At 45.8% G+C, this 68,642-nt stretch overlaps 1 protein-coding gene and 1 pseudogene across 2 annotated transcripts; one reads left to right on the top strand and one right to left on the bottom strand.

The window, feature by feature from the left end:
- Window positions 1-17,816: 17,816 nt before the first annotated feature.
- Window positions 17,817-30,153, bottom strand: LOC122733941 (annotated as a pseudogene).
- A 222-nt stretch (window positions 30,154-30,375) lies between these two features.
- ZDHHC9 (zinc finger DHHC-type palmitoyltransferase 9) lies at window positions 30,376-67,309 on the top strand. 2 transcript variants are annotated; one of them, XM_043974295.1, is made up of 10 exons: window positions 30,376-30,598; window positions 32,615-32,926; window positions 54,878-55,038; window positions 56,972-57,154; window positions 59,459-59,596; window positions 60,457-60,505; window positions 60,894-60,996; window positions 62,307-62,410; window positions 64,484-64,580; window positions 65,762-67,309. In XM_043974295.1, the coding sequence occupies exons 2-10, from the start codon at window positions 32,760-32,762 to the stop codon at window positions 65,900-65,902; spliced, it is 1,143 nt and encodes a 380-aa protein (XP_043830230.1). In that variant the 5' UTR covers window positions 30,376-30,598; window positions 32,615-32,759; the 3' UTR covers window positions 65,903-67,309. The 2 variants fall into 2 exon arrangements, with proteins under 2 accessions (XP_043830230.1, XP_043830231.1); XM_043974296.1 differs by having other exon boundaries at window positions 30,380-30,598; window positions 56,996-57,154.
- Window positions 67,310-68,642: the final 1,333 nt, after the last annotated feature.

Below are 68,642 nucleotides of genomic sequence, written 5' to 3'. Positions count from 1 at the left end.
AACAAGTTTGAATTATCATATCTGTATTTTACAGCAAGGGCCTGGCTAACTTTTCTTGTAGATTTTATTTTTTTATGTCATTTGTTTTCATATCAAATTTATTATTGAATATATCCTTCCTCTTCTGATACCCAGTGAGCCTTCCTTGGTACCAAGTTTTTTTTTAAAGTTTAGCAAAATCATCATATTGATTGTATTTGATAGCGTATTCAACCAACATTTTAGTGTGCCATAATAAACTGTAAGATCATTAAAACAACAGATATTTTTTCTTTTTTAGATATTTATTTTTCTCCAATGGCATGTAAAAACAATTTTTAGCATTCATTTTATTTTCTTTTAAATTTTGAGCTCCAAATTCTTGCCTTCCCTTCCTCCCTCCCCCAGGCAGTAAGCAATTTGATATAGCTTACCTATGTGGAATCATGCAAAACACATTCCCATATTTGTCATGTTGTGAAAGAAAACAAAGACCAAAAAAAACCCCATAAAAATTAAAATGAAAAATAGTATTCTTTGATCTGCATTCAGATTCTGTCACTTTGATCTGCATTCAGATTCTGTCACTTCTTTCTCTGGAGATGGATAGCATATTTCATCACGAGTCCTTTTGAACTGTCTTGGATCATTGTATGCTGAGAATAGCTAAGTAATGACACAGTTGATCATCATACCATATTGCTGTAACTTTGTACAATGTTCTCTTGCTTCTACTCACTTCACTTTGCTTCAGTTCAAGTAAGTCTTTCCAGGTCTTTCCATACTTTTTTTTTCTGAAACCATAATGCTTGTCATTTCTTTTTTAATTTTTTATTTTTATGAGGCAATGGAGGTTAAGTGACTTGCCCAAGGTCACACAGCTAGTAAGTGTCAAGTGTCTGAGGCCAGCTTTGAACTCAGTTCCTCCTGAATCCAAGGCCAGTGCTTTATCCACTGCGCCACCTAGCTGCCCCTTGCTTGTCATTTCTTATAGCACAATAGCATTCCATTAAAACTGTGGTGGCAGAGGCATTACTGTTTGAGTGTGTGGTTCATGATGTTTGGACGTTAGACCAGCTGCATCTGACAGAAGTTTGTGTTGTACCAGCACATGCCTTAGAAAGACTAAGTAATGCAAAAAAAATCCTGTACCACAGCTTGTTTAGCCATTCCCCAATCGATGGGCATCCAATTCTTTGCCACCAAAAAAAAAAAAAAAGAGCTGCCATAAATATTTTTGTACAAATAGGTCCTTTCCCCTTTAAAAAAAAATCTCTTTGGGATATGGACCTAATAGTGATATTGCAGGGTCAAAAGGTATGCACAGGTTTTTTTTGTTTGTTTGTTTGTTTTAGTGAGGCAGTTGGGGTTAAGTGACTTGCCCAGGGTCACACAGCTAGTTAAGTGTTAAGTGTCTGAGGCCTGATTTGAACTCAGGTACTCCTGACTTCAGGGCCGGTGCTCTATCCACTGTGCCACCTAGCTGTCCCTATGCACAGTTTTATAGCCCTTTGGGCATAGTTCCAGATTGTTCTCCAGAATGGTTGGATCAGTTCACACCTCTACCAACAGTGTATGTGTCCCAATTTTCCCACATACCCTCCAACATTTATCATTTTCTTTTTTTGTCATATTAGCCAATATGATAGGTGTGAGGTGGTACCTCAGAATTGTTTTAATTTGCATTCCTCTAATCAATAGTGATTTGGGGGGCAGCTAGGTGGTGCAGTGGATAAAGCATTGGCCCTGGATTCAGGAGGACCTGAGTTCAAATTAGGCCTCAGACACTTAACACTTACTTACTAGCTGTGTGACCCTGGGCAAGTCACTTAACCCCATTTGCCTCACCAAAAAAAAATAGTGATTTGGACCATTTTTTCATATGACTATAGATAGTTTTGATTTCTTTTCTTTTTTTTCTAGTGAGGCAATTGGGGTTAAATGACTTGCCCAGGGTCACACAGCTAGTAAGTAAGTGTTAAGTGTCTGAAGCCCAATTTGAACTCAGGTCCTCCTGAATCCAGGGCCGGTGCTCTATCCACTGCGCCATCTAGCTGCCCCTAGCTTTGATTTCTTTATCTCAAAACTGCCTGGTTTTTGACCATTTATCAATTGGGGAATGACTTGTATTCTTTTTTTTTTTTTTTGATGAATTTTTTTTTATGTTTTTTTTTGTTTTGTTTTGTTTTTTAGTGAGGCAATTGGGGTTAAGTGACTTGCCCAGGGTCACACAGCTAGTAAGTGTTAAGTGTCTGAGGCCGGACTTGAACTCAGGTACTCCTGACTCCAGGGCCACTGCTCCATCCACTGCACCACCCAGCCGCCCCATGACTTGTATTCTTATACATTTAACTCAGTTCTCTATATATTTGAGAAATGAGGCCTTTATCAGAGACATCTGCTGTAAAATTTTCCTCTAGCTTTCTGTTTTCCTTCTAATCTTGGCTGCATTGGTTTTGTTTGTGAAAAACTTTTAAAATTTAATGCAATCAAAATTATCCATTTTACATCTTATGTTCTCTATCTCTAGTTTGGTCATAAATTCTTCCCTTATTCATAGATCTGACAGGTAAACTATTCCATGCTCCCCAAATTTGCCTATGTTATCACCCTTTATTTCTAATTCATGCATCCATTTTGTTAGCATTTCTAGTACAATATTGAATAATGGGTATCCTTATTTCCACCCGATCTTATTGGAAAGACTTCTAGTTTATCCCTGTTACAGATTGCTTTGCTGATCATTTTAAATAGATGCTACTCATCATTTTACAGAAAGTTCCATTTATTTCTATATTTTCTAGTGTTTTTAATAGGAATTGGTGTTGTGTATTGTCAAAAGCTTTTTCTGCATCTATTGAAATAATCATGGCTTCTGTTGGTTTTGTTATTGGTATAGTCAATTATGATAATATTTTATCCTAATATTGAACCAGCTATGCATTACTGGTATAAATCCCACCTGGTTATAGTGTATGATAGAGTTCATCCCATTCACATTCACAGTTATTTATCACTGACTGTGTATTTCCCTCCATTCTATTTTTCCCATTTTTCCTTTTCTCTATGTCTCTGTCTCTCTACCCTATCCCTCCTCACAGGTGTTTTGTTTCTAACACCTCCTCCAATCCACCCTCCCTTCTATCAGTCCCCCACCCCACTTCTCTTATCTCTTCCTCCTACTTCCCTATAGGGTAAGATAGATTTCTATAGCCAACTGAGTGTGTATATTATTCCCTCTTTGAGCCAGTTCCAATGAGAGTAAAGTTCAAGTGTTGTCCATCACACCCCGCCCATCTTCCCTTCCACTGTAATAGCTCTTTCGTGTCTCTTTTATGTGAGATAGTTTACCCCATTTCTACCTCTCCCTCCCCTCTTCTCCTAGTGCATCACCTTCTCACCCCTTAATTTTATTGCTGTTTTTTTTAATATCATCCCCTCATGGTCAACTCAGACCCACGCCTTCTGTCTATTTACTCCTTCTAACAGTCCTAATAGTGATAAAGTTGTTAAGAGTTACAAGTATCGGGGGCAGCTAGGTGGCACAGTAGATAGAGGACCAGCCCTGGATTCAGGAGTACCTGAGTTCAAATCTGGCCTCAGACACTTGACACTTACTAGCTGTGTGACCCTGGGCAAGTCACTTAACCCCCATTGCCCCGCAAAAACAAAAAAATACTCAAAAAGCACATAAAGCTTCTATATCTCTGCAGTGTTATACAGATTGGCATAAAAAGCCATAAACCCTGTTTAGAGCAAGCCTCCAGTCGAAAGTAGTGTTTGTTGTAGAGTGAAAAAGAGCACAGGGCTTAACATCCAAACGTTCAGGTTTGAGTCCTAACTTTGATACTTACTAGTTGTGTGACCCCAGACCAGTTACTTACCTTTCTCTGAATCTCTTTTCTTATCTGTGAGAGACAAAAAATTCACACTGTCATCATAAATGATGTGAGGAAAGTACCTTGTCAACATTAAAATGCTATAGAAGTGGGGCAGCTAGGTGGCGCAGTGGATAGAGCACCAGCCCTGGTGTCAGGAGTACCTGAGTTCAAATCTGGCCTCAGACACTTACTAGCTGTGTGACCCTGGGCAAGTCACTTAACCCCAATTGCCTCACTAAAAAAAAATGCTATAGAAGCAGAGATTGTTAAGGTATAACAGTGCCAAAGAAAGTGTTTATAATTTGCAATGTCAATGACTTTTATTAAGTTGACAGCTTCATTTGGAGGAATGCAAGACACAATGGAGAGGCTCAGTTTTATGTGTTTCTGGTTAGAGTTGCTGCTTTGTGAAAACCTGAATCCAAAGATAGCATTGATGTAGGCTGAGATAGGCATATAGTAAATGTATGTATCAGCAAGCACTAACAAGAAGCAGCTAGGTGCACAGTGGCTAGAGTGCTGGACTTGGAGTGAGGAAGACCTGAGTCCAAGACCAGCCTTAGACACTTCCTAGCTTTGTGACCCTGGACAAGTCACTTAGTCTCTGTCTGCCTCAGTTTCCTCAACTGAAAAATAGGAATAACGATAACATCTTCCTCACAAGATTATTGTGAGGATCAGATGAGATAACATGTTAAAAAACATTAACCCAATATGTCATAGAAATGAAAACTATGTTGAAAGGAAGAATTTCTGAGAAACATGGGAAGACTTGTATGAACTGATGCAAAGTAACATGAGCAGAACCAGGAGAACAATTCATACGTTGACAAAAATATGTTAATGACAAACAACTTTGAAAGACTAAAGAACTCTGACCAACTCAATTACCAACCATGATTGCAGAGTATGATGAACTAAACTACTCATCTCCTGATATAGAGGTGTCACAGCAGTGATGAAATCAGACTGTAGAATTTGAACATACATTTTTGGGACATGGACAGTGTGGGAATTTGTTTTATTTGACTATGCATATTTTTTATGAGTTTCATTTTTCTTTTTAAATTGGGGAGAGGTGGGAGGGAGATACAATAGATTTTTGTTAACTGAAAAAATAAATTTAAACTATGACTTTGTAACAGCATATGTTAATCCCACTATGCTGTCCCATGGGAAATATTCTTCTTTAAACTTAAAAAAATTAATCTTAATAACTATCAACAAAATAATCAAATGGCCATAGAAAATAAGGACTAAAATCTTACATAAAATCCTTAGCATTTAAAAAGATAGAAACAAATAAACCAACAACCAACAAGCAGAAAAAATGCTTTTGTTCTGTAGCCCCTTCCAGGCCTATCTACAGTTCTGCTATCTCTGGCTTTCTGGCTTTTCCTTCCTTCCTTCCTTCCTTCCTTCCTTCCTTCCTTCCTTCCTTCCTTCCTTCCTTCCTTCCTTCCTTCCTTCCTTCCTTCCTTCCTTCCTTCCTTCCTTCCTTCCTTCCTTCCTTCCTTCCTTCCTTCCTTTCCTTCCTTCTTCCCTCCCTTACTTCCTCCCTCCCTTTCCTTCCTTCCTCCCTCCTCCCTCCCTCCCTTCCTTCCTGTCTCTCCATCTTTTTGTCTCTGTCTCTGTCTCTGTCTCTTTGTGTCTTTGTTTCTTAGTTCCCTCCTTCCTTTTTTTCTTCTCTGTTTGTAGTCAATGCATATAAAGTTCTGGTTCTGCTGATCTTATTCTGCAACATTTCATCTTCCTTTTACTTATATGCTTCATATTTATCTTTTTTATATCGCAACAATATTCTATCATATATCTATCCATAATTTATTTAGCCCTTCTCTGATTGTTGGACATAAAGGTTATTTCTAATGCTTTGCTACTATAAGTAGAGCTATCATGAACAATTTTGTATAGATATGTCATTTTCCTCCTTTTATGTTTTTTGGGGGCTAGAGTGCCACCAATGGAATTGTTAGGTCAAAGGGATGATTGATATTGTGGACTTTATTGCATATAGCCATATTGTTGTCTAAAATACTTATGCCAGTCTACAGACCCACCAATAATGTATCAGAGGGCTTGTTTCCCCACAGTCAAAAGTTTTCAACATTGAATTTTGCCTTTATTTTTGGCTTTTTAGTAAAATATCATTCTGATGAGGATAAGGTGATATATTAAGGTTGCTTGATGTGTATTTCTTTGCTCACTGGAGAATTTGAGCATCTTTGAATGTAGTTCATTACAGTTTGTATTTCCCCTTTCCAAAATTGTCCATTGGTATCTTTTGACTATTGCTCCATAGGACAATATACAATATTGTTCTTCTAGATGTCCATCAGTTCCATATAGATTTTGGATGTCAGACTTTTATCTGAAATTTTATTGAAGATGTTTTTCCGCTCTATTTTTTGTTTTTAATTTTTAGAGATCTTACTTTTTGTTGTGCAAAACCTTTTTAATCTAATGATCAGAGAAATCAAGTCAAGACAGCCTTAGGATATATCACCTTCTACTCTCTAACTAGTAAAAATAGACCAAAAAATAAAAAGATAAAACTCAACAGAATTTGGACAGTTGGACAACAAGCTTTCTGAAACTTTGCTGTTGATCTAGTGAAGACATTTTTTTACAGCAGCATGGCACTAACGGTCCCAAAATCATCAGACTTTTTTTTTTTGTGGTGCAATTGGGGTTAAGTGACTTGTCCAGGGTCATACAGCTGGTAAGTGTTAAGTGGCTGATGTCGGATTTGAACTCAGATCGTCCTGAATCCAGGGCTGGTGCTCTATCCACTGTGCCCTCTAGCTGCCCCATCATCAGACTTTTTGATCCAGTGATTCTGTTTCTAGGACTTTCTCACAGAAACATCATTTAAAAAAAGGAAAAAGGGATTTTTTCAATTATTTCCTCTATGGTTTTTATTTTTGATATCTAGATCAATGTCTTGTTTGTAGTAATGCAGAGGAAGTTTTGTGGCAGTAGGCTGCTTTGCGTTTGTTCACTTTATCTCACAGATGGAGCTAATTTAATTTAGTTTTATAGGTATGGAATTCCTTTTTAAACGCTAAACCAAAATTATCGATACCTTTCATTTAGACACAACAGACACTTCCCAACAAATACAAGAACAAAACTTCCCACAAAGTAGATTCCTAAAACTAGTGAGTTTATTGATAGTTAACATAAAGGCTGTTAACGGAGGTCATTTGAACAGATGTTATGTTTGTGAAGAAACCAAATTCGGGACACTCCTTTCTAACAGAAGCAATAAAAGCCCATGGGGACTGGTATTGCTCCACTAACCTTAGCATTCAGGAGTCCTTCCTGAAATTGTTTTTTTTTTCTTAAGTGCCCAGGATATAAACACATGGTACTATCAAAAGCCAAGCAATATTTTAGAACTTGCATGAAAATCGAGGCTTGAGCTCTGTTTCAGTAGAAATAGAAGGCGCGTGTTGTGTGAATTAAGCCGCCTTAGTAGGTTTGGACAATTATTGATTTCCTTTTTGCAATCTTCAATATGTTTTCCACTGCATTTGAGGACCAATAAAAGACTCTCCGTCTTCCTTTAGAGCTACAAATTACCTAAGGATAATAAACTAACCCACTCTGTCACCTAGTGGTTAAAATGATTACGATACATCCTTAAGCAAAAGGCGGGGGTGGGGGACAGGGGACGGTGTGTGTGTGGGGGCAAAGCCTCTGATTATTCTATGTAGGAATGAATGGAGGAGGCAGAGAATCTCAGAGCCTGAAAAGATCTTAGAGGTCATCTAGTTCACCCCCCCCCTTTTACAGATGAGGAAAATGAGATCCCAGAGGTGAATGAACTCGCCCAAGGTCACACAGGTACTAAATGGCCAAACCAAGGTCTTCCAACTTCCAATTCAGGGCTTCATGTACTGCACCATGCCGGCCTCTCCCTGGGAAAGTATGTGTTGGGAGAGAAGTAGCTCTAGGTGTGATTAGCCTATAACTAATGTCTACATTTTGATCGATGGGGCTATTAGCTCCATTGGCTGTAAGGTGGGCCCCTGGCCCAGCCCCCTATTATCCCCCCCACGTCTTGCCCTACATCTGTCCACAACCCCCTACCAGCAGCCTCTCTCTCCATGTGAATTGGCTTTATTCTCTCCACGGCTTGTGAATGGTGATATGTTCAAACTATAGTATTCCAATGTTTCCATAGTAACTAATGCACATCGATGGGGGGAAAGACAGAAGCTTGAAAGAGAATAACATTCCTAGAACATAAGTGAGGGTGAAGGTGCTTTAGAAATGTTATTACCTCTTGTTTAGGAATATGAAGATATGAATCGCCTTAATAATAGGGTTGCAAGAAGTTGCAAGAGGAAAAGCTGCTGGTGGCCATTTCCGTCCTGTCTTTTCTATATAATTATGGCTATCCAAAGCCTTTTAGTGCTCGGCTACCCTGAGCTGTTGCAGGGAGTGAATTAAGTGGACATGGACATGGTGGTTGTTCTCCTCTGAGCCTACAATCAGGGCTGGAGACTCGAGGCCGCTCGCTGTTCATCTTCCTGATGGCTGGCCTTTCAGAGGCGTCCGGACCTTGAAGGTGATCTGGTGTGTCGTGCGAAATAGAGATCTGCTTTGGACCACGACACTCACAGGACCCGCAGGTTGGGTCGTGGCGTTGCTTTCCTGAGCCAGGGAGCTACTGGAGCTGGGCCAGGCTCCTCTTTGTCCTTCTTCCCATTCCCTCTCTCCTCTCAACTTTCGCAGACTCCCAGGATTCAGACAATCGCATCGGATTGTCCAGCTGCTTCATTTTTCTGAGGAAGGAGAGCCTAAAGTCACGTGGCGAGTAGCACTGCAGGTTTGGGGGCTCCAAATCCACCATATCCTGTCGTGTATTCTGATTTCTTCCCCCTCCTTCTCCAAACACATCCTTTCCTTCCTCCAACCACCTCTTTTCCCCAATCCAAATTACAGAATCATAGACAAGTCAGACCTGGAAGGACCTTAGAGGTCATCCGGGCCTCCTTCTTCATTCTACAGAGCAGGACATTGCAGCCCTGAGAATTAACCAACAATCCATCAGTACATGTGTCAGGCAGTGTCTGAGAAAGGCAGCCACCGCCTTCAAGGAGCTGACATTGGAACGGGGAGATGTACCATGTTGGTGGATCTGAAAATACAGAAAAGATGATAAATGCACAAGGCTGGGGAGGGGGTCACAAAGGCCCTTCGAAGCGGGCAGCCTGTGAGCTGAGCCTTGAAGAGAGCTGAGGCGCCAAGAGGCAGAGGCGAGTGAGGAGGGAGAACATTCTGGAAATAGGGGACAGTTTGTGAAAAGGCATGAGCACAAGTGAGACATGGAATGGCACTTACCGAGATCATCATGTGGACCAATTTGGCTGGAGTAGATAATGACTGCTTTGTCTACTGGGCTTCTCAGACCCCATGCAACTTCCTTCCATATGGGCTGCTTTGAACTGTCTGGAACTGAATAGCTCTTGTTAGAAGATAGAGGGAAACTGCTCACTCGTACCTCTGCTTAACAAAATAATTGTTTACTTGTACCTTCAGGCTCCAAGGCATCCATTGTGTCAGATAAAGAACCCCCCCTCCTGGGACAGTGAGTAATGTGTACTAAGCCTGGAAAGATAACCTGGAGCCAAATTGTGAAGGGCTTAAAGTGCCAAACAGAAGACTTTGTATTACAGACTGGAATCAGCAGGGAACCACGGCAGCTTCTTGAGCAGAGGAGTGACAGTCAGAGCTGCGTTTTGGGACTATCAATCACAGCTGTAGGAAGGATGAATTGGACAGGGAAGAGACCATTAAAGATGCTACTGCCGTAGTCACTAGACAAAGAGTGGTGTAGGCCTGACCTAGGGGAGTGGTTGTGTCATTGGAGAGGAGGATGGATGTGAGAGATGCTGTAGATGTGTAGTGGACAAGACTTGGCCACTGATGGGGGGGTTGAGAGAGAAGGAAGAATGACAGAAAAATGATGGGGCATGGGACAGCTAGGTGACTGTTGCAGTGTATAGAGCAGCGGCCCTGGAGTCAGGAGGACCTGAGTTCAAATCCAGCCTGAGATACTTAGTAGCTTTGTGATCTTAGGCAAGTCACTTAACCCTGATTGCCTCAAAAAACAAAACAAAACAGAATGATGGGGCAGTTAGGAGAAAAGGTGGATTTAATGGATGAGCTTTGTTTTGAACTTGAGTTTGAAATCTTCACCCTTCCCTTCTTCCTCACTTCCTTATTAACAGCTAGGGAACCACCATGCTTCTTCCAGTCACCCAGGCTAGGTGTCACTCTCCCATCCAATCAATTGACAAGTCTTATGTTTTCTACCTTCATAATGTCTCTCCTATATGCCCCCTTTTCTTCCTACTCAATCCTCCTATTCCATTCTGACACCACCAGTACCCTGGTGTGAGTTCTCATCACCTCACACCTGGACTGCTGCACTAGCTCACTGGTCGGTCTCCCTGCCTCAGCTCTCTCATTTCTTCCAGTCTATCCTCCACTCATCTATCAAAGTAATCTTTCCAGAGCACAGGGCTGACCATGGCACTCTCCTATTCAATAAAGCCTCCAGGATCAAACAGGATATTCTCTTTGGCTTTCAGAGGCCTTCCTAACCTGGCCCCCTCCTACCTTTCCAGTTTTCTTGCACCCTATTCCCCTGATAGACTTTATTATCTATTGATTCTGGACTCCTTGTTGGTCCTCACTCAGGACACTCACTCTCCCTACTCCATTTTCTTTTCTTTTGTTTGTTTGGGGTTTTTTTTTGGTAAGGCAATTAGGGTTAAGTGACTTGCCCAGGGTCACACAGCTAGTAAGTGTTAAGTGTCTGAGGCCGGATGTTCAAGTACTCCTGAATCCAGGGTTGGTGCTCTATCCACTGTACTACCTAACTGCCCCCCAACCTTCCTTAATATTATTTTTCCCCCTTTAAAATTTGCTTGTGCATAGGTGTTTGAATGTTGTCTCCCCATTAGACTTACTTAGCTCAGTGCTGGGTAAATAGTAGATATTTGGTAAATGTGTGTTGACTTGACTTGAACATCCAGTTGGAGATGTCTAAAAGTCAGTTGGAGTTGCAGGCCTGACGCTTAGGAGAACACTGAGAGCAGTCATCTTCATAGGGATGATAGTTGAATCCCTGGGAGCTGTTAAGGTCACCAAGAGAGACTATATATATAGAGAGAGAGACCAGGGAAGAGGAACTCTATGGTGATCCACACATGGGGGAAGCCAAAGAGGAGTAGAATGAAGAGAAAGCAGTGTCAGGTGAGCCCAGGAAGTGCCGGGGTGTGTGTGTGTGTGTGTGTGTGTGTGTGTGTGTGTGTGGAAATACTGCAGAAAGCTTGGGATCATGGGAGAGATTTGCCCAAGCTAGTTGGTGGCTAAGCATGGACTACAGGCTGGGTCTTCTTGCTTCTTCCAAGCCTATTGTGGTTTCCATAACCTGCTCATCTCTCCTTCTGGTTCATTCTGAAAAAGCCTCTGTGTGTGTGTGTGTATACACCCACTGTGTATACATAGATAGATGTGGGCATACATGCTAATTTATTAAAATATGAAAAGGGCTATTTTTAGTGTTAAGCCAACACATGCTCACCCAACTAGCTAATCTGCTGCCAAAGATGAATAGATTTTATGGTGGTTACTCATGAGTCTAGAAGAGCTGACATTTTTCTTGAGAATTAAGCTGATGCCATCTCTACAAATGTGTATAGTAAAAAGCAGGTACCTTGTCATCCCAGAAGCAGAAATTAAGGGGGGGGGCATGGAAGGCGATAAAAGGGACGTGAATATCTTCAGGTAGCATTGGCCGGGATCCAGCCTAGCCTGAATGCCTCAGCAGGCAGAGAGGGGAGCCACAGCCCTTATTTACATGTGGCCACATCACCTTTGAGAAATTTTCCTTGAGCTTAACTTCAGTACTAATGAATTAATGAATTCAGAAAGCAGCAACAAGTTGTGTTGAGAGAAGGAGGGACGGAGGGAGAGGGAGAGAGAGAGAAAGAAGAGAGAGGGGAGGTGGGGAGAGAGGGGAGAGAGGGGAGAGAGGGGGGATAGAAAGGGAGAGAGTGAGAGAGACAGAGACAGAGACTCTCCTGGAGATCAAGGTTCAGTGATAGGAATGCAAGGTTTCCTAGAGGGTCAAGGATCACACAGCTAGAGGAACATCTTACTTCTGGCTGAGAGGGATAAGAGGGTCTCCAGCTGCAGGAACCCTCCAAATCAAGATGGCCTTCAAGAACAGATGTAGACAGAGTGTGTCTTCATATTAGAGAATCTGTTTGGGTGTTGTATTTTTCTTCATATATGTGGTATTTAGTGTGGAAAGAGCATCGGACTCAGAGTCAGGTAAGACTTGGGGTCAGTTCCTGACTCTGACACTTACTAGCCCTGTCTATGACTCTGGGCAAGTCATTTAACTTTTCTGAGCCTCGATTTCCCAATCTATAAAATGGGGACAGTATTCCTTACACTCCCTGTGTCACAGGGTTGTGAGGGTACTGCTTTGGAAACCTTAATGTGCTAAGAAATGGGAGCTAGTCTTAGGATACCCCGAGGGGAAGGTAAGATTTACGGCATAGTTTGACTCAGTCAAGCATTCTTTGACTCCACACGAGCTCAAGAGAATTGAGTCTATTGAATGTGACACATAAAAATAAGGCAGAAGACTCTTCTGCAGTGGGGAAGTCTTGTGCGTCATCACCCCTGGCTCCCCTGAGTCTTGAAATCTCCTGTTCAGTCAGTAACACAGTAGAACTTATACTAGGACCATCTTCCCTGCCACCCAGGCTCACGAGCTGGGGGTCAACCTCACGTTCCCACTCTTTTCATCCTCCGGATCCAATGTGTTGTCAAATCTTGGCTTTTCTACCTTCACAGTATTTCTCATATACGCTCACCACCTCGGACAGGCCTTCCTTCCTCACCTCATGCCTGGACTACTGAAATAGCCTTCTGGTTGGCTTCCTTGATCCAGGGCTCTTTTCACTTTAGTCCACCCTTTACTCACTCAGCTGCAAAGCGATCTTCCTAAAGCTCAGGTCTGGCCAAATCACCCCCCCCATCCCAATTCACTAAACCCCAGTGGCTCCCTAGTATCTCCACCATCAAATAGGACTTTCTTGGTTTGGCATTTGAAGTCCTTCACAACTTGTCTCCTTGCTTCTTCAGGCTTCTTACACTTTGCGCCCTTCCACAATTAGAGTTGGGGAAGGCTGCTTTTTTCTTTTCTTTCCCTTTCCCTGTTCTTTTCTTCCTTCCTTCCTTCCTTCCTTCCTTCCTTCCTTCCTTCCTTCCTTCCTTCCTTCCTTCCTTCCTTCCTTCCTTCCTTCCTTCCTTCCTTCCTTCCTTCCTTCCTCTTCTTCTTGTCCTCCTCTTCCTTGTCCTCCCGGTCCTCGTTGTTATCCTCCTCCTCCTTCTCTGACCACATGTGGTCCCTCTCTCCACTTGGGGTGTCATACCTTTACATGTGGATGAAACATAGCAATGACCTAGGACGCAGTGGGTGACCTTGGCCTTTTTTTTTCCAGTTGTAATAGCATTTGGGGTTTTTCTTTTCCAGTTACATGTAAAGATAGTTTTCAGCATTTGTTTTTGTAAGATTTTTAGTTCCAACTTTTTCTCCCTCCTTCCCTTGCCTCCCCCCTCCCCAAGTGATATAGGTTACATATGTACAATCATGTTAAACATATTTCTTTTTTTTCTGGGGCAATGAGGGATAAGTGACTTGCCCAGGGTCACACAACTAGTAAGTGTCAAGTGTCTGAGTTCAACATATTTCCACATTAGTCATGTTGTGAAAGAAGAAGAAGAACAAAAGGGAAAAACCTCAAGAAAGAAAAAGTGAAATAGTATTGACCTTGACCTTTTAAAATTAAGGTCTTTCCCAGGTCTCAGTTTGTCTGAGGTAACACCCATTCAGTGATTAAAGGCTAGGTTCGAATTGAGACAAAAGATGGCCTCGTTTGCCTTCCCCTACAAAAAATCAATCCAGGAGGGGAAGACCCTTGGAGTTTCTGGCCAGAACAGAAAACAATTGTGATTTGCACTCACTCTAAGCCCAAACACTGGGCAACAGAGGGTTGGGCCGGGCCCTATTCTTTTGCTACTGGACTCCAATGACTCGGGGGGAGAGAGGGAGGCTGATGGCTTTGCCCAGCACTGCCTCACTTAATCCCAATTCATGCATAAATTAAACCATGATTCTCATGATGTCGTTGGTCCTCTTGGGGAATGAAGGCGCAACAACAACACACCTGCTCTTTGATCCAGTGCCACTGGCCTCCTGATTCTGACCCAGGACGTTCTGTCTCCAGGCTCTTGCATCTTTCCTTGGCCGTCCCCCATACCTGGAATGTTCTCCCTCCCTCCTCACCTCTTCCTACCGGCTGCTTCCTTCAAGACTCAGCTCAAAGCTCACCTTCTTTCTGCAGGAGGCTTTTACATCCATCCCTCTGCTCTCTTAAGTGTCTTCCCTCTCTGATTAGCTTCCATTTATTCTGTGTTGGGTATGTGCCTAATTTTTTACAAGGGCCGCTAGGTGGCGCAGTAGATAGACTACCTGGCCTGGAGTAAGGAAGGCTTATGTTCCTGAGTTCAAATCTGAGTTTAAACCCTTACTAATTGTGTGACCCAGGGCAAATCACTTCACCCTGTTGGCCTCAGTTTCCTTCCCTGTAAAAATGAGCTGGAGAAGGAAATGGCAAACCACTCCAGCATCTTTGCCAAGAAAACCCCCAATGGAGTCCCGAAGAGTTGGACGTGACTGAAACAACAGAAACAACAGCAATTATTTACATGTTACTCCTCCTCCTCCCCCATTGGAATGTGAGCTCTTTGAGGGCAGGCACCCTGTTTTGCTTTCCTTTGTATCCCCAGTACTTAATGCAGTGACTGGCACAAAAGAAAAATCACTTAATAAATGCTTCTTGACTGACTCCATTTATTTTTGGTGTGTCTGGGGAACCCCTAAATGCCTCCCTTTCCCTTTGTATTTTTTGAGGTCAATTGCATTCATCTGTTCCATCATAAGACAAAGCTAGTTATAATTATATATTTCATTCATACTGGGACCCTTAGTGAGAAAACCTTCTCTTTGCAAACATGCAACTATTCTGCAATTTGTGTTAGAGGAGCTTGTGACACTAAGAAATTTAAGTGACTTGCTTGCCCAGGGTCACAGAGCCCTTGTGTCAGAGATCAGACTTGAACCCCAGTCCTCCTAAGTCTGATGCCAACTTTCTAGCTCCTGTGTAAGGCTCAAGATTACTATGACATTATTGCTCACGATGTCTTTTTTTTGGGGGGGGAGGGAATTGGGATTAAGTGACTTGCCCAGGGTCACACAGCTAGTAAGTGTCTGAGGTCGAATTTGAGCTCAGGTCTTCCTGACTCCAAGGCCAGTGCTCTATCCACTGTGCCATCTAGTTGCCCTCATCTTTTTTTTTTTTTTTTTAGTGAGGCAATTGGGGTTAAGTGACTTGCCCAAGGTCACACAGCTAGTAAGTGTTAAGTGTCTGAGGCCGGATTTGAACTCAGGTACTCCTGACTGGAGGGCCGGTGCTCTATCCACTGCGCCACCTAGCCGCCCCTGCCCTCATCTTTTACAACAATGAGACATGAAAGAGCAAGTCCTGCTCTGGATTCCGGTTTCCTCTGATGTAAAATGAAGATTGGATCAGATGAGTTCTAAGGTCCCTTCCATAGCTAACATTCTCTGTGTTTGATATTCTCCTGAAAATGGCTACTTTCATGAGACATATAAGCACTGTAGGTTAAAACATTTTTTTCCAGGGGCAGCTAGGTGGCACAGTGGATAGAGCACCGGCCCTCGAGTCAGGAGTACCTGAGTTCAAATCCGGCCTCAGACACTTAACACTTACTAGCTGTGTGATCCTGGGCAAGTCACTTAACCCCAATTGCCTCACTTAAAAAAAAAAACAAAACCAAAAAACCCACAATTTTTCCTCCTTTACCTCAATGCAATTTAGAATAAATCATATCAACTGAGAGCAATATCACTAGAGAAATGGATTTCCCTTTACTCGAATGTTTGGTTCATATTTGGGATCTATTTGGGTTCATATTTGAAGTCGAGCAGGTTGCTAGTGTATCCTTCACACTTAATAAGAGCTACGTTAAAGCTGGGCCTATTTAGAGCTAGGTAGAGGGTTGTCTTGAGGGCCAGATGCTGTAATTTTAGACAGTACAGGATGTTCAGGCAGATCTGCTCCACTAAGGAGCAGATTGACCTTAGGTGTTAGCTGTTGGCTTAATTAATTCATTCGTTTACTCGGCCTTTTGCAGCTCCGCTGGTCTTTTGGGCAGACCCATAGGAAAGGGATTGCTGGCGCTGGCTCTGCTTTTCCCCAAACTCCACTCCCCTGTAGGCAGGGCACCGGGTATTTGTCCAGAGCCTGAAGGGGTAGGCTAATCCATTTATAACCGAAGTAAGACAGCATAGCACTGGCAGGGTGAACTAAGCAAACAGTGAACAGGCACAGTGATTGAATAAGTAAGTATTTACTCTGCTGCCAAGTGAAGAGGGAGGTGCAGTTTGGTGAAAACCAGGGCTGTGTTTACTTAGGGTGGGATCAGTGGGCGTTTGTTCACTCTCCCAATTTAGGAACCGCTGGATGGAGGATGGAGCTTCCCAAGGCTCTGCACTGGGTGATTGATGGAAGGGAGACACTGGTTCCCTAACCCCGGGAAGGCTTGCTGCTGGCATGAAGTGTTGGAGTCTGAAGTGGGATAGAAAAAGGGGGCATTGAATGGGTCTCCCAGGAGAGAGTGAAGGGCCCAGCCTGACTATGGCAGTGGAGAAGTGTGGGGGGTGGGGTTGGACGATCAGGGGACAGAAAGTTACGAGAAATCTCAGAGACTCTGTAGTGCTGGGACATTCTTAAACTGGAGTCCATGGTAATTTGAACACATAATTGGTTTTCCTTGTAATTCCACGTATATTAGTTTCTATATTTAAAAACATTCTTCTGAGAAGGGGTCTACAGTCTCCAGATTGTCATGTAGGTTCATGACACAAAAAAGTAAAGAACCCCTGATTTTACCCCCATAAAGAACCCCTCATTTTAGGTAATAGAACCAGAAAAATGACTTGTCCAAGATCACACAGGGACTAATTAGCAGAGGTCAGACTCAAACCTGGGTCTTTTCAAATTAAGTCAATAAGCATTTAAGTGCTTAATATGTACCAGGCATTCAACCACACACTGAGGATACAAAGAAAGGCAAAAACACACGCAGACAACTAGTTAAGAAAAGGCTATACAGAGAATAAACTGTAAATAAGCTCAGGGGGAAGGCAGGAGAATTAATGGGAATTGGAGAAAGGCTTCTTGAAGAAGATAGGGTTTTAGCTGAGCAGGAAGTAAGCCACGAGATGGAGCTGAGGAAAGGGAGAATTCTAGACTCAGGGGAGAGCCAGTGAAAATGCATGGAGTTTTTAATGGGATGAACAAGCAGGACACAAGACTTCAAATCCTCCTGGTTACCAATGCTGAGTCAAATTAAACCGAAGGCCCCAGTCCTGGTGGATGATGCAGAAATAGCTTTAGAATTGGACACACACACACACACACACACACACACACACACACACACACACACTTTCACCCTTTGCTAGGAATCAATGTTGGTCCAGGAAACACAGCATTTCTATTTTGTTGTTCCTAGTATGTATAACACCTCACTTGGCACAGCTGTATCAGGTAAACCTTCCAGGGGAAGGTGAGGCATGGCCTCATAGGAGGCAGTCAAATAGAAATCCCCTATCTTTTTTTTTTTGCAGGGCAATGAGGGTTAAGTGACTTGCCCAGGGTCACACAGCTAGTAAGTGTCAAGTGTCTGAAGTCAGATTTGAACTCAGGTCCTCCTGAATCCAGGGCTGGTACTTTATCCACTTTGCCACCTAGCTGTACCCGAAATCCCCTATCTTTATTTGTAGAAGTTATCCCATAATTTCACTAATTCCACAGCATACTTCTTTGTCCATTGCTGAGTTAGTCTATATTATATGTTTCTCTATTTGGGTTGTATATAGATCTATGTGATCTCAGGCACTGAAAGATCATCTGGGTTGGGATCACACTACACAGGAAACATAGACAGAAGTACTTCTGAAATCCTTAGGGCTAGAGACCATGGTAATTTTAGGATATCAAGACAAATGTGGCCATCACTGTTAACACTGGAATGGTAAGTTCTTGTTGGAAATGCAACCTCAGGTGGTTTTGTTTTGTTGTTGTTGTTGGTTTTTTTGCAGGGCAATGAGGGTTAAGTGACTTGCCTAGGGTCACACAGCTAGTAAGTGTCAAGTGTCTGAAGCCAGATTTGAACTCAGGTCTTCCCGAATCCAGGGCCGGTGCTTTATCTATTGTGCCACCTAGCTGCCCCTCCTCAGGTGGTTTGAAGGGATGATCCATTGGGAAATGGAGTATCAAAAAATGTCCCTCCCCCAGATAAGGACTGTCATCTGGCCCCATTATTGTAGCTTGCCAATGGAACACATCATCTCTAAGAGGACCTGAGGAACAATGTCCATGGGTTGGGGGAGACTGGTGTGTGTGTGTGTGTGGGGGGGGAGGGGTCTTATGGCCCAGGTCATCAAGTCCTTGTGAATGCAGCTGGTGGCTCAGTAGATAGAACACTGGGCCTAAAGTCAGGAAGACCTGAGTTCAAATGTGGCCTCAAATACTTACTAGTTGTGTGACCCCACACAGTCACTTAACCTCTCTTTGCCTCAGTTTTCCCAACTGTGAAATGTGGATTATAGTCACACCTACCTCGGAGGGTTGTTGTGAGGATCAAATGAGATCATCCTGACAAATAGTAGGTGCTGTATAAATACTTATTACCCCCCCAATTATCTTTCCACTATACCTGGCTATATTATGGGACAACTCAATAAATGATCTTGGAGCAAAGCATTATGATCAAGTTCCTTACATGTGATGTGAAGCTATTATTTCAGGATTCCTCAGTCTACAAATGTGGATTGAGCCTCTCCTAATACCCAGCATTATAGTCAGCACTACTGTGTTGAGTCAGAGCCACGGTCAGTCCAGATCAGTAATTTGTCTCTGATCCAGTCACCAAAGAGCATCTTATGGGAAATTGAGGTCAGTTCCCTACATGGAACTGTCCCCTTCGAGGTTCTAAGTGTCATCTAAGTACCAGGAACCTTTGTTATGGACCCATCAGGTCATAGTGGAGAGAGCCCAGGACTTGGAGTCAGGAAGACACAGGTTCCAAACTTGGCCTAGTCACTCAGTCAGCTGAGTGACCCTGGGCAAGTCATTTCACTTTCCTAAACTACTGGTTGCTCCTTTGTGAATCGGAGATAAATACCTGTAATACTTTCCTCTTTGGGTTGTTGTGAAAGGCAAATGAGATGTAAAGATGACATATAAAGAGCTTAGCAAATTTTAAAGGGCTATAGAAAAATGCCAGCTTCTTATTATCACAACCTAGTGGTCGCAAAGTGCTTAATAAATCCTAAAGTGCTACATTAAACTTCCTTATAATAATCACTTCAGTGGTGTCTTTGGAACTGAAGGCAGTGGGGTAGCAGGCGACCACTTCTCAGGGAATGATGTAAGCCCTCTGTAGTGGGAAGCACAAACCTTCTACTTCTTTTCATTTGTTTGTGTTTTTTTTTTGGTGAGGCAGTTGGGGTTAAGCGACTTGCCCAGGGTCACACAGCTAGTGTCAAGTGTCTAAGGTCGGATTTGAACTCAGGTCCTCCTGAATCTAGGGCTGGTGCTCTATCTACTGCAGAGGTTCCTAGCTGCCTAGCAGATTGATGCTTCTAGAATAGGAAAGCAGCCCCTGTCTCCTCCCTCCTCATGCCTGTTAGGGGAGTTGTGGCAAGCCTCCTCTCTCCGCACAGCCTCCCTGCCCTAGGTCCTTCTATGTTTGTTTATTTGTCTGGCTTTTTTGTTTTTAAAATTTATTTTATTCTAGGGGCAGCTAGGTGGTACAGTGGCTAAAGCACCTGGATTCAGGAGGACCTGAGTTCAAATCCAGTCTCAGACATTTGACACTTACTAGCTGTGTGACCCTGGACAAGTCACTTAACCCCAATTGCCTCACTAAAAAAAAATTATTTTCTTCTGAACTTAAGAAATAAAACAAACATTTCTATGACACAGAATAAGGAAGAAAAAGATGATTGCATCAGAAATGGCAAACCTATCATGCACAATCTGCTATTCCTTTGAAATATATATTAAAGTTATCGTGCAACTTCCCCCTTTTTTTCTTCCTTTCCCCTCCAGAGATGTCTTCTTTCTCCTGCTTCATACTCCCATCCTGCCTTTCTGTGGAGACCCCCCCCCCCCCCCGACCCTTGTACACATGGACCTAGTGCTTGTGGGGCTGGGGACCATACCGAGCAGTCTGTCTGCTCTGCCCTGCCCCCCAGGTGAGCTGCCCTGTTTGGGAGCTGCCTTGACCCCGGTCGGACCCCATTTTGACTTGGAGAAGTGATGGAGAGCTGTCCAAGCTGATCTATTATCCTAAGGCAGGGCCATTGTCAGTTGACCCTTCTTTCTCTCACTGTGGCTTAAAGGCCATTGTGCTTGAGGTCTGGTGATGGCCCTGCCCGTTGCTTTCCCTTGTTGCACCTGTCTTCCCACCCCCAGATGTCTCCTGTTAGGTTAAACTTTCCTTTGTGGGAGTTGAAATGTGCTTAATAAAGGCCTGCTGCTTTCAACATCCCTGCATTGTCTGCATCTTTTGTGAAAGTCTCCAGATCCCCAGTCCTTCTTGAATGAACTGGTGCAGGAATGTGGACTCACTTTGTGGAAGGGACGGACAGAGAGATGGGGACTAAAGGATGACACCGTGAGATAGATTTGGTCCTGCTTGAGTGGCCAGATTCAAAGCATTAATGCATCAGGGTCAGCTTGACGGGAGGTCTCCTGTGGAGTGCCCCGGGAATCTGGGCATGGACCATGTGCTGTTTAACATCTTTATTGGTACCATGGATAGAGGCATAGGTGGCTGCTGATTGATACAAAGCTGGGAGGGAGAGCCCTTATACCTGATGATAGAATCAGGATCCCAAATGATTCTGACCAACTAGAGTATTAGAATGAAAGGAGTAAGATGAAATTCTGTCCCCCCCTTTTTTTGCAGGGCAATGAGGGTTGTGACTTGCCCAGGGTCACACAGCTAGTAAGTGTCAAGTGTCTGAGGCTGAATTTGAACTCAGGTCCTCCGGAATCCAGGGCGGGTGTTTTATCCACTGTGCCACCTAGCTGCTCCGTAAGATGAAATTCAACAGGAATAAACATGGGTTCCAAAAATTCTGTGATTCGGTGATACTCTACAAGTTCTGCTGACTAAGTAATCCTCCTTCCCTATTGCCCAAAGGTCACTTCTGCCTCTTGTCCTGGCTTACCACCTTGGGTACAAGCTGTATGCCCCTGCCATTCCCCTCCTCCTCCCCCTCCTCTTCTTTTTCTTCTATCATGATTCAGTGACTTGCCCAGAGTCACTCAGCTAGTAAGTGTCTGAGGTCGATTTGAACTCAGGTCCTTCTGACTCCAGAGCCAGTGATGCCATTCTTTTTTTAACCCTAGTCCCCATCTAGACTAGTTCTGTCCCTCTCTAACCTTATCTGACCAGAGCCTAGTGTGCCCATTTGAACCTTGTTCTATTCAGACAAAATCTCCCTGTGCTTCCTACCTCCTCACTCTGAGGGGCTTTCTACTAAGGGCACCACACCCCTCAAGATATTGAAAGCTAATCTTCCCATTCCTTGTGACAACCCAGGCCAAAAGGAGGCAGTGAGCCCACATTTGTTCCTCACTGCCACTTCTAGCCCTTTGCTTCTGTAATAGTCTTTTTTTTTTAGCTTTGATTTTTTTTTTTGTGAGGCAATTGGGGTTAAGTGACTTGTCCAGGGTCACACAGCTAGTAAGTGTTAAGTGTCTGATACCGGATTTGAACTCAGGTTCTCCTGATTCCAGGGCCTGTTCTCTATCCACTGTGCCACCTAGCTGCCGTAATAGTCTTGACCCCAGGACTCGTCACTAGTTGAGACATGTTTCTTTGATTTGAACCGAATTGTTGAAGGACAGAGAATAGGAGAGAACAACTCCAGAGGTAGTGCTAGGCATAGCAATCCAGGTCTCCGAGAAAACCAGATAGCTGGCAGAGAGGGTGAGAGAAACAGATGTGCTTAAGAATGCCTGTTGGTTTTCTGGGAGAAGGGGGAGAGAGAGAGAGAGAGAGAGAGAGAGAGAGAGACAGAGAGACAGAGAGAGAGAGAGAGAGACAGAGACAGAGACAGAGAGAGACAGAGACAGAGAGAGACAGAGACAGAGAGAGAGACAGAGAGACAGAGAGAGAGACAGAGAGAGAGAGACAGAGACAGAGAGAGAGACAGAGACAGAGAGAGACAGAGACAGAGACAGACAGAGACAGACAGAGAGGGACAAAGACACAGACAGACAGGCACAGGCACAGACAGACAAGACAGAGAGACAGAGATGCACATACAGATGAGACAGAGAGAGACAGAAACAGATGCACAGAGACATAGACACAGACAGACGAGATAGACAAAGACGGAGAGACACAGAGTCAGATGAACCAGAGAGAAACACAGACAGACAAGAGAGACAGACAGAGATATAGAGAGAGGAGAGAGAAAGGAGAGAAAAGAGAGAAAGTAATGATAATCCCTTGTTTGGTGTAGCATTTTCTATATTGTTTCCTTTTTTAAAAATAGATTTTATTTTTATCTTTTGTTTTTAACAGCATCTAGTTTTCTCCTTATAGCCTTTTCCTTCTCCCTCCCAGAGAGACAACCCTCATAACAATGAATTTTTTAAAATAGAAATATAGGGAGGAGGAAAAACAATTCAGCAACATTGATCCCCAATGCTGTAGAACACTGACCTTCTATGCAATGCTCGGTACTCAAGGACCCACTACCTCTGTAAAGGAATGGGGGGGAGGGGCCAGCTGTCTTTTCTTATTTCTTTTTTGTCACCAAGTTTGTCTTTTATAATTGGGCTTTATTCATCTACGTTTGTCGGGCTGTTTGTTCTTTCCATGTACATCGTATTCATCGTTAAGTTTATTGTTCTCCTGGCTTTGCTTAGTCCATTTTCCCCCCAAGTGTTTTCCCATTGAATCAAGAGCTCTGAGGGAAATCTAGTCCAACCTCTTTATTTGGCAGATTAGGAGATTCCTAAATTGTGGATGGAGTGAAATAACTTGAAGATACAGGCTCAAAGTGAAGTCCTCTGATCCCTACCCCCCAGCCTACTACCTACCGTAGAGCTTGTGTGTTGGGTGTGGTGTGGTGAGAGAGAAGTGTGCATGGCTGACATGGTCTGGGGAAAAAGGCCACGTGGACGGAGGGAGCCCAGCTATGACCTGCTTATTAGCCGTGGGGGAGGGGACTTCCCCTTGTGGTCAGTCTCTTTGACCCTTGGCAGGCGACCAGTGGATCGCCTAGGGCGAGCGAGATAGGAACTCAAGAGGGTCCTCAAATGATTCCCAAAGTGAGCATTTGAGCAGACCTGATAGACGAGTCCCATACTAGTGAGGGGCAGGGTGGATCCTTCCTTCTTTGTTACTTGGATTCCTATAATGTTGCCAGTGGCCAGAATGTAGCAGACTGCTTTTAAAAGGAATGATACCGGGGCAGCTAGGTGGCGCAGGGGCAGCTAGGTGGCGCAGTGAGTGGATAGAGCACCGGCCCTGGAGTCAGGAGGACCTGAGTTCAAATCCGGCCTCAGACACTTAACACTTACTAGCTGTGTGACCCTGGGCAAGTCACTTAACCCCAATCGCTTCACTAAAAAGAAAAAGAAAAAAAAAAAGGAATGATACCCATCACATGACATCATTTCTGATGATACTTTGTCACTTCCCTTCTTCCTGGCCGTGGCATCAAGCCTTTTCTTGTGTATTCTTTGGTGTTAGCGTTACATTTGTTAAAAAAAAAAAAAAGACAAAAAACAAGAAACTACTTTCTGGCAAAACACTGGCTACAGTGGCCACATTGTATCGGTGATCCAGTGATACCCTTGGCCATGCTAGTCTTCAACCGCTCTCGGAGGCCTCCTCTTTGGCACTGGCCTCCAGAGCCATGTTAGCAGCCCGGAAGAAAACGAGTCTTGTGATGTTAGAGTCGCACCTCATTTTTCAGCTGGGTTGGAGCTTTCCAAGCTCGTTCCCCCACCTTAGTCACCAGACTCTGGGCTCTTTCCAAAACTCAAATCAACTCCCTGAGGATGAATATTTCTGGAGATGAAGGGGATGAAAGTGTGCCAAAGGCTCTGAAATATATGTGTGTGCGCACACATCTAATATAGAAATAATTTTATGATTGTGTCAAAGGATGTGATTATGAAGAAGGAAGTGCCGCTCCATGCTTGCCAATTTTAATTTGATGTCGTTTGAGTTGAGTGCTGGGCACCAGTATTGAATGCTGGTCATATAGTCAGCCTCACCGCCCGTGCAGCTGCATACAGAATTTCAGAGGGGAACGTGGCCCAGAGACAGGCTGGTACGGCCGGGAGTGGAGTGGAGCCCCACAATGTGGAGCGGTGGCACTGCTACCCTGGGACCCCCCGGGGCCTCATATGGACCAGAGTTCTGCTTTAATAGCACACAGGAAGTGGGTCAGGAGATGGGGGACGTTTTCCCTAAAGACTAGGGCAGAGGGGCATGCATTTCCCTTTTTTCCCTTGCTTCTCTTTGGTCATAGCAGCTCAATTCAACAAACACTTATTAAGTGCCTGCTATTTGCAGAGGAGCTAACTTAATCATTCATGGGGCATGTAGTTAACTTTCTGGGGTGGTGTGTGTGTGTGTGTGTGTGTGTGTGTTCGTGCGCGAGCTCGCGCAGCTTAATCACTGTTGCTGTTGTTCATCCTTCATTCTCAAAGAAGACCGATGACAACAGGAGGGTGATACCTTGACTTGCAAGTGAATTGGATTTAAGTGAGGCAGAGCTGGACAAAATCTTCAGCCTCACTCTGTCCTCCAGAATCATCAGAGTCCAGTGGCAAGACATGTCAGGACCACTGGTAATGGTGCGGAATGCAGGGGGAGACCTTGGCCTTTTTCAATTAAGGTCTTTCTCAGGTCTCTGTTTGTCTGAGATTTAGTGACTAAAGGCTATGTTAGAATCGAGACAAAAGATGGTATAGTTTGCCTTCCAAAAGAAACAGTGGGGGGGGGGGGCGGGGAGACCCTTGGAGTTTCTGGCCATAACAGAAAACAATTGCTATTTTGCCCCTCACTCAGAGCCCTCAAAACTCAAACACTGGGCAACAGAGCCTATTATTGGCCACTCAGTGAAAGCCCAGTGATTTGGGCTTAAAGACATAGTCAAGTAGCTCTATTTGAATCACAATGGGCTTTTTCAAAGTCCCCACTCCCTTTTTTCCCCAGTGCTATGGGTTAAGAAGTAATACTCGAGGGGCAGCTAGTTGGCACAGTGGATGGAGCACCGGCCCTGGAGTCAGGAGTACCTGAGTTCGGATCCGGCCTCAGACACTTGACACGTACTGGCTGTGTGACCCTGGGCAAGTCACTTGACCCCAATTGCCTCACTAAAAAAAAAAAAAAGAAGTAATACATGAAATTACATGAGACAAGAGTTAATTGTCCAAGCTTTTTTTTTTAAACTTTTTTTTAAAGTGAGGCAATTGGGGTCAAGTGACTCAGATCCTTCATTCATCCTTCATTCTCAAGGAGGACTGATGACGTCAGGAGGGTGATGTCTTGACTTACAAGTGAACTGGATTTAAGTGAGACAGAGATGTGCAAAGTCAGCAGCCTTAACTCTCCTCCAGAGTCATCAGAGTCCAGTGGCAAGACATAAATCAAGATAACTGGTGATAGCCCAGGCGGTTTAGCCATACATAAATATAGGTCCTTGTCCGGGGATTATAGGGACCATTTGTTGTAACCTTTTCATTTTACAGAGATGGAAACTGAGGTCCAGAGAAGTTGTGAAGTGTCCAAGGTCACACAGATAGTAAATAGCCAAGCTAGAATTTGAACCCAGATCCTCTGACTCCCGGTTGAGTGTTTTTCCCCGCATCACACCATTACATTCACAAACTGTAATTTGTTCAACTCTTCCCCCGTTAATGGGTAGCCACTTTGTTTTCAGAATTTTTGCTACCACAAACAAGCTCTACCATGAATATTTTGGTATATAGGAAACCTATATACTAAAAAGATGTCTTTGACCTACTTGAGGATTTGTGTCCAGTAGTGGAACCAAAAGATCAAAGGGTATCACATTTTCTCAAATCCAAATGATTTCCCCCAGGAGCAAGACAAATTGCATAGCTTCATCAATAGTGTATTTGTACTTTTGCTTTTGTCTTCATTGTTGACTACTTTAGTCATTTTGTCCGAGTTCTTTTATTTTGTATGATCTCTTATTGGTGATTTGAAACATTTGAACCATAGTTGTTGATAGCATTTCTTGCTTTGAAAACTTTTCATAATTATTTTTAAACTCAGCTGTGGAGGAAAGATTCTAGGTCTTATATATTCGTGTAAGTTTACTATGTATTTTGGATATCACACTGTTAGAGATATTTTATGAAAAACTCTTTCCCCCACTTGATAATTTCTCCTATCATTCTTTTGCATTGATTATGTTTATGCAGAAGCTTTTGTCTGTCTTTTCTGATCACTTCTGTCTCAGTTAAGAATTCTCCCCTTAGCCAGAGTTGTAAAGGTATCTCTTTCAGTTTTCTAATTTGTTAAATGGTATTATCTTTTATTCAATGTAATATGTTGGTCTAAATTGCATTTCTGCCAAACTTTTTCCCAGTATAGTATTTATATAGTGCCCATGTCCCCGGCATTGTACTAAATACTTTACAAATATGATCTCATTTGATCCTCACAATGACCCTGTGAGGTGGGTGCTCTTGGAATCCCCATCATACAGTTGACAAACTGGGACAAACATAAGTGAAGTGACTTGTTAGAGGGCAGATTTGTACTGAGGTTTGTCTTGACTCTGGGCCCATTGCTCTATCCACAACATGACTTAGTTTATCCAGTGATCCTGCTCAGATAGTCCTTTTACCCCTATTTTGTATTCTTGGTTTTTATGCAACACAAGCTTACTGGCTTTAATTGTTTACTTAGTCTCCCCCGTAGATAATTTCTTTCATGCAACTTCTCAAGTGTAAACCATCCTTTGGACCATGCTATAACACTCACCAGGCATCTTTCCATTGTCTTTTGGGGTCACCTGCAATTTTGATTCTTCTGGGATTAGGTTATTTCACGAATGCCAGTCATACAGCGTTTCTGGAGAATTATTTCTGCTAAAACCCACTGGCTTTTAAACTAGAGAGCAGCTTGGGATTTTTGAAAGTGTTGCATAGTTTCCCAAAGGAGAGGAGGCAGCTTTATCTCCTCCTACTCAATTTGGGCAATTCTTGAAACACAAATAACTATAATCCACAATAATAGTCGTTAAGTGGAAAGGAAGTCATCGTGTTGTGGGAGGTGGGGGAGGAGGTTTTTAGGATAGGGGGATGAGGGAAAGCTTCATAAAGGATGGTAATTTTAAGCTGGACTCTAGAAAGTTGGAGGGAATTCATGATGGGGGGTGGGGGGAGGCATTCCAAATGGTGGAAAGGGCTAGTGCCTAAGCATGTAATAAGGGAAACTGGGCCTTAACTTGAGGCTTCTGGGTAGAATTGCCTCGGAGAATATTGGGGTGGGGCCTGAGGGAATTTGTTCTCCCCTCCAGTCTTAGGGGGTTGTCTTTGTAGCACCCTCCAGTAGAAAAGTGAGAATGCTACTCTTAAATAATACTGATCACAGAGTGTTGGATGGAATAAACTAATGATTATAATCTGTAGAGGTTCCAAGAGGCATCAGATGTGTTAGTCGGTGGGTCTGGCATTTATTTATTTATTTTTATTTAGTTCTTTTTGAATTTAGTTATATTCTTTTTTTGTGTGTGTGTGAGGCAATTGGGGTTAAGTGACTTACTTAGGGTCACACAGCTAGTAAATGCCATGTGTCTGAGGTCGGATTGGAACTCAGGTCCTCCTGAATCGAGGACCCGAGCTCTATCCACTGTGCCACCTAGCTGCCCCGGGTCTGGCACTTACTTTATTTTATTATTATTTTTTTTTAGTGAGGCAATTGGGGTTAAGTGACTTGCCCAGGGTCACAGAGCTAGTAAGTGTTAAGTGTCTGAGGGCGGATTTGAACTCAGGTCGTCCTGAATCCAGGGCTGGTGCTTTATCCACTGGGCCACCTAGCTGCCCCGGGTCTGGCATTTATTAAACACCTACTCTGTGCCAGGAACTGAACTAAGTGCTGGAGATAAGAAAAAGGCCCCAAACAATCTCTGGTCTAACGGGGAGATAACATGCATACCACTATATACAAAGAGGATATAGACAAGAGGAATTGGAGGTGATCTCAGAGGGAGGGTACTAAGCTTCAGGAGGGCTAGGAAAAGCTTCTAGCAGAAGGTGGGACTTTAGCTGAGACCCGAAAGAAGCCAACGAGGCCAGGAAGCAGGGAGGAGGCTTGAGAACCTTTCGGGTTTGGGGACAGCCCAGGAAACTGTTTCATAAATGCCCATCTTCTCAGAACAGGTCTGATCATCCCCTGATGGAAGACTGAAATAGCTAGTGAGTTCTTTGTCTTTCGGAGACTCTGGAATGAAAGCTTTTATGAAAGGACCACATATAATTGTCTTTATATGGCTCACTGTCATCAAAAATACTAGAAAGAAGAAATGGGCAGTGTGGTTCAGTGGTAAGAGCCCTGGACTTGGAGTGAGAAGAAACCAGAGAGACCTAGGTTCAAGTAATGGCCCTGCCACTTGCTACTGGTTCGATTGACCTTAGACAAGACACTTCTACTCTCTTTCAGCCTCAGTTTCCCCTAAAGTAAAAGCGGGGAATTGGACTAGCTGTTTCTAAGTTTCCTTCTAACTCTTTTATCAGTGAAATAATTCTTGAACACGTATAGAGTCCCCGAAGCAGCAGCGTTGTCGGCTTCCCCCATACAACCATTTATGAAGTACCCAGATCTTCACCCCGCCCTCCCTTCGTGGGGAGGGGGAGGAAAACAAACAGAAGTCACTGAGACACAATATTCCACGGTTAGACATCTACCAGACTATTGCACGGTACATAGTACGCTTATTCTGGGGCCTCTCCAATCTGTGGGATTCTTTACAGTACCCCCCCCCCAAGTCCCACGGGTTGGTAGCACAGTCTTCCCAGTATGGGAGGGGCAGAAGAGCCTGCTTTCGGGCGGTCCCATTCCCTCCCCTTTGGCGGATTTACCTTGGTGGTCAGTGCTCTATACAGGGGCAGAAGGCACTTTGAGCGTGGGCTGCACATCTTTCTGGCTAACGTGGCTTCTGATGACCTGCCCTTAGGCTTACTACCCTCTCAGAAAAACTTAGCCGGGAGCCTTAGCTTTGGCGATGGCGATCATGCACATACAGTACTGCGAACTCTTTCCTCCTGTGTCTTAGCTTGCCCCTAACGGAAAGCTGTAGATATCTATGGGGAGGGGGAGGGCAGGTTGGAGAACGGGAAGCCGAGCGGCGAATCTTTTGAACAGGGCGGGGGAAGTCGTAGAATTTAGCCCTGAAAGGGTCCTGAAGGGTCATCTAGTCCATTCCAGTAATCGAATCATAGAAGTGTTAGCTGGGAGGGACTTTCCGAGGTCATCCATGTTAGAGATGAGGAAACAGGGCAAGTGACTTGGTCAAGGTCACACCGTAGTAACTGGAAGAACTGGGATGGCTCAGAGTCCTCCGATTCTAAGTCTGCTGCCCTTTCCACTGCATCACGATGCATCCCAACTCCCTCCATTTTTTTCAGGGAAAAAAATTGCAGGGTGGAGAGTGACTTGTCTAAAGTCATACAGCCAGTGGTTCGAGGAGGGGGGTCGTTCAAGCTGGGACCTCTCAGTTCGAATCCTGCGCTGTTTTCTGCAATCCTCTGCTGCTCCTCAAGGTTGAAAGCTTAGCTCGAGAGAGGTATAGAGCTGATTTCCTTGTGTTTGGGAAAGTGAAATTCCTGGGTATCATTTTCAAAACAAGGAGAGGCCTAGGACTAGGGAGCGGGGAGGGGTAGAGCCCTGATTGGTGGGGGGAGCGGCTGTTCAGCGTCCCATTCACCGCTCACTAAGGTGCTTCCGCACCGTTGGTGGCCCCGGTCCCACCCTGCCCGTCGCCAGCCGCCCCCCGCCGCGTGGGTTCGGTGACAAAGTGGCACTTCACGCCCATTGGCACTAGGACCCGAAGGGCAAACTGGCACCGGGCGGGGGAAGGGGCGGGGGGAGCGAGCAGGGGAGGAGGAGGCGCCGTCGAGTGGCATGCCTGGTAACTAATAGGAATCCGGGGCAGGGGGGCGGGGGCGTAGGCGCCCGGAGGGGGCCGGCCAATGGCAGGCGGGCAGCCGCCGGAGCTGCCGGCTGACGTGCGGCGCTTTCCATTCCCCCAGCGGTGGACTGCTGCCGCAGCTGGCCGTGGCTCCCGACGGCAAAGGTCCATCCCCCCCCTCCCCCCCGGCCCCCTCCCGGAGGAGGAGGAGGCGGAGGCGGAGGCGGCGGCAGCCCGGGGCTCGGGGCGGGGCGGAGGAGCCACCACCTAGCCCCCCGCCTGCAGCCGAGATCGCCCGCTCCCTCCCGGAGGAGGACGCCACCTCTCCCACCGCAGTCCCGGTCGCCAGGTGAGCCGGGGGGCGCGCTGGCCGTGCGTGGCTGCCTCCCGTCCCCCCCGCGCCCTCCTCCGCCCGGCCGCGGGCGGCCGGCTTGGGGACTGCCTGTCCCGGATGCTCGGCGGCGACTCCGCGGAGCCCGGGACCCGACCCGCTGGGGGGGCTGTGGCCGTGGCCGTGGTCGTGGTCGTGGTCGTGGCGGCACGTGGCGGGGCGTCCCGGGGCGCGCGGCTGTGTGTGTGCGTGTGTGTGTGTGTGTGCGTGTCCGCGCGCCAGCGGGCTGGCGGGGGGGGGGGGCGCGGGGGGCCGGGGGGCCCGGGGAGGGCTGCGCGGGCTCAGTGACGTGCGCGCGCGCAGCTCGGGGGGCGTCCCCTCCTCGCTTCGCCCGGCCTCGCCTCTCACTCGAGGGGGCGCTCCGGCGGGAGGGTGCGGGGTGCGGGGTGCGGGGTGCGGGGTGCGGGCGGAGGGCCTCGGGGCGGCCGCCGCCGCGCGCTGTCCATTTGTCGCACGGACTCCGGAGCTTTGTTCGCTCGACGCCACCGGGCAGCCGCTCGCCTCTCCGCGGTGTCCCAGGCTCGGCGTGGCCGGCCGCCCCCTCCCTGCTCCCGCGGCCCCCCGGGCATCGCCCCTTCGACCGTGGCCTGGAGCCGGGAGCGCCCGCTGGAGCGGGGCCAGCCCCGCGGCGGCGGCGGCCGCCTCCTGTGGGTTGTTTCTCCTCGGCAGCCCTCTCGCCCCCCTCCCGCCCCCCCCACCCCGCCCTGCCCCCCACGGCCCCCTCCCTGCCCCCTCTCCTTCCCGGCATGTGGCGGGGGTGGCGGCGGCTGCGATGCTCTGGACCTCCGAGGAGTGGGATGGGGGGAGGGTGGTGGTGTGTGTGGGGGGGAAGGTTCCGATCGGGAGCGCGCTTAGGCCCGGGGGAATGGAGATGGGCCACTCCCGACTGTCCCACATAGCACCTTGCCCATTTCGTAGCTGCTGCCGCCGCTGCTGCCATCTTTGCTCCTTCCTACCTCCAAGCCCTCCCCCTCCCACCTTAGTGAGTCAGTGCCCTCTACCTAGAGAGGTCCGTCTTCTACAGGAATGTGCTTTCATTGAGATGCCAGAAACGCTGGACGAACTAGCAAGACACTCTTAGATTCCGGGACCCACGGGGAGCTTACACAATGTTTGGGTTGGGGCAAATCTGGTTTGTGCAAATACATTGTGTATGCATCATGTGGCAGTGTCCAGAAATTCCTATCCATGCCAGAGGGTGACTTATCCCCTCTAGTGAGTCATGTTTGGGTAGTAAATAGAAAGAAGGTGAAAGAACAGGGACTTGGTCCCTTGAAGGACAAACTCTCTAGTATTTCCCCTCCAGCCCCAGGCTTTGTATGAATGGTTATAAAACAGCATGGTTAGGTGGGAAGGGCAAACACCTGGGAGAGAGGAAAGCCAGTGCCTAGTAGTCGCTTTTACACCAAATTTCTGTGTGTGACTTGGTCCAAGTCATTTAACCTCGAAGCCTGAGTTTTGTCATCTGTAAAACACAGCTGGGATTCTATGATCATCAGGAATTGGGGAAAGAAAGATGTAGAAGAACAATTCATTTTAAGAAACATTTTACACAGTGCTTTCCATGTATTCTCAATTGAGCCCAGCAATATCGCTGTGGGGTAGGCAGAGTATCATCATAATGTTCATTTTGTCAAACGATTTCTCTGCATCTATTGAGATAACCATATGATTTTGGTTGGTTTTCTTATTGATGTGGTTGATTATGTTCATAATGTTCATTTTGAACAAGAGGAAACTGATATTCAGAGAAGTTTTTATTAAATTGGGGTTTCGGTCCCTTTCACTCCAAAGCCAGGACTCTTTCCACTAATCCCATGCTGTAAAGCACTTTTTTCAAACGAACTGCTATCTTTTGGCAGTTCCAGATTAGGGAGGAACCACTCTGCCTCTCCCCCACACGAAGAAGTACTTACTGCCTCTGGGGAAAGGACAATTGCTATGATCTCATTTTGCCTTTTTCATTCTTTTTAGGGTTGAAAGTCTGATTTTCGATGATGTCTGGCTCGACAGAAGCAGTAGCCCCCAGTGCCACCAGAGCTGTGGTTCTGAGCCTGGACTTGCCCCAAATCCCATTTCTCCTGTGACTGAAGGCAAGCTTAGCAGGTGTATTGCAGCCATGTCTGTGATGGTGGTGAGGAAGAAGGTGACTCGGAAATGGGAGAAGCTCCCAGGCAGGAACACCTTTTGCTGCGATGGACGAGTCATGATGGCCAGGCAGAAGGGGATCTTCTATTTGACCCTCTTTCTCATCCTCGGGACCTGCACCCTCTTCTTTGCTTTTGAGTGAGTTCCCCTCAGGGCAGACTTGCCTAATTCTAACTCGGAACAGCGCAACCTTGGGGTCATCTGGTAGGGAGCCTGGCTGGTTCCCTTGTTCTTTGTACCTCTGAGGAGATCTTGGGGCCATGGCAGTGGGGAGAGGGGACAGGTGGGGAGGAGGGTTATGTTTTCTGTTGCCTTTTTTGTGAGTGTGAAAACAATCCCAAGACCCTCTGATGCCAACTTCCATAGCACCAGATCTGGCTTCAGCCTAGCACGTAGGTGAAATGGATTGTTGAACTTGGGTGACTTGTTTCTTTGTTCAGTAACTCATTCCTTGTCCTTTGGTCTCTTTCCCAGATATCTCTTGTCCCCAAGCTGCATTTTCCCCTCCCCACCCCCACCCTAAGTTCTAGATCTTCTTTACTGTTTGGTCCTTTCTGCCTCTCCCCTCTCCACAAAAGACTACCCCCCCCTCCAAAAAAACCCCAACCATTTTCTATCCTGTGTCCTATATCTTTAGGTTCCAGCTTGCTGTCAAGTTAGAAAAGCTGGCAAGTGTAAACTAAAAATGCAGTAAATCATTAATGGGTGACAGTGGGTTAATGGGCGACAGCTATTTGCAATGGAATAAGCATTTATTAAGCACCTACTAGGCAACATGATTTACCGATATCTTCGTTTGATCCTTACAACAATCCTGGTTGTTACTTTCATTCTAACAGGGGAAAAAATCCTTAACAGAAGAAGTAATCCTGAACAGTGGTACGTTGGGCACTTGTGGCAATCAGGTGGGGAAGATGTTTTTGGACAGGGAGCTTTACTAAGTTAGCTCCTTTCTCTAGAAGCACCCACCTATTCCACTTATATCTGAAACCATCCCAAGTCGATTATTTTTTCTCATTTAGGCAATAGTGGATACTGGACTCATTCGGGGTGGGAGCTGGTAAGAGACATCATGGACCTGCCTTGCTCTTAGAATGGCTGCGCTTAGGCATTTGTCAGCCTACAAGAATCTTTGGCTGTAGTAGGCATGACACTCTGACCCCAGGATGGGAGCCAGCCATGGCCACAGTGGTCTTTGGGGCTCATCATCTCCGAAGAGAATTAGAACTGGTCCTGTTCTCTTGGGTTCATTTTCTGAGTTTGCCCCTTCCAAGGTCTCCCCCAGTACCCCATGAGCCTTTGCAAAGGACACCCCTTGCTGCTAAATACTGAGCCAGACTCTGAGGCTTGTTTTCCATCAGTTAGGAACTCGAGCCTGAGGAATGGTATTGGATGAAAGAAGGGCACATTTCTGACTGAATTGGAAGGGTAAAGTCTTTGAGCCCTTTTGTTAAAGATTCTTTTGCTACTGCTCACACTTGACTGGGTTAAGAACTTGGGAAAAGTAGCCTCTCAAGTAACAAGATTGCAGCCGGCTTCAACTGCGCTTGGTGACTGGGTGCAGACATATACACACTCCCATTTTCTCTTTCCTCACCCTTCGTTATGGCTCTGTCTGTCTTGGGTTCTGTTTGCTCTTCCTCTACCTTGCCTCCATGTTGAACTCCTCTGGCTCCTGCTGAATTGCCAGCTGAGTGTGTGTGTGTGTGTGTGTGTGTGTGTGTATTTCCTGTATTAAATTTTATGGTTATAGCTATTCATGGAGGCTGTTTTCAGCCCCTGAATAAGCTGATAGTCCTGGGTCTCTGTTTTGATTGCTCAGGAGAACCAGTAATCCAGAGCCTCCGGCCTGTGGGTCTCAGTTTCACAGACTTTGGCCTGTGTTGCAGAGCACCTCCCTGCTTTGGTTCCCAAGCACCTTTGGGCAGGGCTAAGGCAGATAATTAGCAAAGTTATTCTTTGACTGAAGCAAGTTTGAGTTTAGTCCTTTAGTCCACTGAGATGCCATTCTCCCCCACTCCTTATCTCTTGTGATTAGGGCCCAGGTATGAAGATTAGGCTTGTGTGTAAACCCTTCCGAGTTCCAGCTAGTTGTGTCAATATTTTTTTTTGGAGAGAAGGTTGGTACCTGAGGGGGAAGGAAGTAAACAAACACAGCAGCTGAGAAATAGAATGGAGAAGTTAGGGCTCCAGCAGGCAGAAGCCAAGTCTAGAGACCTCACTCAGGCTTGCAGGAAAGTAGGAGAGAAGTGAGGTCTCTGCTCTCTCCCGTGTTTCATACACTATGACCCGTGGTGTCTTCTTTTTGCCTAGCTAACAGCAGGACAGCTTCTGTGTGTGATGGTAATGATTGCTCTCATTTCCTAGAGTACTCTGAAGTTTACAAAAGGTAAAGGAGGTAGGTAGAGCAAATAGAACCTTTCCCATTTTATGTATTGGAAAACTGAGTCAGAAGTGAAATATTGGACCTGAGTTCCAATCTTTGTCACTCACTTAGCTGTGACGTTGGACCTTGGACAAGGTGGCTCTCTAGACCCAGTTTCTTCCCTTATAAAATTAGGGCACAGGGATCTGAGATCTCTTTTAACTCTATGACGTCTCCTGTCACAGTGGTATGGGATGGAACTGGGACTTGAACCCAAGACTTCTGACTCCAAGTCTGACTCCAACCTCCTTCTGTAGTACTATTTGATCCCTGATCTCTCATTTTCTGGGATGTCTGTCATGTTTCCACACCTCTCTCCTCCCTCCCCCTTTAAGATTCTGGTGGTAATGGGGTTTAGAGAGCAGACTATATTGCTTTCGTAGCATCTTTGAATCCTAGTGCAGGACAGGGCCTTGTGATAGCCTCATTTCCTGCCTTCAGGCAGGTGAACACTAAACTATCTACATCAGATAGTTGCCGTTCTTATCTCCAAACTCCCAATTGTCTAGGAACGGGGGACTTGCCAATCTATTTGCTATTCCATTTTGAACTCTCAGCTTCACGGAGTTGAAGTTTAATACTAGGCCTCTGCCCTTGCTGGCTTGTTGAAGGGAGATCGAAAATGGCTTGAGTGACATTATCCCACCTGTATGTCATTTCGGATGGACTAGACCACCCCATACGGCTGCTTGGCTTGACACTTTATTGCTGTGACAGGAGCAGCTTCAAAAGGGGCTTTTTTTCCGAGAACAGATCCTGAAATTTTCTGGTGGGTAGCCTGAATGTGCTCTCTGTTCTCTTTGCCTCAAGAACTTTCGGGGTGTGTGCAAGAGAGTCTCTGGTCTTTTCGATTTAAAGACTGAAAAAGCCGGGTAGGTACTTGTTTAAAAGAAGGGGATTTCCAAATCTATTTTGGGGATGAACTGTTTGTGAAGCCCATGTATAGGTGTGTACAATTCTAGCTTTGAATCCACAAGAAGCTCGCTTGTTTGTCTCTGCCCAGACTAGATTTGGTGTTAATGTGCTATAAGGAACACGCAGCTACCAACTCAGATCACAGAATGTCTGAGGTGTAAGGGGCTTTGCCAGACTAACCCATATCTGAACAAGGATGTCTCCCCTACAACATCTTTTTTGCTAAGTAGCTCAGCCTTGACTGTAAGACCCTGAGAAGAGGGGCTCCTCTCCTGAGGCAGCCCCTGCCATTTTTCAATAGCCCTGATTGATACTGAGCTTTTCTTTGTATGGAACCAAAGTCGGCCTCTTTGCAGCTTCTTATTGCTCCTAGTTCTATGCTGTGGGCTGAACTGAACAAGGCTAACCCCTCTCCCCTATGTCAGGAGGAGTCTAAAGACCAACAGATTGGTTGCCTGTGAACCGTCCAGTTACTGAATCCTCATGCTTAGGTATATTCAACCTGATAGGGTTTAGAGCTGGCCTTAACTATTGTCTGTTCCACCTCTCTATCAAAGAGGAAGAAATGGGCCCATAGATGGGAGGGGACTCTCTCATTCAAGGTCACCTCATGAGTCAGTACACAAACTGAGTTTTGAACTCAGGTCTTTTTACTCCAGATTGAGTGTTCTTCCTACCACATAATACTCTTCTCTTAGGGGATCTTAGAATGTTAGAGGTGGAAGGGCCTTAGAGGGTACCTAGTCCAATCCCTTTATTTTACAGAGGAGGAAACTTAGGCCTAAAGAGGGGAAGTGACTTGGCCAAGATCACACTGCTGGCATAACTGAGAATAGAACCCAAGGCTTCCAGTGCCAGTACAGTGCTGGGACAGTTTTCCTATTGGCTTTTAGATTAGACAGTTGGGGACAAGAAGGCCCCACAAACTTATCAAGAGGTGTTAATGACCCCTTGTACTTATCCCTGAAAGAGAAGCAATTTGCTGCTATTAACTGATGCCTTGACAGCTGACATTAGGTATAGCCTCGATGAAGCACCCTGAACATAGATGTTATGCACAGCGAGATCTTTGAGTACTGCTAATAGCGATGCTGAGGAAGTTGGTGAATTGTACGGTCCCAGAAAGCTGCCTGTGCTCAGCTCAGTGGTGCCTTGTGCCTTGCTGATTGAGGTGGATGGAGGAGACGCCCCCTACTTTTTCCAAAGCATTGTCCAGCTTCTGTCCCACTGCCTCACCCAGCTGTTCAGGAATCCTCCAACCTAGGATAACAACACTTTCCTCTGAGCTCATATAGCTTAACTGTCTGGACCACTCAGACTGCTTTGGGACCCATTTTGTTTAATTTTTCAGATTTTGTCATCTCTTCCAGGCCAGAGATTAGGATACGTTGCTGTGGCTTTCCCAGTGCCCAGATGCACAGCTCAGCACATGATAGAGATGCTAGATTTTGCTGATTGACCTGTTGTGGTGGGCCTTAGTGGGGAGAGTGTTGCACTTGGAGCAGAGGACCATTGGTGCTTTGTGGCCTTGGATGAGTCGTTTTACTTGTCCAAGTTCTAGTTCACCCATCTGTAAAATTCATGCTTCATAATGTTTGACATGGCCTGCAGGACTGTTGCAAATCAGATAGCATAACATATGTGATAATGGTTTGCAAATCTTATAGCACAGTATGAATATCAGCTGCTTTATTATCCCTCTACTGAAGTCCTTTTCCATGGCCTTGAGGCAACCCTAGGTTCTTGTAGGCTCTGCCAGTGCAGCACAAACTCTGGTGGGCCCTACCAAGCTGAAGCATTTGGAGCCACACTAAGCCCGCTGACAGAGTATGTGGCTGCTAGGGCCACAGCCCTGCCTTCTGGAAATTCATCAAGGCCATCTTTTAAAGTGAAGGGGCTCTTTCATCTATATTGGTAAATGAAATCTCCTACCAAGGAAATCTGGGCCCCTTGAAGCATTTCTTCTTCTTGTCCTCCTCTTCCTCCTCCTCTCTTCCTCTTTTTCTTCCTCCCTCCCACCCCTCCCCCACCCACTGAGAAGGCAAGCAATATATCAGTTATACATGTGAAATCATGCATATTGCAAAAAAGCAAGAAAATTATACTTCACTTTGTACTCAGTTAATCAGTTTTTTATCATGAGTCCTTTGGAATTGTCTTGGATCGTTGTATTGACCATAGTTGATCATCATTACAACATTGCTGTTCCTGTATATAATGATCTCCTGGTTTTCCTCACTTGACTTTGCACCAGTTCATACATAGGTGTTGCCATGTTTTTCTGAAACCAGCCCCCTCATAATTTCTTATAGCACAGAAGTACTCTATCACAAGCATATACCACAACCTGTTCAGCCATTCCCCAGTTGATGAGCATCCACTTGATTTTCATTTCTTTGCCACCACAAAAATAGCCGCTATAAATGTTTTTGTACATAGAGGTCTTTTTCCTTTTCCTTTTCCTTTGAGCTTTATGGGATACTTTGTGTGATATTGGTATTGCTGGGTCAAAGTGCACAGTTTTATAGCCCTTTGGGCCTAGTACCAAACTGTTCTCCAGAATGGTTAGGCTAGTTCACTACTCTACCAATAGTTCATTAGTGTCCCTATTTTCCCCTCATCCCCTTTAGCATTTGTCATTTTTGATAGATATGAGGTGGTACCTCAGGCTTGTTTTAATCTGCATTTCTCTAATCAATAGTGATTTAGAACATTTTTTCATGACTAGCTGTGACTTTTCCTGAAAAGTTCCTGTATTATAATCCTTGACAATATATGAATTGGGGAATGGCTCTTATTTTTATAAATTTGACTCAGTTCCATACTCAGTATATATTTTAGAAATGAGGACTTCATCAGATAATCAAAGAATCAATTTTTTTGATATTACTTCATTGTCTGTGATACCTTTTAGCATAATGTAGTTTCTCTGGTTATCCCTTTTAATTAGGTAGGCCTTTTTGCTTTTGCTTTGTCTGAGAACATGATTGCTACCCCTGCCTTTTTTAGTTTACCTGAAACATATTAGATTCTGATGCAGTCCTTTATTTTAACTCTGTGTGTTCTTCTGTTTCAAGTTTGTCTCTTGTAAACAACATATTAGTGGATTCTTGTTTCTAATACATTCTGCTATCTGCTTCTGTTTTATGAGTGAACTCATCTCATTCACTGACAGTTATGATTACAAACTGTGTTTTTCCCTCTATCCTATTTTCTTCTGTTTTTTCTTCTTTCTCATTTTTATCCTGTTTCTCCTCAAGTCTTTTGCTTTAATGTTTTACATGACCACACATGTATAACTTATATTGAATTGCTTGCATTCTTAAGGGAGTGGTGGAGAGGGAGGGAGGAAGAGAATTTGAAACACAAAGTTTTTTAAATGGATGTTAAAATTGTTTTTTACATGTAATTGGGGAAAAATAAAATTCTAAATTAAAAAAAGGAAAAAAAAGTCTTTTCCTTCTAACTGCTACCTCCCTTTATCGTTCCTCCCTTTATCATTCCTCATCCTCGCCATCTTTTCTCTTATCTCCTTCCCCCTCCTATTTCCCTAGTGGGTAAGTTACCTTTCTATATACAACTGAGTATGTATATATATTCTTCCCTCTTTGAACCAGTTCCAATGCCGTGAGTTTCAAGCATTGTTCAATACCCACCATTTCCCCTTCCATTGTAAAAGCTCTTCCTTGTACACCTCTTTTATGTGAGAAAATTTCCCTAGTTCTACCTCTTCTTTCTTTCCTTTCCCCAGTACATCCCTCTTTCTTACCCCTGCATTTTTTTGAAGATCATTCCAATATAATCAACTCATATCCATGCTCTCTCTTTATGTAGACTTTTTATAACTGCCCTAATAAGTTTTTAGGAGTTACATGTATGATCTTCCCATACAGGAATATAAACAGTTTAATTTTATTGAGACCCTTATGATTACTCTTTCATGTTTACCTTTTTATGTTTCTCTTGAGTCTTCTGTTTTATTGTCAGATTTTCTATTCAGCTCTGATCTTTTCATCAGGAATGTTTGGAAGCGCTATATTTTATTAAATATCCATCCCCCCCACCAGGATTATACTCAGTTTTGCTAGGTAGGTTATTTTTTATTGTAATCCTAGTTCCATTGCCTTCTGGAATATCATATTCCAAAGCCTCTGCTCCTTTAATGTGGAAGCTAATAAGTCTTATGTGATCCTGATTGTGGCTCCACAATATTTGAATTGTTTCTTTCTGGCTGCTTGAAATATTTTCTCTTTGACCTGGGAGTTCTGGAATTTGGCTATAATATTCTTGGGAGTTTTCATTTTGGGATCCCTTTCAGAAGGTGATCAGTGGATTCATTTCAATTTCTATTTCACCCTCTGGATCTAAGATATTAGAGCAGTTTTCCTTGATAACTTCTTGAAATATGTCTAGGCCCTTTTTTTGATCATGGCTTTCAGGTAGTCCAATAATTCTTTTTTTTTTTTTTTTTTTTTTTTTTTTTTTTTAGTGAGGCAATTGGGTTTAAGTGACTTGCCCAGGGTTACACAGCTAGTAAGTGTTAAGTGTCTGAGGCCGGATTTGAATTCAGGTACTCCTGACTCCAGGGCCGGTGCTCTATCCACTGCGCCATCTAGCTGCCCCAGTCCAATAATTCTTAAATTCTCTCTCCATGATCTATTTTCCAGGTCAGTTGTTTTACCAATGAGATATATCATATTTGCTCCTATTTTTTCATTCTTTTGACTTTGTTTTATTATTTCTTGGTGTTTCATGGAGTCATTAGCTTTTATTTGCCTAATTTTAATTTTTAAGGAATTCTTTTCTTCAGTGAGCTTGTGTACCTTTTTCCATTTTGTAAATTCTTTTTTTAAGGAGTTCTTTTAATCATGCATTTTTGTAGTTTTACCTAATGGTAAATGGCCATTTCTGTTTTTTAAGGTATTATTTTCTTCAGTATTTTTTAGTGCCTCTTTTTAGCAAGTTAATTCTCTTTTCATAATTTTCTTGCATCACTCTCATTTCTTTTCTCAAAATTTCCTCTACTATTCTTATCTCTTTCTTTAAGTTTTCTAGGAATTTTTATTGGGTTTGGTCCAATTAGCATTTTTTGAAGTTTTATTTGTAGCTGTTTTCACATTGTTGTCTTTTTCTGAGTTTGTCTTGGTCTTCTCTGCCACTGTAGTAGCTTTTTATAGTCAAATTATTTTTTTTTGTTTGCTCATTTTCCCAGCTGACTTTCTTGACTTTAAACTTTATGTTAAAGTTGGGCTATGTTCTCCTGGGGGTGGGGAGGCACTGTGCCAAGCTTCAGGATTTTTTTGTGCTGCTGTTTTCAGAGCTAGTTCTGGGGGTCTGTAAGTCTTTGGTGCGCTTCCAAGATGATGTGATCCAGGGAAAGGTGTGGTCACTGCTCTCTTGGTCTGCACTCTGGTCTTTATACAGGAAGGGCCATGGTCCCCTGCAGCCACAAGTGTTAGTGCTCCTCTTTTCCTTGGAACTATGATCAGGGCCATGGGACTCTTGGACTGACCCCCAGCACTCCTCTCTGCTCTGGAACTATGTATGGGAAATAGAATTGCTAATCAGCGCCACTTGTACCTAGTGCCATCAGAGAGTCCTTTGCAATCTCTTTCTGACCAGTTGTCTGATGGCCTTATCATCCCTGAGCTGAGAGCTCTGGAAGCTGTTGCTGTGGCTGTTGTAGCTGATGCTGCATGTGTGGGCTCTGGACAGGCCTCTACCCAGGAGGAGGTCACAAACAAACTTCTCCTGCTGACCTCCTAAGTTTTCTTAGGCTGGAAAAATATATCACCCTGAACTTTTCTTGCCTCTGCTGCTCCAAACTTTGATTTGAGGCATTATTTGAAAGCTGTTTAGAGAGGAATGTTGAGAGTTCAATTGGATTGCCTCTAATCTGCCATCTTGGCTTCACCCCCTCAACTATTCTTATTAAGAGGCAGTGTGGCCTGGTGGAGAGAGTGCTAGCTTTTGGAGCCTTGAAGATCTAGGTTCATGTCTTGCCCACTGGCATATGCTGGTGGTGTGACCTAGGACAAGTCTCAACTTCTCCGTGTTCTAGGTGGCTCTGTAAGTTGCAGAGGAGTTGTGAACTTGAATTTGTAGAGGGTGTTCCCTGATTCATGAGTTCCCTTTGTCAATAAAATCCCAGGCCCTGCCCCTACTCTCCTCCCCCCAATCTCTTATTATTTTTACTATGGGACCTTAAGGAGCTTTGGCTTCCTGTAGCTATATATAGTATTCCATGCTGGACTGATTGAGATCTGACACACTGCAGGTGCCCAAATCAAGGGGATCAGAACCAACTGTGCACAAAGGCTATCATGACATCCTAGATGCCCCAGTCAGAAAAAGGAAACCTATCTGGAAATAGCAGTGCCATTAGTGAGGGGATAACCCTTGGGGCTAGCAGGCAGTCACCACCCCCATGGCCACTGCTAGTTCTCCCCCACAGGACTGGTTGGATGAGGATGGCTTGGGGAGTAACCAAGCAGTGCCCACACCTCATCACTCCTCAGGCTAATCCTGACAAATGAGTGACCCTCTGTGATGACAGATGGGCAGATGCTTATTGGACCTAGCTTAGGTTGCTAAGTCTGAGGAGACACAAGGCTAGAGTGACAAAGCTGAGCTCCGATGTGTTCCAAAGATTTGTGCTTTCGTCAGGGTGAGAATTCCCTCCCCTGCCTCAGATCAGAACCCTTCTCCATCTGAGTGGATGGTCTTCAGGAGCTGCCAGACTGTCCATCAGTGTCAGTCTGTCCAGCTCTCTGGGCATGAGCCTCTCTCTCTGCACCTGGCAAGACCTGTCCTTGGGCAGCAGATACACAGGCAGCCCACACTTTGCCACTGTGGACCTGAAGCCTTTCTAGCTTGGGAGAGCACTCAGAGCTTTACTGGTGCCATCTCGAAGAGCTCACAGTGAGGGAGTGGAGGGGACCTTGATATAGCTGAACAAACAATAAGGAATGTCGGAGTCCCTGAAGGCCACTTGGCCTCACTGAATGTAAGTGGTGACCTGGTAGAGCACCAAACAGCTTTGGCCTCATCATAGACAAAGGCAGTGATAAAATAAGTTACTATGAGATCTCAGACCTGTGGTCTGTTCAAATTGGGGTTCAGCCAGCCCAGGATTCTGTCTAGAAGAGATATACTGAGGGATAGCCTAAAACCTTATGCAAAGCTCACATTAGGACTAACTGCCCTCCCCTCCAATGTTTCTTTAGCCTGTTACAGAGCTGTCATCTGAATTCTTAGCTTGTACTACCTTAGGCACTCATCAACCCATACCTCCTACCCTGCCCTGTGTAAAATGCCTCTACTCTCCCAAATAAGGAATAGCTTTCTAACAATCCAGCTGTCCAACAGCTGAGTGGTCTGCCTCGGGAAGTTCAGAATTCCATCTCCTTCACTGGAAATACCCCTAGTGTCTAGTTTTATTACCTTGCATATAGTAGGTATTTAATATATGCTTGTTTACTTGGATCAGAAGTATCCAAGCAATGGATTTCAAGGATGCTTTAGAAGACATTCCTGAACTGGATGGGAGGAGCAGGTGCCTTCTAAGCCTTTGCAGCTTGTGCAGAGACTCAATTTTTGTCTAAGCCTGTCGCGAAGAACAGAGAAGCACCCCCTCCCCCACCCCCTGCATTCTGCTAAGATGTTTAACCAATAGAGGGTAGAGGCTGCTTGCATTTCTCTTGTGAGGTATTGAGATGATAGCCCAGGGATTTCAAAGATGCCGATGTTCATAACTGTCTTCAAGAGCATAGGAACTCTCATGCCTCTCTGTCTTTGGCAAGGGCCCAATCAAAGCATTTGGGGCAGAGGGCTGCTTGACTTAGTCAGTAGAGTGTTCCGGGAATCTAGAACGTGGCTTTAGGCTACAGTGTGGAACGCCAAGTATGAACTCAGCTTTTTGGTAGATCCAGATGTGCAGGAAGTGACTTCAGAACCTCCACATACACTGCATTTGTGGGCCTTATGAAAGACTGGGCAGCCAGTATTCAAAACAATCTGAACTAGTATAGAAGCAACTGCTAGACTCTGTCATTTAGACAAAGAACTTTGGATACTAAGAGTCAAAACGTCTGACATTGACCATAGGGAAAAACTCTTAGAGTTAAATGTGAAACTTGTTTTTCCCCCATAGTTTCATTTAAAAGGATTTTCTTTAAAATCATGCTTTACTTTGGGCGGGAACAATATATATAAATGGAAAAAATAAAGGTCAGAGAAGGGAGAGGTAATGGTAAGTCAGAGAATACAGAACCTCAGAGCTCCTAACTGAACAGTAATACCTTCTTCAGTATAATCAATAAGTGGGTATCCAAACTCCATTTAAAGATTCGTCAGTGCTAGGGAGTTGGTGATATCCTGAGGTAGTCTATTCACCTTTGGGGTGGGAGAAAACTGCCCATATAAATCTGGCCAAGCCATGAGGAGAGAGGGAGATGGGTGGGGAAAGAGAGTTCATTCTTTCAGGTTTCTCAGCAATTCCATCCTTCCTTCTCAGAGTTCTTGTTGCCCTTTTAGTGCTGAGGACAGGTCACTCCCAGATTTCCCAGAGCAGCAATGGTACAGTGGGAAGGAACACTGGACTGGGGATCAGGAGGTCTAGTTCCTGCACTAATCTGGGGCCAAATGTTCTCTGTAAATTGGAGCTAATAGTACTTGTACTGCTGATCACATACAGGTGTTCTGAAGAAAGTTGTCGTTTGTCCTTCGTTCTCAAAGAGGACCATGGCATTGGTGTGATGTCGTGACTTGCAGTGAATTGGATTTAAGTGCGGGAGGGCTGTGCAAGGTCACCAACCTCACTCTCTCCTCCAGAGCCATCTGGGTCCAGTGGCAAGATATATATCAGGACACTGGCCTGCTGGCTGGTCCCTGACTGTGGCCATCCATCTGGCTTTCCTTGCCTTTGGCCTCTTCCCACCTTGGCCTTGGAGGATTTTTAGCTTCCTTTAAGATTCGATCTCGGTACTACCTCCCCCCTACAGAAAACCTTTCCTTATCCCTCTGGTTTTTGGTACTTTCTCCCTTCTGCTGAGAGACAGCATGGCCTAGCCAGTCAGTCAACAAGCATTTATTAAGCACCTACTATGTGCCACACACTCTGCTAAACACTGGGGATAGAAAGAAAGGTATATAGTCCTTGCTCTCACAGAGTTCAGTTTAATGGAGGTGTGTGTGTGTGTGTGTGTGTGTGTGTGTGTGTGAAACAACATGTAAACAACTATGTACAAGCAAGAAATAAACAGAATGACTTGGAGATCATCAACAGAAGGAAGGGCCTAGCGTTAAAAGGTTTGTAGCTGAAGGTGGGATTTTAGCTAGGACTTGAAGGAAGCTATCCATGTGAGGAAGGAGGGGCTTCCAGGCATGAGGGGCAGGCAGGAGCTAGAATGGCTTGTCAAATGGTCAAAGGGTCAGCGAGGAGGTCAGTATAATTGGTTCACAGAGTTCTTGGCAGGGAGTAAGGTCTAAGAAGACTGGATAGGTAGGAAGGGTTTTGGATTCCAAACAGAAGATTTTAGATTTGATTATGGGGGTGATGGGGAGCCAATGGAGTTTATTGAGTGGCAGTGACACGGTCATATCTATGCTTTAGGAAGATTACTTGGATAGCTGAGTGAAGGATAGAGTGGAGTGGGGACGATGGAAGCAAGGAGCCCAACTAGCAGGCTGTTGCAGTAATCCAAGCCTGAGGTGATGAGGGTCTGCACCAGGGTGGTAGCAGAGAGAGTAAAGGGGCACATGAGAGAGATGTTACAAAGGTAAAATTGATAGACCTTGGCAACAGGTTGGATATTGGGGGGCAAGCAAGTGAGGAGCCAAGGATGACCCCTGCATTGTGAGCCCGAGTGACTAGGAGGATGGTTGTATCCTTGAAAGTAATGGTGAGGGGCAGCTAGGTGGCACTGCAGTGGATAAAGCACTGGCCCTGGATTCAGAAGGACCTGAGTTCAAATTTGGTCTCACACACTTGACACTAGCTGTGTAACCCTGGGCAAGTCACTTAACCCTCATTGCCCCTCCCCTCCCCCAAAGGAATGGGGAAGTTAGGAAAAGGAGAGGGGGGGGGAGATAATGAGGTCAGTTTTGGACCTGTTGAGTTAAAATGTGCATTGGTTATCTAGTTTGAAATGTCCAGTAAGCATGTGGAGAGAGGTTAGAGCTGGTTGAGTAGATTTGAGAATCGTCAGGATAAAGATGATAAATTGAATCCATGAGAGCTGACAGATCACTAAGAGAAACACTATAGAGGGAGAAGAGGACCCAGCATAGAGCCCTGGGAGAGAACCCCTCCCTCACAAGGCTATTGGACATGACCTGGATAAAGATCCGACAAAGGGACTAGTGGAAGAGCAGTGTCACATGACCGACAGTGTCAGAAGCCAGAGAGAGGTCAAGAAGGATGGAAAGGCCATTAGGTTTGGCAATTGAGAGATCATTAGTGGCTCTGGAGAGAGGGGCCTCAGTTGAATAATGAAGTTGGAAGGTATAGTGGATAGAGAACTGCCCTCTGAGCCCCCCTGAAGTCCTGCTTTTGACCCCTACTGGCCATGTGACCTTGGCCTGGGATGGCAAACTGGGTAGAAGTGGAGGCCCTTGAAGCATGCAGAAGCATTGCTGCAGGCCAGCTTGACTTAATTTGCAAATCTAACATTGTTTCTGTTTGATTGCATTTTTATTTATTTTGTTAAATACTTCCCAATTCCATTTTAATCTGATTCCCTAGTGCTCCCGTTTGACACTTCTGCTCCAGGCAATTCTCTAAGCCTCTAAACTGAAAAGAAGGTGCTGACCTGTGCTGGTCTGGGGAGTTTCGCCATCTGAGAGTTGCTCATACCAAGGACACCATAGCCTAGTCTCCCTCCAAATGATGTCATGTTTACTTGGCTCTGCAAATGTGTTCCTCAGGAACATGGGAGTGCTCTCTGAGGCAAGTACCTCTACTGTTTGGCCCCGGGACCCTGTTGCCCAGTAGAGTTAGTGTCTTGTGCACATTAGGACTTTAATAGGGAGTCAAACCTGAAATTTGCTTCCAAGTTAGGGGGCCTTGAATGAGTCCCTTCCAGGGGAGTGCTGGAGTGGCATAAACTGCTCACAAGCAGTAAATTGTCAGGGTGAGCATTCACTTACCCCTTGCAAATCAGCAGCTATAAATCAGCTTGTATGATTGTTCTGTTGACTGTCTGGAATTTAAGAAAGCGATGCAGAAAATATTAATAATACAGACTAAACCTGAAAGAGTGTCGTGGGCACATTGTCGCCTCCCCCGACATCGAGCCGGTTGTTAAAAATTGACTAGCCCCATTGTCCCTTCCCCTCTGTGGGCCTCAGTTTCCATTGAGGAGCTCCTGATACTTGAATATTACCCAGGGGTATTGAGAGTAACATGCTTTAAGCATGGAGAAATGGGAAGTTGTTGTTATGATTAAGTCATGGATGACATCCAGAAGATTTTTCACTTCAATTTAACAAATGTTAAACGCCTACTGTTTGCAAAGCAATGTGCAGGCTGAGAGAGGTACAAAGTTTAGCTCAAACCCCACTCCCCACCCTGCCAGGAGTTTACAGTCTAGTGGTGGGATAACTCATATTTACAAAGCATTTTATGGTTTACAAAGTAATAAGATGAAGACTTTGGATAGAAAATGATACAAATAAAGCACTATGTGAAGTCTGAGAGGGAGAGACAGCATCGTTGTTGATGAGGGGAAGGGCTGGGAAAACTTCTGGAAGGAAGTTGGGTTTTGATATCCCTGAGCACGGGTGTGGCAGAGAGGAGTCATTCCCCTCATAGTGAACAGTGTGAGCACAATTTGGGGGGGGGGTTGTGAGTAATCTAATAATCTAGGTGGGGTGCCCGGAAGGAAACAGTCTGAGCCCCGAATGGCACCACACTGGAGGACTCTGAATGCCAAACATGTGCTCAGAACACTGCCAGGTGTGACCAGCTCTTGGATAGGATGTAAAGCAGGCTGCTTAGGAAGGGTTAGCTTAGAGTCCAGTGTGGTCCAGTGCTGCTGCTTCTTTTTTTTCTTTTCTTTTTTTCCCAATGCTGCTTCTTCTCCTTTTTTTTTTTTTTTAGGGCAATGGGGTTTAAGTGACTTGCCCAGGGTCACACAGCTAGTTAAGTGTCAAGTGTCTGAGGCTGGGTTTGAACTCAGGTCCTCCTGAATCCAAGCCTAGTACCTTATCCACTGCGCCACCTAGCTGCTCCCTCCAATGCTTCTTTTTTGCAGAGGAAGAAGCTTCGCATCAGAGCAGGGAAATGACTTGTTCAGGTTGCCCTGGAGCTCGGCATAAGAGCTGAGATTTGAACTTGGATCTTCTGATTTCAGATTCAGTGCTCTTTCCTTCATGTGGCCTTTTTTTTTTTTTGGCGAGGCAATGGGGGTTAAGTGACTTGCCCAGGGTCACACAGCTAGTGAGTGTCCAGTGTCTGAGTTCAGATTTGAACTCAGGTCCTCCTGAATCCAGGGCCAGTGCTTTATCCACTGTGCCACCTACCTGCCCCATGTGTGGCCTTTTGTGTTTGTTTTTTTTTTAAATCAGAGGCCTTAGGCACATCAGGAGGTCATGAGCAATTTCTTTGAGCAGTTGTCAGGAATGTGGTAGTCTGCATTCCTGTTCAGGTATGGACTGGACTAAATGCCCTCTGAGGTTCCCTTGTAGCTCCCAGGTTCTATGATTCCTTGAAAGAAGGTCATCTTAAGCAGGGCTGAAAATCTTGGGGGGGGGCACATCTGTCCTCCTCAACCACACCCACTCATTGGCAACAGCTGCCCAGCCAGCAGCCCCATCCCTGAACACTGACCAAGACAATGAGCCTGTTGTGTAGCTGTTGCTCCATGGAATGGATTGTTTTAGCAGGTGCAGGGGATGGCTTGGGCTGAAAGTGGGGTGGACTCACATTCTTGCTGCCTCAGCACAAGTCTGAGCCAAGCTAGCCTTTTTGTCTGGTCTGTGGGCAGGTGTTGGAATTGGGTTTATTTGAGCTCTGGTCCTCCTAGGCATAGGGGTAGCATCTGTTTCCATTTTGTTCCTTTGTTGGCCTCTTCTGCTTTCCTCGTTCTTTTCCTGTTTAATTGAAGTATAGGCTCCCTCCAGTGGCTAATCACATAGCTCTTGATTCCCAAGGGCCACTGTATGGAGAAGACCTGGAATTTTGGAAAGGCCGGCCATTTCTTAGGCGTTACCCTTCTTGCTTGTATCCAGAGCCAAAGGAAGTTATGCCAAAATCTTTTCATCTTCGTTTGTTTCAGTACTCCTCCCCTTCTCTGGAACTGAGGGACTTGTCCCTACAGGCTTGTTTATTGGGTAGAATCCGTACCTCCTAACAACAGCCGAGAGGAAAGGCCTGGCACAGGTGGTAACAGCTGGGAGAGCCTGGGGCAGCGTGAGTGGTGAGATCTGGGAACAGGAGGAGGAAAGCTGGGCAGAGGGGACACTGTCACTCTTGCCCTCCAGTGGCTTCTCTGGCTTCCAGTTGCCCTCCTGCCCTATCTCCCCCTCCTCCTCCCCTTTCCTAATGCCGTTTATGCTTGGTGATTGGGAAAGCATCGGGTTGTAAAAAAGAGTGGCAGAGACAGGAGACCCAGCTTTGAATCTTGATCTAGCCACTTACTTGTGTGACTCTGGGCCAATTACCCAGCTTACTCCTCTCTAAAATGAGGGTGTTGAACTAATTGATCTCTAAGGGCTGGCCCTTGGAGCTCCTGTGCTTCTGTGACTAGGGGAGCAGTCTGGCTTTTTTTTTTTAATTGATAAATTTGGCCTTATCTTGGCAGCGGAACTGAACCCGCCGAATATGCCCTTGAAAAACAATCAAGCAAAACACAAGAGTGTTTTAAAATGGGGTGTTTGGGATTGACCATCCGGCAGAAGGCAGGGAAGCAAAGCCGCCATGTCTGTGTGTCTATTGTCATCATTCCTAGGTTTGTTTGTCTTTTATACTGTCTTCATTTCCACGGTTGGTTCTAGTTGTCGTTGTCTGTGTGCCTTTGGCTTTGCTTTCTTCCCTCTCCTGGCACGTCTTCATACTCGTCATTCTTTGTGTCCCTGTAATGATTACATTACACCCATGTACCACTTTGTTCAGCCACTTATTCATTCATTGGCACATCGTTCGTTTCCAGTTTTTTGCCCTGACAAACGGCGCTGCTATGAAAATGTTTTTAGATGGTGAGGTCTATCATTAATGACCTCCTTGGGGTATACACCCAATACCAGGATCTGCCGGGTCAAAGGATGGGAACAGTTCGATACATTCATTTATAGCTTTTCTCCTAGAATTTCAGATTGCTGTCTAAACCAGTTGGACTAATTAACAGCTTGATCACAAGTGAACGAGTGTATTTGTCATCCCAAAGTCCCTTCAACATTGCTGATTCGATGGGCATGATGTGATAGTTCGGTGTTGTTTTCATGTGCGTTTCTCTATTCGCGATCTTGGAACGATTTTTCAGACGGTTGTTGATCATTTTTCTTTTGCTAGATGATGTGGCTTCTTTGGGGATGGCAGCTCATTTGTGAAACTGTGAACACATTTCCTCATTCCTTTGAGTATCTGATAATCGAGAAGAATAATCACCTTCTACTTGTCTGGCCTTGCAGGAGAGGGGAGCAGTGGATAATCGTCAGATCAGCAAAGAGCACTGTACACTTCTGATACATTGTCTTACAACCAGCCCGTGAAGATGAGGGGAATCCTGTTATTAGGCCTATTTTACAGAGTGGGAAACTGAAGCTCAAAGGGAGAGGTTAGACAGGGAGCAGAGCTGGGACTTTCCTGTCTTGATGGAGCCTTAGAGCCTCCTTATGAAGGTTGGCAAGGATTATTTTTACAAAGCAGGGAACTAAGGGTCAGAAAGTTTGAAGGAAAACCTTTGTTCTCTGGGTTCTAAACTAAACCCTCAATTAGCTCTTTTATTGTTTGTGGGGATTTCTTTTATTTTTTTCCTTTAGAAAACGAATTAAGGGTGACACAATTTATATTTATTTTTTGTGGGGGGCAATGAGGGTTAAGTGACTTGCCCAGGGTCACACAGCTAGTAAGTATCAAGTGTTAGAGGCCAGATTTGAACTCAGGTCCTCCTGAATCCAGGGCTGGTGCTTTATCCACTGTACCACCTAGCTGCCCAATGGGGGTTTATTTTTTGAAGCAATTGTGGTTAATTGACTTGTCCAGGGTCTGAGGCCAGATTTGAACTCAGGTCCTCCTGACTCCAGGGCCAGTGCTCCATCCACTGCACTGCCGCCTAGCTGCCCTCCTGGATTTACTCTTGTTTTTATTTTTTTGTATTAATCTTTTAAGGGAAAAAGTCAAATGATAAGAGAGAACTAGCCTGAAATCAGCCTGCTATAGTGGAAAGGGCTCTGGATATGGTAGCAGAAGACACATGTTTTTACCAATATGGAGAATGAATCATGGAAGACTTCTCAGAGAAGGTGGCATTTGAGTTGGGCTTTTTAAGGGATGGCTGACACTTAGTAGGTGAAGAAGGGGAGGAAAGATGTTCCAGGTACAGGAAACAGTCTGAGCAAAGGTAGGGAAAGGAGAGTGTGGTGTGCATTGGTGGGGGAGGAGGCAAAAGATGGTTCAGCTCAGCCAGGTCATAAAGTGTGTGGAGCAGAGTAATATGAGCTGAGGTTGGAAAGGGCCTTCATGCCAGGCAGAGGAGGTACTCCACAGACAATAGGGAACTTGATGAAGGTGTTTTTTTTAAAGCAGACGTATAACCCGCCCATCTGCACTCTCCTGTTTTTTTAGGTAGAGAATATGTAACATAATGCAATCTTTTGTTGATGACTCCAGCTCACCGTCCTGAGCATCAACAATTATCATACTTGGCTAGAGCACAATGTTGCCCTGGGAGGCTCTTGAGGTATGTATGGCTTAACTTGCCCCTGCACTGCATAGTGTCAGCCTGCTGGGCTATAACTGGCATTTTTCTCTGCTTTGTCAGGGCAATCTCTGTCCCCTGATGATACTACTTTTGAAAAAATACCTCCTCCCCCCGCATTGAGTCTTCCCTTGTAACAAAGAAAAGCAGTTCAAACAAATCCAGCCAACCATGTCTGACAGCATATGCACAAACAACCAAGGCAGACAGTGTGCGCACAGCTCTGAATCCAGAGTCTTCTGCCTCCCTCTTGAGAGGAGGGACAGTTATTTCATTCTTGTACATGTCTCGCTTAAACTAGATGGCCTCTCAGTTCTGAGATTCTCCAGTGGCAGTGTGGACAGAGGATGATGGTGAGGGAAGAGCTAAAGATGAACTTCCTAGTAACCTGCTTAGGCCAACAGGGCTGCTGATGGGTGTTTGTGCCCCATATGGAGAGGGCAGTACAAGGGGCAAGGCATGGGGCATGGCACGGGACACGGCCTGTGTATCAGGGTGAGGAGAGGTGCTGTCCTGAGTGCAGAGCAAAGTAGTAGAGGAAAGAATGATGAGTAGTGGGGGATTCATATTCCAGTTCCAAGTTTCGTTATTGACGGCTGACAGAATGCATTTGACTGCTGTGAGGATTATGGAGAAATTAACATGATGTTTTCCCTGCCTTCAGTTTTTTCTCCATATACCTTGCACCTTGTCCCTTGCCTTTTCGGCCCTCCCTTTTACTCTTTCTACACATTTTGCCTTCAGAACTATAGAGTGGTAGATTTAGATCTGGAAGGGTCCTCGAAAACATCAGTTTGATTACTTCATTTTACAGATAGGAAAACTAGAACTCAGAGAAAGTGACTTGTCCAGCATCCCGCAAGTAGTAACTGGTGGAGATGGATCCAAACCCAGGCCCCGGGAGTCTGAATCCAAGAGGGCCAGCCTCTGTTTTCATGGCATTGCTTTTCAGTCAGCTTTAAAAAATTTTTTTTAGAATTTTGTTTTATTGAGATACACACATACATATATAATATTGTTTGTATATATCACCTTCATTTATAAATATTTCCCTTCCCTCTACTCTCCCTTGTAACAAAGATTTAAAAAAGAAAGAGGAAATAAAGCCGAGCTTCACATTGATTTAAAAACACACAACAACATTTATTAAGCAGCTCATGTGTGTAGAGTGGCAGGTACTAGGGAAGAGTGGTTTAGATCCATCTGCCTTAGGAGCCAGCATTTTATAGTAGTGAGACCCTGGGCCAGTCATTCACCTTCTCTGGACAGTCAGTGCCTTTGTCTATAAAATGAAGATAGTCCTTAGAATACCTAGCTCATGGGGGGAGGGGGGAGGGGCGGTTAGGAGGAACTTCTGGGAAATCCAGACTGCTGGTAGGAACAGTGAAGTGTTTCGAGAGCTGGCCTCCAAGTCATCAAGGTGACAAGGCCAGAAGTCAGGTCCTACTGCAGACCTGTATGGGCAAGTCACTTCACCTCCCATTGTCCTGAAACTTCCCTCTACCCGTGAAATCCCAGGGCTGGCCTAAGATGGTGGTGGCGGTGGAGGCGATGGTGATGGTGATGATGGTGATGAAGATGAATATCTAGAAGGCCAGTCTAGCTTTTGAGCTTGAACTCTAGTTAGGAAAACAGGGCTAAATTCAGTGAACCAAATGACTTTCTCAAAGTCACATAAGTAGCAGACTCAGGATTTGAATCCAGAGCTTTTGACTCTAGATCTAGTGCTCTTTCCACCATACCATGAGCCTCCCTCTCAGGTCATCTTCTTGGAACTATGGCAGTAGTTTTTATATATTTCCCTTTGCCCATTGTCTTTCTTATTAACTTCCAGTTGCTTCAGAAACTCCTGCCTCCGTGTGTGTGTGTGTGTGTGTGTGTGTGTGTGTGTGTGTGTGTGTTAGCTATTTTCCTCAGCCCTGGCCCCTTCTTGTATTAAACCAGCTTACATTGATTTCTGTGTCTGTCACGCACCATCGGTTTTCCACTAGCTAGGGCTGATTTGAGGGGAGAAAAGGCCTGGATAATGCAAAAGCAATGGATAACCCCAAATGTTTTTATTGGCTTTGAAGTTCCTGAGGCAAGCTCTCATTCTGACACTCCCACTCACTGGCTTGGTGCCTAGCACTGACCTCCACCCAGTTCAACTTCAATGTCAGAGACTGCTAAGGCCTGGCCCACCCAGGGAGACTATGTGGTATGTAGTGGAAAGATTCCTGGGTGCACATCCTCATGCCTGTACTGACTAGCTGTCTGTATGACCTTGGACCAAGTTCCTTCTCCTCTCTGGGCCTCAGTTTTCTCCTCTGTAAAATTGGCTTTATAATCCCTGCATGGCCTAACATACTACCACATGGTTCTGTTACTGAGAAAGCCGCCTGCAACCCTTTGACGTGCTACAAAAGGGGGTGTTGTCATTAGTTGAGGAGGGATGATGTCTCAGATAAGCTGCTCACAGATAATGTAGAGTTGGCTGTGTGACCAGAGCCTAGACGTTCTTAAAAATTAATGAACTGAATGCTTATGTGGGATTGGAAAGGATACCAGAGTCCCAGCTGTTTGTGGCACCGTGCCGATGACACCGTCCTGCCATATTCTTTGCGCTTACCTCTTCCTGGTTCTTCAGGTGGAGAAGAGGCTCTATGGGAAGCTGGCTTTGGGGCCATTTCGAAGCACTTGGAGGTGGCCTCCCTTGCGGCATCCCCAGGCCCCCACCAGGCCCTTTGCTTGGAGCTTCCAGTCCTGCTAGGGCATCCCGGACACAGGACCATCTGCTGTGTCCAGGAGCGGCCAATAAGTGAATAGGAACTATGCTTTTTTTCCTCTCTCCAGGTGCCGATACTTGGCGGTTCAGCTTTCCCCTGCCATTCCTGTGTTTGCAGCTGTCCTTTTCCTCTTTTCCATGGCTACGCTGCTGCGGACAAGCTTCAGCGACCCTGGCGTGATTCCCCGGGCCCTGCCAGATGAAGCAGCTTTCATTGAAATGGAGATAGGTGAGCTGAGGGGGCATGCCCTGAATGATTGTGCAAGGATCACAACAGGCAGCTTCAGCCCTGGCCTTCTCGAGTCCATTCTCCTCCCAAGCCATTCCATGCCTGTCTTTGTGCTATTCCCAGAAGGTAGATGTGGGCGGCTGTATGTAGTAAAGCCTCACTCTTGCCAGATTTGATGGAGCTTGGAGTCGGAGCCAGGAAACTTGGCTCCATCTTGGTTTCCATCTTGGCTTAGTCCCTTATTAGCTCTACAGCCTTGGGCAGATCTTTCTGGGCCTCAGTTTCCTCATCTGTAAAATGGGAGGTAGCTACACTAGCACTTCCAGCTTCTCACAGGTGAGCTCCAGGAGAGCAAATGGATACACCCTGCATTTTGTAAACCCCACAGTACCCTGAATATGGCTTGTACCTGGCAAGGTGTCCCTTCCTAGGACCTGGGTTGTGGAGCCGGTACTGGTGATGACAAGCCATTCACATCTCAGTAACAAGAAGCTTTCCTCACATCAGCCCTTCAAGGCAGGCTTGATGTCTCCATCTTATCAAGGAGAAAGCTAAGAGTTAGGAAGGTCAGGTGACTTGCCAATGCTCACAGAGCTAAGGAGTGCCCAAGCTGGACCTCAAACCTAAGTCTAAGGGCCCTGGGATGCTGCAGCACCCTACCTCCTCCAAACTCTCATAAGGCTTATTGTAGCTGCCTGGTATCAGCCTTGTAGTTAGTGACTCTATGGCATTGTCCTTTTCCATCCATTTTGCAGATGGAAAAACGGAGTAGGGTGGCAACAAGGGTGGTCATGGCGGAATTTGTATCATGGCTGGGATCGTGAGCAATCCTGGAATCTAACTCTCATCCCATCCCATTCCATCCTTAACTGTATTTGGCAGCCTCTGAAAAATACGATTGTAAAGTCGCGCGTTCCATTTGCCTGTGACCATATTCCTTTCATCTTCCTGTCTCTTCAGGGGAGTAACATGTTCATAGACCATAGAATGGGCCTTGAAGGTCCAACCTTGTCCCCTGTTTTACAGATGAAGAAAGCAGCTCAGATATGGGGTAAATGACTTGCCCAAAGTCGTCCAGGTAGTAGGTAGCAGAGCCAGTTGTGACTGGGGGGCTGCAGGCTATGCGTGGACAGCAATGGGCAAGGGGGTGGGGATTGGGGCACTGCTCTTTGTTACCTGTGACATCATGGGCAAGTCCCTGAGTAAATCTAATTGTCACAGTTCTTTGTTATTAGGGATGACTCCCTGCTCCCAGGGAGTCGGGATAGAGGGGAAATTGTAATTGACAATAAGGAAAAAAAAGTTGCCATGTGCCATCCCCAAAGGATCCCAGGCTGTTCGAGCAGGAAGGATCTTGGGAATGATGATGATCCCCCACCCCACCCCCCTCCAGTATAAGGAAAAATGAAAGCCAGATTCCTAATGACATGGAAGCCGAGCAAAGCAGATCCCCCGAGATCCCCTTCCCCCCCTCCCTGTCAGCTTCACCACTGGGCCTCTGGGATCATGTTTGATCGTTGCCTTGGTCAGAGTTCTCTAAGCTTTTCAAAACTGTTTGTTTTTACAAAGTCGAAGGGATAGTGTACATTGGTCTCCTGGTTCTTCTCACTTCACTCTGCTTGGGTTGTAAAGTATAATAAGCACAGACAGTTCTCACTTTATCTCTGAGATATAGCCTAGGAATGGTATCACTGGGTCAAAGGGTGGCAATTATTTTTAAACCACAGTGGGTTAGAATGAATTGTTTTGAGAACTATTTGGCTGAAATCCCCTGGGATCACTTGGCATGATCCGTGTTGAAAATCCAGGTTGAGAAAGGCTGATTTGGGGTTGGGGGAATGTGACAGCACAACTCCTCTCTCTTTTGAGTGAACTTGGCAGTTACTGTCAGAAAGGTGTCAAGGACCACTGGGCTGGTTTGAGTCACCTACAGTTGGGATTGGATCTTGTCTTTCAGAGGCAACCAATGGCACGGTGCCACAGGGTCAGCGCCCACCCCCTCGCATCAAGAATTTCCAGATCAACAACCAGATCGTGAAACTAAAGTATTGTTATACGTGCAAGATCTTCAGGCCCCCCCGGGCTTCCCATTGCAGCATCTGTGACAATTGTGTGGGTAAGCAGAACATTCTGAGGGGTTACCCTGGCCAGCTTGATCCTAGGCGTGGGTGGGAGTGTTTGGGTGCTGAGAGACAGCTCTTCTTAGGAGGATCCATCAGCTTCGCTTTATGTAATAGCGTGACAATTTGGGAGACCATCTAGTTCCGGGTGTTCTTCATCTTTTTGTGTTTGGTACTCTGGTGAAGGCTACCAACTCCTCAGAAGACCTTCATAAAAATAAGGAAGTCTTTGTTTCCTCATCTAAGTTCACAGAGTCCTTGGGAATTAGTGGGTCTCAGGTTAATCATCCCTGGTCTAGACTAACCTCATTTTGCAAGGAACCAAGAAAGGCCACATTGGGCAAGGGACTTGGCTAAGGTCCCACAGCTAGCATGTAGCAGAGCCAGGAACGAAACCCAGGTGTCTGGGCTCCAAAGCCAGGACTTTGCCCACCACAGATACCTGATGAATGGCTCTTGGGCGAAGTTTCCGGCTTCTAGTCATGGCTGGGGAAAGGTATCTGGTCATGTGAATTCTAATCCAGGGTGCAGACTCTTTCCCAGAGTTACCAGTTGTGTAAATCTGTACTTCCCTTGAACTGAATTTGTTGAAAGAAACAAGGGGGTATGAGAGCTTTTGTCCACTGGAGGGCAGTAATGCCAGGCTTTACTGGGCTGGCAGCTGTGCATTGTGTGTCAGCACCCGACTAGTCCGGCCAGTTCTGCATGCCTTCTGGGCCACAGCCAGTCCTCCCGGTTAGTTGGGCCATTGTCTAGAGGCACATTTGTTAAATTCCTGTTCTTGCTAAGAGCCCACATGGCATCCTTGAGCACATTGCGTTCCTCTTACTCCCCAGGTGTCTGTACCATGGTTAGGTGGGCCAGAGGATTCTCCTTTTAGGAGGTGGGAAAAGTTACTTACATGTCTAGAGAATCCTAGGAGTGGAACATCATATAACGGTGGCTTACACTCAATCCTTTTTGGTCAAAGAGCCCTCATTCCTTCCTCTGATTTTCTTTTTATATCAACCCCAATTTCAATATGGCAGGTTTGCTATTTTCATACAATGGGTTTACTCCAAGTTCAGAGCACACTCTTTGTCCAAACCTGTGATTCTTGAGCAGCATGGCAGAGTGCAAAGACCAATGGGATCTTGGCTGGCTTTGACACTTCTGGGCTCTGTAACCAAGCTTGCTCAAGTCCCTTCTCTTCTCTGAGCCTTAGTTTGGTCATCTATAAAACAGGGATAATACCATCAGCACTATCTACTTTCTGGTGAGGGTGCTGGGAGGCTCAAATCAGAATGGATACAAGGGACTTGGTAAAGTACTGGGCATGGGAACCATGATGCTCTAACACCACAGCCCCATGAGATAGCTAATTATAAGTAGTTCACCCATTTCCTACAGGAGGAAACCCAGGACTCAGGCAAAGGAAATGATTTGCTTGTGCTCACTCACAGAGCTCTTAAGCAGCAGAGGTGGGCTTAGAACCTTGGGTTTCTGGGTCTTCATCCTACATTCTTTCCATAGCACCAAACTGCTTTCCAAGTTGCTTAATGTGATTTTTCCTGGGCCCCCAACTTCAGCGTAAACTAGGGCAAGTCTCAGTTTCTTTCTCTGTAAAATGAGAGCATTGGATTAGGTGATTTTTATGGCCTGTTCTTGCTCCTGATCCCTCTGGTCTTAAAGGTGTGTGTGTGTGTGTGTGTGTGCGTGCGTGTATATGAACACATACACATGTGCATTCATTGTGGTATATTGGAGCACTATGGAAAATGGGAACTGCTTTTGTTATAAATTGTTGGTTCTGAAGACATCCCCTTTTACCACCACCAATACACACACACACACACACACACACACACACACAATGAACTGTATTGTGGCCATTTGGTCTGGATGAATGATCATTCTCATAGTTGTATTTTTAAGAGAAGCATTTGTAGATCAGCCCATGGCTTGCAGATGCTATTTGGACTCTCCTTGCCTCAGTTTCCTCCTTTTTAAATAGAGATGAGATTATTCACTCTATTTATGTCTTAGAGCTATTGTGAGGGTCAGTTGACATGATGAACGTTTTTATAAAAATATACAAGGTTTTATAAAATTAGAAAGTACTACCCATGATTTACTAAAGTCTTAATGTTTATCCCTATTAAGTGATAAATGGAGTTACTAGACTATGAAGAATGAGCTAACATAATAGTGAGACTCTCTCTGTTTGGGATATATGTCAGGAAGGGGTGGGGTGGAGTGGGGTGGGGGTAGTGTCCAGAGAATCTTTGGTCCCGAGCTTTCTTTCCCTCTGCCCTTCCCAGAGCGCTTTGACCATCATTGTCCCTGGGTCGGAAATTGTGTCGGCAAGAGGAACTACCGTTACTTCTACCTCTTCATCCTTTCTCTCTCCCTCCTTACCATCTATGTCTTCACCTTCAACATAGTCTACGTGGCCCTCAGTGAGTAAAGAATGAGATGGAACATTTGGAATTTGGCAGGGGCAGTGGAGGGGGGGAGAGAAGCTGATGTCAGCCTTGGATCTGATTGCTTTTCTGAGATGGGATATCGCTATAGCTGGCTCTCTGAGTTTGGTGGAGATGAGAATTACTGGGAACGTGAGAGGCCTCCTCAGCCTTATTCACTTCAGCAAGTCTTTGTTGAGGCCAACTCAGGGTCAGTCCAATGTGGTAAAACCACCTTAGTAGATTAGTGTATTAGAAAGAGCCCTGGATTTGGAGTTAAAATATCAGGGTTCAAATCCCAGTTTTGCTGGAAGTGACCTTGGGCAAGTCACTTAACCTCTGTTGGCTTCAGTTTCTGAGAGGGCAGAACTGGATGGCTTCTCGGGTCCCTTCTGGCCTTGGACCTTCTGATCACAGTTCATATTTTTTCCTTTTTACTTCCTGCATTAGCCTTACCCTTGAGGGAGCCTTTGGCAATTAGGCCACGTGCAGGGGGCATTTCTGAGTCCTGTAAATGGAGGGAGCAAGGCTGTTTAGTCTCCATACATCCCACACCCAGTCCCTTACACATACATAGACAGCTGTGGGGCTTCACCTGGCCTAGAGGAAAGGAAGGTGGAGTGGAAGGGGGGGATTCTTATCAGTGGTTGAAATTAAGGAGATCCAAGGTCTGGGCCAGGGGAAGCCCCTCAAAAATGCTACAGGAGAGATGGGAAACATTGGCCTGTCCAGAGGTCAGAATAAAGGGGCCTCCACCTGTCAGTGCTGTGTGACCAGAGAAAGAGAAGGGGAGAGGATGGGCTGCTGATCAAGTGCAAGATCACTAACAAACTTTTCTCTCTACCTCTTTCCTGCAGAGTCCTTGAAAATCGGCTTCCTGGAGACGTTGAAAGAAACTCCTGGAACATATCCTTGCCCTGGAAAGGCCCTCTGTTTGTGTCCCTTCTCACTTGGTTCTCTCTGATTCCTTATCCCCGAATTCCTTGGTCTTGGACCCTTTTGGGGCTTTCCAAGGCCAGATAACACGACATGTATAGAGTTGACCAAAACGAATGCCAGAACTGGGGAGGAACCTTAGCAACTATGTCACCACCATCCCCATTTTCCAGCTGGTCAAAATGGGGCCTAGAGAAGGATTGTTTGTCCTTCGTTCTCAAAGCGGACCATGACATTGGGAGGTGATGTCATGACTTGCACTGAATTGGATTGAAGTGAGGGAGGGCTGTGCAAAGTCACCAGCCTAACCTTTCAAGCTAGATTCGATGATCTTCTGTGTTCCTTAACTTGGCCTCACTGTGCTGGAAGTGCTCATTTGCTTCTTCACCCTCTGGTCTGTGGTGGGGCTGACAGGATTCCATACTTTCCTAGTGGCCCTCAACCAGACAACAAATGAAGATGTGAGTCCGGGCTTCCCCCTTCATGCCATACTCCTCCCTCTCTGCCCCAGGGCCTCCTTTCTTTCAACGCAACAGAAAATTGCCTCTTTAAGGCTCTCCACATACACGCATATCATAGGTAGACTCTGGAGGAATCCCAGCCTTGGAGAAAGGGAGACACGGAAACCTTGAACCCTGCCTTATCCAGAGTTGTCGAATATATTTGAAAGTATAAGCAGGTTCAGATCAGGTGCCAAGGTGTAATGAGTAACAGTGGGGAGACTAGAGCATTCAGGATCTATTTTTAACCTGCAGCGTTGGCAACAGAGAGACAGAGAAGCTGTTCCCTATTCGAGATGATTTGGGCTTGAAAGATCATGGATGGGGCTGGCCTGGGGCTGCGCTTCCGATGACCTTATTCAGTCTGGCAAACATTTGCTTAAGTCTCCTGTATGGGCAGGACAATTAAGTTCTTCGGGCTGTCAGCACTGTGATCAGTGACCTCAGCAGTGCCAGGCAATAGGGAGCGTAGACCCAAAGGAAATAATGAGGGAGGGAAGGGCCTTTCTTTCAAAGAGCTGATAATCCAGGTTTGAAGAGAGCACCCCCACGGGAAATGACTTGTCTATATACAGAGAAACATGAATCCGTACAACTGGAGGGAATTCCCGTCAGGGCGGAGTGAGGGCTGTGGCTAAACAGAGAAAGCTTACTTGGGAAGAAAGGGGATGGGCATGGAGGAGGAGGGTGTTCCAGCTGGCAGAGATGACCTGTGCCATATACAGCATAATATCATCTAGCTATCTAGCTCCATAAAAGCAGGGATCCTCTGTCTAATTGTCAGACACGCATACACACACACACACACACACGAACATGTGTGCTCTAGCTCACATGTGTTTGTGCAAACATATGTACACACAGAGGTGCACCACATGCCCATATATACCCTGAGCACAGCACTCTGTACACAATGGGCACTTAATACATGTTTTCTTGCATTATCTACACTTCTAGACGATGCCAGGGATTATCCAGTTCAGTGAAGACTTAAGCACCTACTGTGTATACCACACCACTCAGTGTTGAGGGGGGAAATAGTCCAAGAAATAGGTGCTTAATACATTTGTTGAATTGTATGCCAAGGCACATGGGGTGAGTGTTGTTCGAATATATGGAAAGGAAGTGGGTTTTTATTGTTGGGGCAAAGGGTCCAGGGGAATAAAGATGGAGGAAGATTAAGGGATGGGATTCTGAGCTGGACAGGAAGGCCCTCAGAGGCCAGTGTGGGGCGTCTAGATTTGGCAGGAGTCTTTGCCCTTGTCTTGCAGATTAAAGGTTCTTGGACAGGGAAGAACCGAGTGCAGAACCCATACAGTCACGGCAACATCCTAAAGAACTGCTGTGAGGTGCTGTGTGGCCCCTTGCCTCCCAGGTACGAGTGGTGCGGGTGGGCATGGCCCCATTTCCTCTGCTGACTTCTCCTGGGGGTGGTCTTTTCTTTCTTTTTTGCCAAGCCTTGGTGCTCTCTCTGGAGCCATCTTAGGTAGACTGTATATCAGCTCCCACTTTTCTTGAAATGAGGCTAGGAGAGGGGAGGACAAATATTGTTTTGTTTGGGGTTTTTTGTGGGGCAGTGTGGGTTAAGTGACTTGCCCAGGGTCACACAGCTAGTAAGTGTCAAGTGTCTGAGGCTGGATTTGAACTCAGGTCCTCCTGAGTCCAGGGCTGGTGCTTTATCTACTGCACCACCTAGCTGCCCCCGGGATGACAAATATTAATATCCTTCCCTTATGGCTAGAGAAAGTGAAGCTCAGATAAGTGACTTGTGCTGAGTTTAAGTGCCGGAGTTCAATCTGGGCTGTTTCCACCTTCTTGGTGTCCTGGCCCTCCTCCTCGCCAGGCAGTCTTATGAAAGCTGTGGATTGGGGCAGCTAGGTGGTGCTGCAGTGGATAAAGCACCAGCCCTGGATTCAGGAGGACCTGAGTTCAAATCCAGCCTCAGACACTTGACATTTACTAGCTGTGTGACCCTGGGCAAGTCACTTAGCCCTCATTGCCCTGCAAAAAAAAAGAAAGAAAGAAAGAAAGAAAGAAAGAAAGCAAGCTGTGGATGAGCTCTCTCAGGATCATGTTTGTCAATGCATAAAAAATAGAGGAAGACAAAGGAAACTAGCTATATTGAAATGGACTTCTTCAAATGTATGTATTTTGAAAAGTTCACTGACTCCAGGTCCTGAACCCCAGCTTTAAAATCTGACTGATCTTGCTCTGGTTGGGAAGGAGCCTGGCTGCCACAGGTGGCTGCTGATTTCAAATCCAGATTGGCATGAACCAGACCCTGTAGTGTGGAAAGTCTGAAAAGATAATGGCTGAAATCAGAGGGAGGAGAGAGGGAAATGGGAACTTGTCCCCCAAGCAGAGGGTAGTCAGCCTAGGGGCCTGAGGAAGCCCCAGAGGAGAGGTTATATGAGCACCAACAAAAGTTCTACTTTCCACAATGGTGAGTAAACTGTAGGACTTCATTCCCCCAGATGGTGAGACAGGCTGAAACACCATGCCGCCATGCTGGAGTATAAGGGGGAACAAGGATACCACAAAAGGTGACTCTCCTCCCCTAAGGCTGATGGCAAAAAGGAGGCTGAGTCAAGGCATTGTGGTACAGTGGGCACTGGAGGTGGGCCTGCCCTCTATTACTTCCCAGTTCTAGGGCCTTGGGCAGATTTTTTTCCTTTCTTGTAGTTTGTTTTTCCTCCCTTTGTAAAGGGAGAGTGTTGGAGTAGATGATCTCTTGAGTTCAGTCTAAAGGTCTACTATGTCTGTGGTCTTATGAGCTCTAGCTACCCCCTAAACCATCCCTTAGTGTTTGTGTCTGACACTGGATCCTGGGGTGACTGGCTGAGGGCTCCCATTTCTGAGAGCACTGGATTCAGTCAGAAGAGTTGGCCTTGAGACCCAATGCTGCTACTTACTGGCTAGTTTCTTCCCCTCTCTGGACCTTGATGGCCTTTTGTATAAAAGGAGGGGATTGGGGGTAGCTAGGTGGTACAGTAGATAAAGCACTGGCCCTGGATTCAGGAGGACCTGAGTTCAAATCTGACCTCAGACGACACTAGCTGTGTGATCCTGGGCAAGTCACTTAATCCCAATTGCCTCAACAAAAACAATAAACAAACAAAAACAAATTGATAAAAAAAAAAGCCAAACACATAAAAGGAGGGGATTGCTCTTCAATGATACGTAGGGTCACCTTTGATACTGTGACCTCTTCACCCCCCCTCCCCAGTTAATGTCTCATCTCACCCTGCCCTCCCGCATGCAACAGGGTTGCTGATAAGAGTGGGAAATATTTTAGAACCTTGGGAGCCAGAGCCGGCCCTTCTTGGGGAAAACTATTTCCAGTCAGAGGGGAAGAAAGGGCTTTAATGAAGACCTGTTAACCTGTTATTAGCCAAAGAGGGGGGAAAGGGGAGAGAAGAATAGATTCATCTTTGCCTCTCCTCTGCAGTGTGCTGGATCGACGGGGCATATTGCCACTGGAAGAAAGTGGAACTCGACCCTCAAGCACTCAAGAGCCCAGTAGTAGCTCATTTCCACAGAGCCCAGTAAGTGTTCCTATGTCTTCCCCATCAGACAAAATAACAGCTCCCGTTTCTTGGGCACTTTGAAGGCTTGTGATGTGATGCGGTGAGGTGGCTGTCGTGAGAGTGCTTGCTTTTTCCTTCAGAAAAAATTGGAATGCTATGCCAATGGGAGGGAAGAGTGAATATCACAGGTGAAGATTTCTTTGGTGTAGGCTCTCTTCTCTATAGCTTTAGCCATGTTTCGACACCTGTAGCAACAACGTTTGTTGTCACATAATTGCCTAAAAGTGCAAGCGTTCTTTTCGTTATACAGATGAGGAAACAGGTCCACAGAGGGAAAAAGGACCCCGCAGGTCACCTGACTGGCTGGAAATTGAACTCAGGTCTACTGACTTAAGACTTGTCCTCTCACACTGTACTTTTTCCCTCTCTTCTGGCTGCCTTGATGAGAGCAGCTCTGGTGGAGGTGGTCTCCTTTTGCAGTAGCATGTAGTGGGAAGAGTATCTGACTTGTCAGGAGAGAAGTGGATTGTTTCCTCCCCTCCACACTCTGGGCAAGTCATTAACCTCCCAATGCCCTAGGGCAACTCTCTTAAGACTAGAAGTTGTAGAAGAGTGCCTGAAGTCATTGGTAGTCTTCCAAGTTCCTGTCCTGTACACGAATTGCCTGTTCAGTATTTTGGACTGGATGCCCCATAGGCATCTCAAACTTAACTCATTATCTTTCCTCCCAAACCCAAACCCTCCCTTCCAAACTTCCCTATTTCTCTTGAGGACAGGCACGCCCAGATTTGAAAGCTTGAGGTCATACCTCACATAGCCAATGAGTTGCCAGCTCTTGTTGATTCTACTTCCACATCTCTCCCATCTGTCCCCTTCTCTCCCCCCACACCACAGCTCTCCTCAGTTAGGTTCTCATCCGGACTATTGCAATAGCTTCCTAACTGCACCCTTGCACCCACTCTTTCCCCTCTCCAGTTCAGCCAGACATGTCGAATGCTTAGCCCAAGGGTCTCTGTTTCCTCCTCTGTAAAATGAGAGGTGTTTACCCTGTGTTTGGTTTTGTTATAGTAATAATAAAAGAAAATGAAGACACTGGCCTTAGATGGTCTCTCGGGTCCCGTGAGCAGATTTGGAAGTTGAATCTAGATTCCAAAGTCGGAGGGAACTTTCATTTCAGTCTGTTCTCTTTTCTCCCTCAGGTAGTGCCCACAGAGCCATTGAGCTCGAATGAGCTGCCCCTGAAAGCCTGTGTTCCTGAGGAGATGCAGTCCAGTGTTGTGGCCCAGCAGGGTCCCGAGTCCCCAGAGACTCCCCAGGAGACCTCTGGAGCTGAGAAGTAGCTTCTCTGCACAGCAGAGAGAGAGAGAGAGACCTGTGTTTTTCTTGAATGAGAACGGAGAGCGATTGAGGGGGAGAAGACAACCTTGAGACAGAGGGCAAGTGAGCCATCCCTTCTGCCATTTTCCTTTGGTCTCTGTTCACCCGATTCTGGATTGGAGTATTCTCTATACAAGCTCTTTTTCCTGGAGTCAAGGAAGTAGCAGAGTGATGTCCATTACATATAGTAGCTTGAAACCTGGGTTTCAAGGGCCTTGGCTTCCGAGTTCCCTTCCGGGTCACTTCTCTGGCTCTGCTAAGGGATGGAGGGAGAGTCATTGACATCCCATTACCTGTCCCTGGACCAGAGACAGCCTCACAGGCTTCTGTCCATTGAATCCCCAAAGGGCCCAAATGGAGGCAATTTGAGGCCGACTTCTGCCCCTAGATGGAGGAGAGGAATGGGGATGGGGACAGAGCTGTGACTGGCCGAGTTTGGGTGCCATTGGGGCCATGCCAGTTCATGCCTGTGGGGTGGGCTCCTTCTATCTGGGCACTTGTATTTATTAATGTAGTTCTTCCTTCTTCAGTCTTCCTCCCCATTCTCTACCTCTCTAACTCCCTTCTTTTTCAATTAGATAGAAGTTAGTAGGAATAGTTAGTGAGTTACCAATTTGCAGTTTTCATAGCCCAACCCAAAACTTTGTAATGTCTGTGCCACCCTCAGTAAGAAATTGTGTGATGCCAATAGCTACAGCCCCACCGTTCTCTCTGTCTCTTTCTCTCTCTGTCTCTCTGTCTCTTTCTCCCTCCCCTCTTTTCTAATAACCCTTTTCAGACTTCTGCTCCATTTGGGAGCAGTAAGAACAGTTAAAGTCTGCACTTTGGTGCATCCTTTTCTGCGAGGGGTTCGTGAGGGTTCATAAATCTGCCCCTTCCCCGCCCCCGCCCCCATCCCCAACTTCAAGTTCAGTCCAGGAGACCCGCAGTGGTCTCAAGTGCACAAATGAATAAACTGAGGCACAAAGGAATGGCTTCAGAGCCGGGTGAGAAGGGAGGGGAACCTCCTGCCGGTTGACTCACAGGCCTTGGCCAGTGTTTCCTTCTTCCTTCTCCTTCTTCCCTTAGGGCTAACTCTCATACATAGCACTTCTGCTGGTCTCTGTAAATGCAGAGGCCCAGGATGATCCCCCACCCCCCAGTGGTGGGCTGGCTCCCCCATCCAGCATTTGGGGGACCGGTTTTCTCCAGCCCTCAGCTGCGCTTCAGGGATAAGGATTTGTGTATCAAATGCAGCTGTGTTCCTGAGAGAGTCTGTGTTCTCTCCCCTCCCTTTCTAAACTGGGGTCCTGTGGAGATGACTTTAGTGGGGAGAGGGTTAACCAGGGCTTTTTATCTGTTTGAAGGTGATTAAACTGTGTTGATGCAAACTATCTGCCTCCTTACCTTTTCCAACTCTTGCGGAGCTTTGTGTGGTGTGTACGTGTGTTGGGTTGGGGGCCAGGAACTGCCTGTGGAAACGCTCCTAATCAGGCCTGTGTTTGCCTCGTATTGGGCTGGTGTACGGGGAAGATGACTGACTCCATGCTTTAGGGCGCCCACCGTCTGTCGTGGGGATGCTTAGCTGCTCACCTCACTGTGAGCAGGTTTGCCTTGAGCCTGGCCCAGGTAGAGAGGTCGTGTGGTGAGAATGAGGTAGCAGGGGCTATATTTAATCTCTGTGGGAGGAGAAATTATTTTGTATCAGACTCAGAAAATGAGGTGAGTTGGACACTGTGACCTCAAAGGTCCCTTCTAGCTCGAGTAAGTACATATTATCCCACATATTATGGAGAACTTTGCCTGTATGCAAGTGGAAGCTCCTAATGACAAGTGCTCTTAGCCATTCATTGAAATAGGCCTAGCAGGGCCTCCCTTTGGAAACTGTCAGCAGTTCTCACGATGTCAAAGCCTGCCTTTCCTTGAAACAGTCTGTAACTGAGTCTTTGGAGTCTCCCTGTTTCATCTAAGGCTGGGGAAACTGAGGCCAGGAGAGGTGAAATGGTTTGCCACGGGTCACGGGGCTCAGAGGAGCCTTCCCTGGAACTTCTCTGAAATCCAGCCCTGACCTCTTTCCACTTGACCCTGTGTCAGAAGGCCCTGCCTACAGGACTTACCCTATTGCTATTGCCCTGGTATTCCCTGGTCTGGGCCCAGTGCACCCCATCCCATTCCCGTCCTACTGTGCAAAGGTGGTTTGGTTGTCTCACAAACCTCTCTATGCCAGGCTAGATCTCTCTCTTTCAGACAGGAAGGGGAAGAGTGGGGAGTTGCCTTGGTCTAGTATGAAAGAACCTCTTCCCCTGTTTGGTTTCTGTTCTTCCATCTTGAGCTATCTCCACCCCCAGCCTCCAGCCTCCCCATCACCCTTCACTATATCCATCACCCTTTCTCTTCCTACTTGACTCTTTTGGCTGTTTTTGAGAGTAGCCAGGAGAGCTAGCCCATTCAGACTTTGTCCCTTCCTGTTCTTCCCCCCGAGCCCAGGCTGGGACAGTCCTGAAACTCCATTCTGATCTCAGGGGAGATTGGAAGAGTGACCTTTCCCACGGGGATAGGCCTAGGCCTATAATTGTTTTGTCTTTTCAATGGCTCAGCCCTCTCTTCAGCTCCCCTTCTATACCACTCCCCCTCCCCAACTCTTTGCCCCGCCGCAAGGCAACCCCCAAGTGGCCACATCCCCAGACTGGTTGGCAGCCGTCCTGAAATCCCACAGTATGGAGA

Source organism: Dromiciops gliroides, chromosome X (assembly GCF_019393635.1).
Source record: "Dromiciops gliroides isolate mDroGli1 chromosome X, mDroGli1.pri, whole genome shotgun sequence".
NCBI lineage: Eukaryota > Metazoa > Chordata > Mammalia > Microbiotheria > Microbiotheriidae > Dromiciops > Dromiciops gliroides.
Note: the sequence above shows the minus strand (reverse complement) of the source record. Positions and strands in the feature narration are given on the sequence as shown.

Coding starts and splice junctions, on each gene's coding strand:
- ZDHHC9 (XM_043974295.1), top strand. CDS start 32,760: ATGTCTGTGATGGTGGTGAGGAAGAAGGTGACTCGGAAATGGGAGAAG. Junction 57,155..59,458: donor CATCTGTGACAATTGTGTGG/GTAAGCAGAACA, acceptor TGCCCTTCCCAG/AGCGCTTTGACCATCATTGT. Junction 62,411..64,483: donor TGTGGCCCCTTGCCTCCCAG/GTACGAGTGGTG, acceptor TCTCCTCTGCAG/TGTGCTGGATCGACGGGGCA.